Source organism: Brachypodium distachyon, chromosome 2 (assembly GCF_000005505.3).
Source record: "Brachypodium distachyon strain Bd21 chromosome 2, Brachypodium_distachyon_v3.0, whole genome shotgun sequence".
NCBI classification, from domain to species: domain Eukaryota; kingdom Viridiplantae; phylum Streptophyta; class Magnoliopsida; order Poales; family Poaceae; genus Brachypodium; species Brachypodium distachyon.
In genome coordinates, this window is record NC_016132.3 from 42,714,301 (window position 1) to 42,767,146 (window position 52,846).

Here is a 52,846-nt window from a genome sequence, read left to right on the forward strand (position 1 = left end):
GGATTTGGAAGGCTAAGATCCCTCTTAAAATTAAAATCTTCCTCTGGTTGCTTTTTCATGATGCTGTGTTGACTAGAGATACACTGAGAAGAAAGAACTGGCAGGAATCTCCCTTGTGCTCTTTCTGTGATAATTTGGAAAATGCCCAACATCTGTTCTTTGGCTGTAGGGTTGCTAGGGTTGTTTGGAGAGTTGTGGGTTCCTTATTTTCCACACAGTTTGTCCCTACTTCTATGTGGCAATACTTCGTTTGGATGCACTTCTTTCTGCCTCAGGGAGAAAGATTTTATGTGGTTGGGCTTGCTGCCATTCTATGGGCTATATGGAGCTATCGCAATAAAGTTACTTTTGACAAATATGTGCTGCGTTCTCCTTTCGAAATTGTCTTTGCCGCATGTTCCTCTTTGCTATCTTGGGCAGGTCTGCAGAAGGCGGGGATCTAGGGTAACTGCGTGCTGGCGCCAAGCAACTTATTCACAATGCACAAGACATGATGCGTCAGCTGGGGGAAGGCACAAGGGATGTTGCTGGACCAACTGATGTACTCTCGGCACTGCGAATCACTGAAGCTTAGTCTTACTTGCTGGTGGATGCTTTTGAGGCGCTCGGTGTTGGTTTTAACTGGACTTGTTGTGGTGCATATTTCTGGTCTGTAAGACTTGTTGTTGCTTTTGCTACGTTGAACTGTCGATTGCTGCTAGGGTTAGATGTTAGGGAGTAGTTTTTTGTCTCGTAGTCAGTTCTCGATTGCGAGGACTGGTCAGCAAGTTTCCTACTCCATGTAGTTACCACCTGTGTGTTCTTCTCCCCTCCTTCGACTTTCCTCTACACTTCTCTATAATGTGTGGTGTGGACGGCTTATTTCCGTTTGAATGAATGGAAATGGGAGAGATCCTAGGTTGAAAACGTATACCGACCCGCTATTGGTAGTGCTACCAGCAGTAGGCTAGGTAGAGGTAGAGAGAGGCACGGAAACACGGCAACCCTACCGACCGATGCACGCATGGGGCACGGAAACAAGGCGGGACAGACGGAAAAGGAGAAACGGAGGAGCACAGAAACGAAGGGGAAAAAAAAGCGTACCGAATCGCCAAACCTCTCAGTACCCATAACGCGATCTACACCTACGGTCCTAGCCACACACCTGTCCACTTTTATGTTTTAATTTCTCTGCCGACCAGAGTAATCTCTGCCTAATCCTCTGGCACATCTCTCTCCCATCTCTCTCCTCTCTCTCGCAGTCCTCTCTCTATCGGGCTCTCTCTCCCATCTCGTCCCCCGAGTACCGATCAACTCGCGGCAGCAGCGGCCCACTGCTTCCTTCTCTCGTCGGCGACCGTACTCCCTGCTTCCTCTCGCGCCTCCCTTGCGTTGCCACCCCGGGCTGCCATGGTATGGGCCGCCATGGCCGCCCGTCGGCGCCGGCGACCGTACCCCATGCTTCCTCGCGCGCCTTCCTAGCCCTGGCCTCGGCCGCCGTCGCTGCACGCTCCTAGCACCCGCTGCCTCCCACGGAACAGGGTCCTGTCACCGATTGGTTAGAGGTACTTTGATTTGTAGCATCCGTGGCTTGGTTTTTATTGATTTGTGGCTTGATTTCTATTGATTTGTGGCTTGATTTCAGGTACTTTGATTTTCTATTGATTTGTACCTTCTGTTTTCTATTGATTTGCAGGTGGAGTAGATCAAAGTTTCCTTTCCTGGACATATTGAGTTTTTTTTTCCTTCCTATCATGATCTTGTTTTGAGTCCGAAGGTGTATTTCTTCTTTTTCTGTGATGTACCACTGGGTTATGATGTACCATTGGGTTAGCGTCAGTGTGATGTACCACTGGGTTATGATGTACTTATCATGTGTTGTAATTGTTTCTTGATGCTTTAGGCAGGTATCTTATTTGACGTGCTAATATACGCAATAAGATTAATATGTATCATGGTACATGACGAGGTACTAGGTTTTGACAATGCTTGTACTATGATTTTTGTTTGATCCACATATTGTTGTTTGTTTTTTATGCTTTAGGCACTGTACTAATTGTTAATTTTTGACGATGCTTATGTTGTGATTTGTTTTGATGCATATTAATGTGCAGTTTTAGTGATGTACATCAATTTGAGAAGGTACTTGTCATGTATTCTTTTTGAATGGATTGATGTACAAGGATTTCATATCACAAATTGATAAGTTATTATCATATACTTGACATGTACCTCGATGTACATCAAATTAAGAAGGTACTTAAAATTGTTGAGGATATAAAATTGACGATATATTGTAACTATCCTAATGTACTTGACATGTACCTTGTTGGATTTGCTATGTATTAAAAAATAATGAGGTACTATGGTTGAGAAAGTACTTAGTACTTTTGATTGTTCTCGTAGTTATTAATGAGTATTGTATATTGGGTACTTAAATTGATGAGGTACATAAAATTGATGACGTACTTGAAATTGAGTAATTCCGTCACGTGTAAAATTAATAAGGACTTAAAAAATTTATGTACAAATGAAACAAAAATATTACAGAAAGAAGTGAGAAAAAAAAACTGTTTGGACTTTACGTGAAAATATAAGTGACTGACACAGAGAAGAGAGAAAAAAGATAAAAAGTGACTGACACAAAAGAAAGAAGAAGATTAAAAAGTGACTGACACAAGCAGAGAGAAGAAAGTAAAAAAAGCTGTCCCGACACAAACAACACCTTTTCTATTAATTAATCGTCTCTAATATAACACAAAGTGAACTAATTGGGTGGTCTGCGAGAAACAAGTGGCTGTCAGGATACGGGTAGATCGCGCTAGCGGCACCGCCTCCGCGTTAGTACCGAATCCCTTTCCGTGGGACTGTCGCAGGGGCGGCGGACGCGCGCGTGGTCGCTGCTGCGGTGCACCGCGGAAGGAACAAGAGACGAAATCCCAGACTGCGTCGGTTGGGTGTCCAGCCCGGCCGTTAGGTAGGGCCCCAACTAACGCACACGCAGGCCACCGAGCCGCACCGCATTGCACGAGCGAAAGGAAGGACGCGCTGGATGGATGGATGGATGGACTCCGCCACTAGCGGACGCGCAAACCGGCCGCCGGTCGCCATCGGATCCCGTCACGTCACGTCAACCCACAGCCATGATCTCTTCTCCCTCTTTTGAAAATGTCTCTTCCCCCCTCGATCTGTCTCGCACCGTCGCAAGAGAGCACAACTAAAAGTCAGCCTCCAACGACCGCTTTGCGTTTCTTTTTCGTGCGGCGAGTAGTCCTCATTTTATTACGCCACTCCTGATTCGAAATATTTATCACTACTAATATCTGTTTCTTCCATTGCACCGTGTCCCCCATTTTTCTTCTTCTTTTTATTGAATCATTGCACCATGTCCCTGTTCGTTGCACCGTGGAGCAGAATATATAGGTATATAATATTTATACCTGATTTGATGTTGAAATACTCACACGGCTTTCTCTCCGATTGATTGATTGATTGATGCCTTTCGTCATGGTTTGTTCTGTCTGCTAAATAATCTGTCATGATTCTTCGGTTCCTTTCGCAGAAAAAAGAACAGGGGCTGTGATGATGCTCCAGTCCAGTCCGAGAAAAAACAAAGGATTATGATGATTCTTCGGTTCGGTGGGAGGGATTGCAGTGCTAGCTCACAAGCCAAACAAATCTATACCCCCACTTTTAGGTTATTTTCTTTAGTAAAAGTATTCTTACTCCTCATGTTGCTTGATCTAGTAGTAGCAGTAGCACTGACATTTGCCTTTGGTGGAAGCCAAGCTAAAGCGCAACTGAAAGCAGATTTTCGGGGGGGGTGTATTCGTGGATTGGAGATCACGTCTCCCCCAAATGGGAAAAAGACCCTTCCGGTTTTAGGGATGGCAGTTTTGCCTTATTTGCCGGTTTACTCAAACCTAAATAATTTTTAGCACCTTCCTGATTCATAGGATTTCAAGAACATATGAATAGAAGGACGTATAAATCGATTTCTGTTGGTTTTAGACTAGGGATTGATCACATGAAACATAGCCTACATAGCAGCCGGACCGGATCAATATCTCTGTAGCAACGGTGTCACGGCAGAAAACAAAAAACAAAAAACAACAGGTTTATTTTGATGGGAGGTTTTTATTTATCGCAAAAACACGTTGTCCTTAGATTGTTTATTGATTTATATGGAAGTTTGGCATCATGCCCAACACGACTTCTAATTAGAGTCAAACATGGCATTGCTCGAAGTACAATTCTTCGTTTTATAGACAAGACTCTAATATGTAATCCTACAATATTACGAGTTTATGACTTGACATCGTGACACGGTCAGGAGATCATTTTATACTATCGATGATTCCATAACAAACTTGTTGGTAAGTTTGGATTGATTCCTACAATGTCATGTTGAATCCTATAGAAGTTTAAAAGACCGAAAATGTGTAATAAAATATGCTTGATTGCATCACATGAAAAGTACGAAAACTTACATGAAAAGTTTGCTAGCTATAGTTAAAGATTTTTTTTTTTCACGAGATTAGTGTCCATTGGAACCGTGTGCAAAGTAGCTAGGAGGAAAAATAATCATATGGTTTCAAATCCTGCAAATCAAGCAAGTTGTGTAGGAAAAGTTTTTTAAATATAATTCTCTAAAATTTCTATAAAACTTCTTTTAATCAACGAGGCCCTTAACAAAAACAAGCAAGGCTAATTTCTGTGTCTTCTTGAGTAAATGACACATGTCAATGGTGAGCACTTCTAAACTCAACTCTTCTTTCCTATTTACTGCCAAGCGCACTGGGATCGTTATACATGTAATATGATTTGGAGATTGTAATGCTTATTTCATCTAAATAATTTTTATGTTAGTTTGTCTCTTTAAAGTCAGAATATTTGGGGTTTTAAGAGGCAAATTGGAATATGTTGCGTATCATATTTATTTCATGCAAATCCATTTCTTTTGTTTAAAATGGTGTACAAATTCAGTTGAGAAGGCATTGAGGCCCCCTTGTTTTGCGAAAAGGAAACAAATCTATTGTAAGTGTTCACCATAAGTACAAATCATCTCAAACATAATAAAAATTACATCGAGATTTCTGAACCACTGGACAACCGGCGCCGCCAGAACGATCTAATGGCGTCCTGTCATCGGCTCTCCTCTACCGAAGCCTGCTTGACCTTCTCGACAATAGTGGGGAAGTCCTTGTGCACGTCCCCCTAAGACTAACGTTCCGAAATCGCAGTCATCGTTTGTCGAACCCTTGAATCGATCTGAAAAAACTGATACTCCCTCCGTCCAACAAAACATGTCTCAAGTTTGTCAAAATTTGGATGTATGTAGACATGACTTAGTGTATAGATGCATTCAAATTTAGTCAAACTTAAGACATCTTTTATTGGACGGAGGAATACTAGATTTCGCGAACGGGCACGCACGTCAAGTAACCTAACCTCGCCACCACGAGGAGATGACAAAATCTATGCTGGCGCTCCGCCGATTCCGTCTTGACTGACAAACTCGAGGGGAATTGGAAAGACCATCTCGGTAACGAAACGCCGCCTCTGCAAGGACCATACCATCTTTCCACGTGCTTCCTGTCGGTACGAAGCACCATGGGAACGAGGTTGAGGCGAAGAGACCTTATTCCATACCGCCGCAATCGTTTCACCTAGCCAATCCTGACAAAAGTAGACGAGAAAAACCCCAACTCTCACCGGTAGATTGTGGTTTTCTTACACACACCAGCGGAACCGGTGACGAGAAGGTTGACGACGGGCTGGCGGCGTAGGGGTAACGTCGATGTAGAACCCTAGAGGCTCTTTCTAGTTTAAGAAAAAAAACGTATGCACCTTGCATTCTCTTGCTCAGTTGTATTTCTATGGTCAGATTGGATGAAAATTTCAGCAAGTCATTTTAGCTTGCAATCAAGTCTCGTGACATGGAGGTTAATGCCGAGCTGCCCCAATAAAGAAGGAAGTGAATGCGAATACCCTCAGCTACGGAACAAGGGAGCAAAACAGCGCACAGCCCAGAAATTCACTGCTCTCCTTTTGACTAAAATCATCATAGATTTTTGTGGTACACGGGCTATGTACTCAACAACCGTAGAAGTAGGAGTACTTCCGTTAATACACACACCGTCATTGTGTGCTAGTACTCCTAGTCCTGGTAGCATAGGATAACTTTTACTGCAGTTACTTCCCATTCAACATCTTTTTCTTGCGAGCAAATCACAACTGGAGCTGTTTGGTACTTTGGTCGCTTCTAACATTTTGACCGAGAATGGAGTAATTTGTGTAGACACCGTACAACCTTGAACGTGTGCGGTTGATTATACTTGCCTTGACGCCAACAGTCTACTTGGCCACATGAATTTAGCAGGAATTCTGGAAGAGGTTATGATCGCCTATGCGAGTTTTCACTGAATGCATTTCTAAACGTTCTCACTGAATTTTTAAGTTCAGATTGTACTTACTCCATCAATAATTTTAACTAGCCAATATCTATGTGTAAAATTGGCAAATCTTTCCGATCATAGCAAAAGAAAAGATTCCGGACATATCCTACTCGTGTCAAACCGGCGGTGGTGGGCAAAATATTTCTGGCAAGTGGACTGTCAAGCATAATCTTTACTTTTTACAGAAAAAATCGGCCAGCAACAAGCCAGGTCAAAAAAGCTGATTTGACAGGGTACTTCCTCGGTAACTCCACCACCCCCTCTCCCCACCTAGCTGCCGTGTGAAACTGAAAGTTAATTCCCTCCAGCTAAAATCAAAAAAATTACAGGCCACACACCACAAGAGTCTACTAGTACAAAGTAAATTATTAAACAGTATCCTCTTTCTCTCGTCTCCTTGCTTTTTCTATCCATGGTCTCTGTCTCTCTCCTCGTTTGCTGACTAGCAACATGACAAGCAAGTCTCCACATCAAGGACACGGCATGACATCATAGTCTTAACACCCTTCCAAACTTTGCATTGCCTTTTACCCACCTAAGTTAATTATCAGCCAAAAAGACAAATCACACCGGGTTTGCCTGCCACTTGCCCCCACACGTTATTATTCTCTCTCTACCTGAATATATTATTTTTGCTTAAAGAATTGTGTTCTTCGGAGTTGAGTACAGAGGACAGAGAGGCTAAAAAGAGAAAGTAGAGAGGGAGAGAGAAAGCGAAAGCGGGTGGGACCAAAGGGGTGGAGTATCCAACTACTGAAACCAAAAGTTCTTGCATAAACCTCTTTCTTTCTCTCCCCCCTCTCCTTCCTTCCTCTTCCCCCCTCTCCCATCCGCCCTATTTCTTCTTTATCTTTCTGTCACTCTGCAGCCTCCCTCCCACCCCCCTCCTCCCTCCTCTTCTTCGCCCCGCCCACCCGCCGGTGCTGCGCGCTGCAGGCTGAGGAGACCGAGGTGGGTAGTCCGTTCCTTGATCCTTCGTGGGTTTTCTTTATGTATTGGGGGATTTATTGGACCCGCATTCCGTGCGGGGGGAGTAGATTGGAACGCGTTCGTCAGGATTTTTTAATCTGTGTCCGTCCTTGATTTTGGTTACCCTCTCGTGGGTTTTCCGATCGTTTCCTGTGACGGCGTTTGAATTTTTTTTCGTGCTATTTTTTTGGCTTTTAAAAAGATTTTTTGGGGGTTTAATCTCCGCCTCGGATTTGTGCTCTCGATATTTTCTGAAAATAAAAGGCACTTCTAGCAAGTCATTTTTCAGCGATTACTGATCCTGTGCTCTCATGTTGTTCGTGGCCTTTTCAGAAGATTTTCGCGTTCTGGATGAGAGAGCTGCTGCGAGGGACAATCTCGTGAGGCAAGTACAGTTTTGAAGCAAAGGTGAGAATCAGATGATGATTGATTAATCACGGATGTCTTTTATCTTTTTGTTTTGTCCGGGCTCTCCGTATGACTCTGCTTTTCTTATGCTTTAATCAATAGTATATATGTATGCTTCCAAGTGAAGGAATCTATAGAAGACACATAGTGTCCTATACTCCAATGGTAGCCCTTTTTGTTTGGCTCTTGATTGTATTGTGCAAGCTGCAATTTCTTGTGGGATCATTTTACGTAAAAGACACCCATCTGATTCTTCTGTTTTTTTTTGGCACCATGTAGTTTTTTTGAAACTGAAACTAGTAGAAATCAATTTCTTCTAAATTTGCTGTAGTGTTAGAGAAGAAATTATAATATCAAGTTATTGACACCCAAAAAGAAATTGCAGCGGGAAGAGAACTAGAGGCGATCAAATGGCAGCTGAGTCCTCGGTTCCACAAACTTCCTCTGAATCGGTTGCTCAGAAGATGGGATTCTTCAGAGTCCCTGACCTTCTAGTCAAACTGAGCACCAAATGTCTGATTGAATTGGATGCGGTTCGCAGTCCCACATCGCCCCTAGACCTTCTGTTCACAGGCCTTGGCACTAAATCACCCAGGTCATCTTTCCTTGATGCCAGCCAGAACCAAAAGATCTTGCTTGGGGACAGGGTTGGGCTTGGACTGGTGGATTCTCTCAGTGATGAGAACCCCACACCTTTGGGCAGCAGGAAGGTTCTTCTTGGATCTGAGATGAGGATAACTGACAACTTAACTCGCAAGAACAGCTCCAGTGCTCTTATTCAAGCTGGAGGGGTTGAACAAAAGGATGAGAACATGAGTGATGGACTGAACGGTAGTATCATGTCCCTTGATGACATTGTCAATTCAGAGGATTACACCTGTGTTGTTTCACATGGTCCTAACCCTAGAACTACACACATTTTCGGAGATCATGTTTTTGAGTTTCAAGGCGAGCAGCTGATGCCTGATGAGAGTGGGTGTGAGGAGAGTTTGGCCCCTCATCTGAATGGGGGTATGATGAGCTTCTGTTGTTTTTGCTGTGAGAAGCTCAAAGAAGATAAAGACATCTACATGTACCAGTAAGTAATCAAGTGGAGTAGATCTTTAGATGCACTACTTAGTGGTTGTTTTGTCAGTTCAATAGATTTGCATTTATTTGATTGTTGCTTAATTAATCATATCCTGTGTTTCAATTGTAGGGGTGACAAAACCTTCTGCAGCATGGAGTGCAGGGAGAATTTCATGCAAGATGAGATGGAAGAAGGCGAGCCTGTGATTGATGATCCTAGCGGCCCATCCATTGATGACGGTCGTATCTTCCAACTGATCCAGTGAACCAGCATCAGTAAACAACTTGATATGGTCGTATCTGAAGCGCTGTCTGAAGTTAATAAGTAGCAGCCATGGATGTGATCATGTGAATCAAGTTTTTGCCTGAAGATTTTGTCCGCTGAGGCGCTGATGAATTTACCCCCCGCTTATTGATTCCTTTATTTTCCTTACCTGGATCCTCAAATTTTTGGAGGAGCCTGAAAGATGACTGTATTTCCGGTCATACTATTATTTTGATCGGAAAGGGTGTGTGCGTGTGTTCGGAAATGTGTTTCTTTGGACCTCATTTTCAACTGGATGTCATGTGTTGACACCCTTGAGTGCTATATCATGTACCTGAACTTATGCTTCTACATGTATTTTCACAAAGCATGTGCTGCACAATAATATTCTAATATTCTAAGTATACTATCTTGTTCGCCTTTCTTTTTGCCGTGAGTCTTGATTTGATGACTTGAGCGATAATATGGCATGAACTGAGCACCCTTCGCGGCTGTTCGATTGTTAGCTTCATGACTGGTACGTTGTTACCAGTATTTTCTGGTTACTGCATACTAACCAGTTACTGTGAATATGGTTCGTTTCTTTGACTTGGTTCGTTGCTTTCGTTAGCTCAGGAAGACCTGTCATTGCAGGTCGGAGAAGTCAGGCTTGAGGTTGCTTTCAGATTTTAAAGCAGCTTCGTCTCTTTTGAGAGTAGATAGTTTGGCGGATTCGGATGTGAAAGTTACCTTGATGTGGCAGTGCGAGCTCTTCATCCACAATACCTAGTGTCAGGTGTGTTGAGTTCACAGTAGAGCCATCATTCAGTTACATTATCGCAGGTATTCCAGCATGATATAGAAGCATTAAATCTATGGGGTTAGGTGATCGCGTAGGTAAAGTTACTTGACTAGTGTAACGCCACATGAGGATGGTAGCAAGCAAAACCATCTGCCTCGCAGAACCATGTTTGAACATTTCTGTAGCAATTACATCAGTAGCATGGCATCTGGCTTCTCAAAACATACACCCCTCAGGTAAAAACAGTGATCCCTGGCTACAATTTAGCCTAGTATTCGTTCTAGGTAATCAGGAACCGAAATGTGCAAGCATGGATAGCAAGAAAAAACTTATTCTGTTGAACAGTTAATACAATGAAGTGAATTATTTTGATTTCTCTTTCTCTTTCTTCTGGTCAGGTGCTCTTGACCCTATAATGCTACAGATGGGTTGGTCTGGAGACTGAAGCAACTTCAGGGCTGGGTGGACTATCAGATCACGCATCAACAGTTTCTGCCCGACATCCAGCTCGCTTAGGTCCACTTCGATATATGGTGGTACTATGTCGGCAGGGCAGAGGAACTTGACTGTTCGTTTTATGGTGTTGAAGTAAGCTCCTGCATGGTTGTGAATATAGTCACATTAGCCTGGATTTATTATGAACAGAAGAAACACAATACAACAGGAACGCAGATGGATAAGGACTAACACAGGACTCCTAGCTAATGTTGTACATAATATAATGAAGGCAATGCTTGAACATTGGCCAGGGTTTTCATAATGAAAAGTTCAGTGCACACTTAATTAGTAATCTATTCACCTGTATGAAAATGATAAAGACGGCAGATGTAACAAGCCATTAGATGACACTGAATTGATTAGTACTCCCTCCGATCCTAAATTCTTGTCTCAAATTTGCCCAAATATGGATGTATCTACTCTTAAAAGGCGTCTAGATACATGTAATATTTCGACAACAATTTAGGATCGGAGGGAGTATTGTTCAAGAGAAATGACGTCTTCTTCTGCTAGCATAGTTCAGGAGATATCATTTAAAGTAACCTAAACATTATTTTTTATATAATACTGTTCCATGTAAGATGGACATGATGAAGATCGTTATAAAAAAGAATGATGAAGAAATTTTGTCTGCCTAAGATCTAAGGTCTGGTCCCAACTTTGATGTGCAAAAACCTTGAGAACATTTCATTTCAGCATCCAGTTTTAGTTTTATGTAAGATAGTTGCTTCATTGAATACATGCTACATACCTTTCCTGAGGCCAGGTGAGGCATCCTCTCCAATGAACATCAAAGGAACATCTATTTTGAGCAGCGCCGAAGGAGGGGCTCTCATGAATGTCACGTTCAGAGGTTCATCAGTGCCCGCATGCAAGTGCACCTTAAAGGTATGGACATTCAAAAAGATCACTCAATATCTCTTTCAACTTCTTTTGACCAGAATAAGTCAGTTAATTCTCAGTACGACATTACAAATTACACTGACTCCACAAATCCATAATTGCACCAGTAATTCTAACATGTGGCTACAAAAGGACATTTGGGGTTGCAACTGATATTGTAAGGCAGATGGAAGTAGTGTCTGGTTGATCTTTTGCAGTGAGCTAGAAAATCCATGGTGTATTATTCATTATTGAAAAATCAACTCCACAGTAAGCAGAACAGTATTTGCTGCTGCTAACATTGGCGACAGCAGCTCTCACAATGTTTCAAAAACTACACATCACCATCCATTACTAATAGGGAAAAAAATTATGTTTCCCAGACAAAAAAAGAGAGACCAAAACCCCACTTTATTTACTGGTAAATTATACTGAAGAAAGTAGAATAAGTGAAGTATGTCACACCATCTAGCCTGGGACAGAGGAGACAAACATGCCTAAAGAGCATGATTGATAGTGCATATATGCTTTCACCATTTCTGCATATTTGGTTTGGTCATACTCAATTGAGCCAAATCAAAGGATGCAAATGTGGAGACTAACCAAGTTTTGAGAAAATGCAGAAACCCGAGTTACAAGAGCATGGACATTTCTGCAAGCCATTTGATTCTCCTACCTCACTAGGGTAGCTTTATCTGTGATCCACGTTCTAAAAGATCGCACGCAGTTCAACATGTTAATTGTGTTAGTGTGGTATATGAGAGTAATGAGTATATTTCATCCCTGCTCAGGACACAGGAATTTAGCAAGAAACAGTTCAATTCCTGTAGGAATCAAGGTGATATCCTGAGTCTCAAATGGGCCTTCATGTTTTGCTGTGTCATCTACTCTCTAACAATGAGCACACAGGCAAAACAAATCTTAAGAATGCACAACATGATCACCCACTTAGCATCACACTAACAAAGATAACCCAGCCCTAGAAGTTTAAAATGCAATAAGTGCATTAAAACCCTTCATCTAGTATCATGCTAATGAAGAAAAGTTGGCAACCAAAGAAAATGGATGCTAAGGATCACGAACGAACAATTCAAGGATGAGTTGTACTTGCTTGCACCATGCAAATGGATCCTTCCCAGTACATAAGAAAATACAACTACTCCATCAAGAGTCTCCCAATAAACATGGGTGTTCCTATCCACCCTCAAAAGAGAAATTGACCAGTACTGCAAACTGATGAAGGCAGACATTTCATGTTGCAACATCTGAAAGTTCAGATAGTGCCCATTTTCTGATAAAAATATATTACAAGACCCAAGGAGTTGTAAGTGTAAAAAAATGGTGCATTTACTGCAGTGGTCGTGCATTAGAAATTTAGAATATCAAGCTCATTGCCCTTCAATCCTCCACCTAGTTCACATACTAGGTCAAAATCCTACTTGCTATTAAGAAAATTAGCCAAGAAAAAAAAACACTAACCAAGGAAAAACATTTTATTCTGCTGAATTAAGGTAAGAAATACTTAGCTTAAGTACCCCTGAACAGACTACATTTACAGATCAAGTTAGCTAATTAGACCACTAGGCAATTCCAGCTTTTCAATTGAACGCACCCTTGCATTTTATTTCCTCACCAATGATTAACTTCCCATACAAATTTCAAATTTCCACCTAGAACTGGCACAAGTGTAACTTTGGAGCGACACTACAATCCGAAATGCTAATCCCAGCTAAGTAAATCTCCAAGACTCGGGATCACACACAGTACAATCAGGAAATACTAGAGTATTGCAGACAATGTCTAGCCTTGATACAAAAAAATTGAGAGAACCCACCTTGCGCGGCAGAACGCGGACGCTCTCGATAAGGTCCCCCTCCCCGGCGTGCTCGGAAAAGACCTCGAGGCGGAAGAGGCGGGAGAGGAAGAAGGACCGTCCGAGGTGGTCGACGAGCTTGCGGATCTGCTTGGACGGCACCGAGATAAGGCGCTTGTTGCCGCCCTCCTGACCATTCTCCTGCTCGAAGACGATGGCCGGCACCCGCCCGGCCTTGCGTTCCTTTGCCGCTAAATGCCGCCCGGAGGAGGCCCTCGGCACCGCGAAGATCACCTCGTCGTGCTTCGGGTCCGGCCGAGGGTGACCCGGGAGGTACTCGAACGGCGGCGACAGGAGCTCGTCGATCCTGTGGTCCGGGGCGGAGACCACTGCGGCTGCGGCGGCGTTGGATAGGTGGCGGCGGAGGAGCGGGGAGGCGAGGGTCTGGAGGGGTCGCCGGAGAAGCATGGCGGCCGCCGGTTGGTCGTCGCGGGGTGTAGGGTTTTTGGCAGGTGGGAAGAAGAACGCGGTGGTGGCCGAGTTGGGTTGGGGCCTTGGGGGAGAGCGGAGTTGGGAAGAGAAGGAGGCGCGTGTGAAGGGCTTTGTGGGCTACAGATGTTTTTCTGATCTTTTTAGGGATGTGGGCTACAGATGTTGGGCCTGAACTCAGAGGCCCGTAGGGGCCTTCTAAACGTTTTTCTAACACCAGCTGCGCTAGGTTGATGAATCTGACCCGATCAAGATCTGAAGATCATCCACACTCTCTCTCCTCCCTCATGATATTGTTGGAACATCCGATGGTCAAGCACGTCAACTAATTGATGTCTAACTAAAAATCAAAAAATCAGTCAATTTCTCAGTAGCAAAACCGAAAGAAAAAATCTGGGTTCTCCGGTATGAATTTTGCGCTGGAATGACTATACATATGTGTATGTCGACTGTTTTGGTATCGTGAAGATGATTAGGATATTTGGGAGTTCGAAAAGAAAACGAGTTGTTTTGTGGAACAAACTACAAAATTCTATGTGAATTGTTTTGTGAAACGGAGGGAGTACACTCTTACTGAGCCCGAAAACTTTACAATAACTCTCAATTGTTTTTTTATTGACCCAACAACTCATATGCTCTCGTAAGCTTTGGTCTACCCCCTCTTTAGAAACAGCTAACAGATAAAGATAAATAAACATGTTTAACAAGGTAACCGAAAAAATGCCTGAAAAACAACACACGAGCTGACATTGTTCGATTTCGATGCAGCCTTCGCTTTAGTCTTCAAATTGGCATTGTTCTGAACCTTCTACTCCTTGGTATGGCGGACATCCCATGATAAAATGAACAAAGTGAAATGTTGCACGTCACACCACTAGTTCAAACAAAAGAAATACCATAAAAAATCAGAATTAAAAAGAAAACACTGAATGTATGGTCAATCTATTGGCGATTCATGCACAAAGTCCACCGCTCGACAACAGCACAATAGCAAAGACAGTGTTCAACAATCACACACAAAATCTGAGCTACACAACATGATCGCCGTCTTGCACATCTACTTCCATTCCGACGAGTCCTCCCACCACCAGTCCCTCTCGATGACCCTCTTGTTGCAAAACCATTTTTAGAGACCCCATTTGCCGCCAATCCATCTCCGCGGCCATCTGAACCAAAATAGTTTTCAGAGAAATAAGATGGAGCAACAAATTAATGTTTAGTCCTCCTTCATTTCTCACACAATTAATTTTTCATTCATTCAATTCTCCTCCTCTTCTTATTTTCACTTTGTCTCGCCAATAGGATGACAACATGAAAATTATTTGTCTAAAAAAATCATTAATTATACAATAATTAATCATTCTTTTGGAATCAAAATTTACAGATATTTTGAGAAAACTTGTCTATACTCCATGTGCAGATAAAGAGAAACATATGGCTACATTTCCCGACAAATATCAGTAGAAAGCTGTGCGCATGGAGGTGGGTCGATCCAGAGCGTGGTTAGTGTCACAAGGCAGGCATATCAATTATTCCTTGCGCGCGCTGGGTTACGTACTTGCATACATGGCATGGCATGAAGTGATCGATTGATGAAACCGAACACGCACGTCTTCTTCCATATTCTCTCTTCTCCATTTCCCTCCAAGTACCCTTGCCTAGCTTCATCAGAAAACAAAAGCACCCATGATCATCGACCAAGACGCAGACAAATGCCCATGCATTACGAAAGCCATCAATCCTACAACCATTTAGCCGAGGAGCTTACGCGCGCACAGACAGGCAGAGAGAAATGCAACGGCAGAGCGGCGCGGCAGGGACGAGCAGCAGCCGGGCGCGGCGGGTGGCGCACCGCACGAGGGACAGCTGCGCGGCCGTGTTCGCCAACACGCTCTGCTCCGTCATCCTCGGCGTCCTCCTCGTGGCCGGCGTTGCCCTCTTCGTGGTCTGGCTGAGCCTCCGCCCGCACCGGCCCCGCTTCAGCCTGGCGTCCTTCTCCATCACGGGGGGGCAGGTCGCGTTCAACGTCTCGGACCGCAACCCGAACCGGCACATCGGCGTCTACTACGACGCCACGCGGGCCGAGGTCCGCTTCTACGACACGCTCGTGGCGGCCGGGCCGGCATTCGCGGATGGCTGGTACCAGCCCAACATGAGCACGGTGTCCATCACGGGCCTCCTGGACGTGGTCGGGCCCGGGACGCGCGACCCTTCGTGGCCGTCCTTCAACGCGGCGCTGCACGCCGGCCGCCTCCCGCTGCGCCTGCAGCTCAGCACGGCCATCCGGTTCCGGGTCAACGTCTTCCACTCCGGCCGGCAGAGGATGCACGTCAACTGCGAGCTCGTCGTCGGCGCCGACGGGAATCTGCTGCCTGAGTCTGTCGGGGTACCATGCGACAGATACTTCTGATTTGATTCTAGTTGTAGCAATGCTACTGACATTTCTGGCATGATGTTAATACGTATTGATCTGTTGCTTGAGAGTCGATCGATTTGTTAACGCGTATGCAGGCAGCCACCCGCGTACCTTCTTACTCCACGCGCTCCACCGGCATCCAGCTTGAACATCTTGCATGTACGGTCCCTGCGCATGGGGCGGACAAGTACAGTAGTATGTCAGATTGCTCATTAGCAGCAATACACGGTAATCTACTCCAGGTGTACGTGCCAGCCCATGGATACGGAACTACCTGCACCGAAAGCAAAGCAGAGGCGCAAGCGCCGCTTATGTCCTGATTCTAAGCCATTGGGAATTGAATTGCTGGAGTTTTAAGCATGCGAGTGTATATTTTTAAGTCGATGAAAAAATAGTTATTTAGTTATTTCTTCGTCGATAATCATAAGCGAAGATTTTTTTTATCCATTGAACCTACATTAGCCTTACACGAATCTAATTAATTGAATCAAAAAATTATTATCATGATTAAGAAATAGTTATTTCTCGGTCGCCTAGGAAATAGCAAAAACCGTTTAAGTATTTGCTCAAAATTGACCTTATAATCTAGAGATTATCTTAGAATTAGGATATATGCGGGATCCTGTTGGCATCCCTAAAGCTAAGTTGTGGACAACTGTGTAGGTGTGAAATGAATCATATCTGCTAGACCTGTGTCGGCAGCAGATGCGCACCTCTATGACATCAGAGACGCCTAGCCTCTCCGCGTCCTCTTTGGCATGATGCGAGCACATGATAGCTAGCTGTGATCGTGCCAACTTGCATCTCAGACGCTCCAAATACCATCTTTTTCACAAGTGAAGTTGTATAAAGGGATAAATATGTGTGTCTCACAAAAATATGATGTGTGGACGTGATTTCTTGGACGTGGGAATACACTTACGATAATAGAGTATTGAACACTAAGATTTATACAGGTCTGAGCCTTGACGATTCGGTAATAGTCTTACTCATGTCTTGGTTGTATTATTCACATAGAGGGGGTACATGGAGCGTACGCACCTTGGGTGGTGGAGCCCTATGTGGGTCCTGCGTTTCTGGTTCATGTAGTATATTGTGGTATGACTATCTACTACCAACCCTTTCATCGGCCTTCAATGAAGACGTGTCGAAGGCGGGGTAATTAACTCGAGGTAAGGCAAAACGATATAATTTGACTTGGGTAACATGACAAGGGACTCATTGCTTTTGCTGACGCGGCTTGTTTGCCGGAAAACGATCTTAGCCTAGCTTTGGTTAGATAGTTTACACATTGTAGTGGTATTAATTTCTTGGTACACACGAAACACATCGTCCCGAGTCCTCACCTGGATGGCGGCGCGGACAGCGATGAGGGAGATCAGATGAACCACGGGAGCGCAGCCACGAGATTGCCGAGCTCCGAGTTCTGGTGCACCCAGAGGCTGCCAAGCGGGGCCGCGGAGCAGAGGAAGCAGCAGACGGAGAGGGAGGAGCGCCGAGGGGAGGAGGCGGTGGCATTGCGTCAGCCATGGCTTGTCGACGGCGCAAGGCGGCAGAGAGCGCCAAGAGATCGCGCAGGCGGAGCTGGGCGGAGATCTGGGCCAACATGTCGTCCGGGAGCAATAGGATCAGTTTGCCACCGCCGTGGCCAGCTATTGAGATCGGGGCATCTCGTTTGTGGGTTGGGTGGGCCGTTTGCTTCCTTTCTCCTTTTCTTTTCTTTTCTCAACCTCAAAAAAGTTTCAAAGTTAAACCCTACGGAGTATAAGAAGAAGAGCGAAGAGTGGAAAGCTTAGCTGTTCTTTTTCCCATATCTCGAGCAACCACGCGAAACCCCTTTGGATCTGTCCTCGTTTTAATGTATCGGCTTGATACAACAACAAGTATTTATAATAGAGCATGGTGTGTTGACGGATCAATGATGAATATTGTTCGTTTATTTCAATTGAATGTCAAATTATGTTGTTGTTTTTTATAAACTTGAATTTTTTTGTGCACACGTTAAGAGCCCGTGCCACGGGCATGGTACTGGTAGATAATAAAAGGTTTTACATATTGGGTGCAATCTTCCAACTTACAAGCACATTAATCTTACAGGGAGTAGTAAAATAGAATAGCTGGAAGTTAGAATTTATCGTGCGTGGACGTCTAATAAATGTACTAGTAACAAATTATTTGAACATCGTTCGTAATCGTACCGTATCATTCCCGTAGCAACGGCCTAGCAGCTCAACCCGAGCAAATCCTACACGTCGGACCCCCTGGACCCACACTTCAGAGAGAAAGCCAGTCCCTAGATTTCCAGCCAAGAGAACGCAAAGAAATGAGAGCATGTTCGGGCTGTTCCAAGCAGCAGAGAGAAGAGAAGCAACCTAACATCCAGCCCAGCCGCGAGAAAGAGATCCCGCCGAATCCCCAAACCCAACCACCGCGCCTCGCCCGCCTCTCCGGCGACCCCCAGATCCCGCCGGCGGCGGAGGCGGGGAGGCGAAGATGTTCTATGGGGCGATGGTGTGGGATCCGTGGCTGATCGTGTCGCAGATCGTCTGCCTGCAGTGCCTCTACTACCTCGCGCTCGGCCTCCTCATGGCGCTCCTCGTCGGCACCCGCGTCCCCCGCCTCACACTCCTCTACCTCTTCGACTTCGCCACCCTCACCCCGCGAACCACCACCGGCTGGTGCGCCATCGCCTCCTTCCTCCTCGCCGCCGTCGCAGGGTACGCTACCGCCAGTACTCGTCCCCATTCATCCCTTCCGCACACAAACGACCACTGCTCGCTTCCTCTTCTTGGTTCGTCCAAGCCACGGCCTATCAGTGGTACGGGGTTCGTCTAGTAGGAGTCGAACAAGAAATAGTCCGGTTGGGCGCCTGCTTTTGGTAGTAATTGCTTCTCGCCTGACAGGAGCAGAGGCTGTAGTCAGACAGTACTAATTGGTAATTGCTGCTAGTTATAAAAGCATTGACTGTAAATTTCCATTTCAGTTGCGTGTATGTTCCAGATCTATGCGCTTAGGATAGGTAGTGCTATTCTACTGTGCTAAACGTGTAGAATGTCATAGCCATTTCTTGGAACATTAGTTAAGCCCATGACAGTATTGTTTGTGCATTGGAGCTCGAACAGGTCCTGATTGTGTACTTCTCCCAGCTAGCCCTGTGAAGTATCTGAATTACAGAGCCAATATATCATGTAACATTAGCAGCAAGGTGTTATCGCCTTGTCGGCTTACTAGTTGTGTGCAATAGGAAAATTGTTTTTAGTAGTGCCATTGATGTTCCATATGGAAACCTTGTTCATATTGTTGTGGCTTGCATATTGTGCCCAATCATGACAGAATGAAATACCGTCATAGTCCTATCAGCCATTGACAGACCAGTAATTTTTTTTTTCTATTCCAATTTTAATCCAGAAAGATTTGGTAGGCCCTTCTCATCTTCATTCTACAAATCAACCAAGAAGGGATTCTTCTCTAGACTATTCTCATAGCAGATAGTGTAATTAATCAATTATCCATCCCACATGCTCATCATCCATTAAAGAAGGAAAATGAATATCATCCACGGGTTACACTGTGTTACATGTTTTCTGATTACTGTGAGAAGGCCCTTGACAAATTATCTGAACTTATGGGGAAAAATAGGAACAGTTTTGTTTTTCTTCGCTTCAAGCCTTTATGACCTAGAACTAACTCTTACAGTTCACTTTAACTCGCACTATGTTTTTCATGGATAATTTCAGAAATCAAAACCGTGCTAGTGATGCTACCAATGACAAACTGGCCTTAAGGAACAAAGAATTTTGATATTTGTTTTGCTATGACAGGAATAAGCATGATTCATGTTGTTTTAGTTTTTTTTCTCCAGTTGTATAACTTGCATCTATGTTTTGTACAAAACATGCTTGATGGTTAACTTTGCTGCCATGCTTTGCTTGAGCAGTGCTGCGTTCATGCTTTATGTGATTGAGAGAGCCAAGAAGTGCCTGGACTTTGCAGCTACCCTCTACATTATTCATCTGTTTATTTGCATTATTTATGGTGGATGGCCAGCTTCAATTACATGGTGGGTTGTTAATATCGTAAGTTTGGCAATCATGTCCCTCCTTGGTGAATACCTCTGCATCAGGCGGGAGCTAAGAGATATTCCAGTATCACGGATTCGTGCAAGTAAGCAATTCAATCTTGATAGATTTGTATTGTTTCATTTTCCTTTAGATAATTATTTTCTTTGTAAACATGGAGTCCTTTGCAGTTTATAGCTTACTTATTTAACCCTCTTACTGAGGTTTGCCTACCTAAGGTTGTGTTGACTAGAATATTGGAGTGACTAACTTAACTTGTTAATACACTCTGCTAATGAATTTTGGAAACAATGGACATGGCACATGGAATTGTTTGGATAACTTAATGTTTTTGTATTATTCTAATTCTTATGTTGCCACTTGGCACCTGTCTGTACCATGTGTGACGCTTATGAGTTTTAGTGGTCCCTATGTGCCTTGAAGCTAAGTACAGGTAGTACCAACTCACCTTTTGTGTCATGACAAAGCCCACATTTTGAAAGATTTCTGGTATGCTTATGTTGTCCACTAACGAGAACTGTGTTCGGTCAAAAAAAAAAACTAACGAGAACTGTAACAAGGGGAGAGTGCATAAGTTCAACTAGCAGCACACAAATAAGTGTGAGAACATGCAGAACATGCACATAATAAAATGAATTTTTATTTGGCTAACTTCTGCAAGGAGTCACAGTTCACAAATTACTTATGGACATGGCTGGCGTGTCACAACTCTTAATTTTGTGGCTTGAAATTGTAAACTGAAGCCAACTGTTGTAACTAAAAGAAGATTTAGGTGCTATTTGGTTTGAGCCCTGAATTGCCCTGCCAAAAATTTGGTTAAGCTTTTGCTTGCCCATGAGTTGGCCAACTTTGGCCAAAAAAATGAACTAGAGTTGGTAGTGAAACATTGGATTCCAAAAAATTGGCTTTCATCCAAACAAGGACCAAATCTTGGTCAATGATCGAAAATTTGGTAGGGTAAAGTTTGGTCACCATCCAAACATACCCTGAAAGCAAACAACTATACACTGAGCCAACTGTATGCCAAAAGATGAAAGAAATTAAAATAATTATAAAAATACAAACACGCTCCATTTTAGTTCCGATATGAAAATTTCATCTCTCCCGATACCATCTCAAGAGAGGTAAACTTAGTTCTAGAGCAGTGTATGCTTCAGGGTTTTAATTCTTCGCAAATTAGAAGAATTCCTGCTACTAGTTTGGACCAAGTTCTTGTTCAGTCACTAGTTAGTAGTTACATCATCTTGGTAATTCAATTGTGGCATTTTAATTGTGGAAACAGTTCTAGTTCTGCATTAACATGTTGGTAGCTGCTCTTTTTCCAACCGCTAGCTAAATGTCCGTGCTTTGCTACGAGATTAAGAATCTGTGGCTGTGGCTCATATTTTTTTAAAATTTCTGATAAATAAGATTATCTCCAAATATTATTTTTTAATTTTGAAAGTCATCAAAACCAATCTAGAATAGTCAAAAGATCATGATACGTATAAAATGAGTGGCAATTAGATGAGTCCGTAGTCATTAAGGGGTAGTATTGTTGGAGTGAACTCGCGACCACCAACTCAGATCTTTATAAGTGTAAAGATAAAGATAAAGGTGTTATCCAACTCCAATGTCTTGATTTCGAGCGGCCATGCATCGTGAACCGATATATATATCGTCTTAAAAATATTACCAAAATAATCTTTCTTATTAAGTTCAATGGTGAGTGAGTTTGACTTTCATTGACATCAAAATTCTCTTACCTACAGTGTTGAGATCCCCATGGGTAGCTTATCATAGGTTACAAAGTTCTGACTAAAATGCATTATAGTCCACCTGATGATATTATATACTCCCTCCGTTCCATAAAGATTGGCACGGCTTTGGACTAGAACTAGTGCAAAACCGTGCCAATCTTTATGGAACGGAGGGAGTAAATAATAAGTGCTTATAACGAACTAGTGCTCAATAATGGTTGACTAAGTTCATTCCAAATAACGCTCGATAATGTTTGACTAATAAGAATCTCAACAGACACTAAATCAGGCTGGTGTACCAAAAACATGTGCAGCTGTTCAGTGAAGGTGGATTAGACAAGTTTCAGGGCTCAGAATTAGTTTTTGTGCACAGCATTAGAGTGGTTTACTAGATAGTTCAGCTGGGGTTTAGGGTTGCAGAAATTTCCAGACCAAAAAACGCCAAGAACGACCAAAGTAACCATGTAACATTAACTTTAAATTTGGCTTGGCTTCCCTACGTGTTTTCCTTGCCTTTTTCAGCATAGCTGCTGAGTTAGTTCAGTGAAAAGATGTGGTGCCTTTCTTCAAAAACGTCTTCTTATTTATTGCTTTAACAAATATTTTCTGTACATAATTTGTCTGCACTGTTTAGACTTTAGATTCATGAACAAGAGAACAATGGAATGAATGTTAAGTACTACCTCCGACCAATATTACTTGTCTCAAATTTGCCCAAGTATGGATGCATCTATGTTTAAAAGCGTCTAGATGCATGTAATATTTTGACAAGTAATATGGATCGGAGGGAGTAACAAACTTTATAATGAAATGGTTTTACTTTATTTGCATGATGTCAAGTTTGCAACTATTCTGTTGTTACTTTCCCTCTTTTGGTACTCAGTAGCCTGCTAATTGTCTCGTCCTTCCTTCAGGTGTTTAAAATCTCAGACTAAAGGAGTATAGATGGCTTCCAACTGTTGTTTACCTCCCCTTCCCCCACAAGAGATGGTTGTTAATATGGTTCTTAGGAATACAAAAACTCGCGATGCATGCTTTATTCTGTGATCTACAGCCGATACTATTCGATCTTGCAAATATTTTGCTGTTATGCTTGATCTCTCATTAGAGTCACCAGAGATCCTAACGGCATTGCAGGCGAGGCTTCTGAATTCCCATTAGTGTAATGGGATGGCAGCTCAATTTTTGTGGCATCTATCAAGTCGTCCCTCCCTATGGATAGTGACAAAAAAAGGCTGCTGTTTGACAATTTGTATGACTAGATAACGATACCTTAAAATTGTGTTCGTTAGTGAGGCTGATAACATGCAAATCTTTGTCGTACCATTCAATTCTTGCGTAGATGTTAGTTGCAGGTAATATAGCTATTGTTTTCTCTTCAGTTCGTGTCAGCTGAATTCTTTGTGACCACGGCACATCACTTGTTGGAACTCAACATCTTGTTTTCAGAATGTTCCAAGTCCATATTTTATTAGTTTTGAGGGGATTGCGTGAACCCTGAAAAATATAAGTAGTGGTCACCTTTGAGGTCTGCTCGTTTTCTCTACTCCACTAGTCCACTCCAACATTGCATCTCAATGCAGATTCTGCGCTTGCTCTACACAAATAGTCTCGACTCATGGTCAAATATGTTAATTATCTCATTGCCCAGTTTCCTCGAAGATCCAATCTCCACTTTGCTCGAAGATTCGTGACATTTGTGTTGCATATTTATACGGAGTATGTTTCTTTCCTTGGTCATTTTTGAGATTTTATATACTAGTTATTCCCAGTTTTCTTGTTTTCTCCACAAGAGGCGGATCCAGTGGGTAGGCTGTCTGGGCCTTATCCTAACGGAAGCCCACTCAGACCAGCTCCCCCTTGCCTGAAACTCCTTTTTTTTTTGAGAGAGAGAGCAACGATCTGGTTTTATTGATTCAAGAGACAAAGTATCAAAGATCGATGCACGAACGAACACAAAAAATAAAGATACTCAACAAAATTAAAAGTTTCATTGTAGTCCTTTGAATTAAACTTCTCTTGATCAATTCTTCATATCTTAATACTTCTTCACGTATTTGTTGACGAAATTGCAGAATAGCATGTTTGCACAAGCTGAACTAAGCTCAGAGGTTTTGAAAAACCGCATGAGCCGCACATCTCAAACGGTGAGTACCTAAGATCATTGAACGCATCATGGCCGGGATAATACCATTTGCAAGACAAGCTGTAAAACTGCTTTTCCGTCGATGAATCCATAAGAAAAAAGACCAGCAACCTGAAAAGACGTGTCATGAGAACCATTGACTCCATAACATAGGTTGCAATACCTACATCAGGACGATGAAAGAGTCAGGACACCAATCTTCTAGACGATGACGTCTCCAGCCAAGACGTCACCGAGAAGCACACAAAAACCTATCAAAAAAATAGGAAAACTTAATGCCAGACGTTGGTCCGTGATTTCTCTCGTCTCTTAAGGCTAGATCAGCCGTGAGAGAGGCTAGATCAGCCATGAGAGAGGAGGGGAACCCCTCGAGATTCCTCGCCGGAAACTCCTCGGTGGAGCTGGCCTGAGTGGGCTTCCGTTAAGTAATGGGGCTAAGGCCCACACAGTCCATAATTCCTCTTCCCCGCTTCTCGATCGGGCCACGCGCAATCACCACAGCTGCTCGATCGGGCCACGCGTTGCTCTTCCACCAAGTCCATAATTCGCCAGAAAAACAAGTCTATAATTCCTCTTCCCCGCTCGTTCCAAAATCCCAAAGTATTTTGCAAATACAGTGAAGAAGAGAACAAGTCGAGATATAGTACGGAGTGTTGGACTATTGGTAAGGTTTTGAACAATTATCTTTGGCCATATTTGCCGAACGAGATGATATTTTTATAGGATCACGTTGGTCCTCACACACACTATTGGTAAGGCAAAACAGAGCACGTTGGAACTTACCAAGGGTTCTGTACGTCCGGCAAAACAGAGTACGTTCTCTGTGAGCATGAATTTCCCTAAAAGAGCTCACACGTTTGTCAGGAAGAGGAAAAAATGTCCGCCGAGCTGAAACACGGTCAGGCCGGCCAACCCAACCCCCACCTGATATCAAGACGCCAGCGATGAGATAGATAGGACGCCGGGAATGTTGCATTAGTTGTGATCGGCCATCCATGGGCCCCGGCGACCATCCCTACTATCTTAACCTTCTCCGTTTGTTTCTTTGCATGCATCGCGTTACATCGCGTTGCTACCGTTCACGTAGCAGAGAAAGGACAAAGCGAGACGTGTTGGGCCGGTGACAGCGTGTGGGCCCCGCTCACATGGAACCTCTACTCTTGTTGCATGACGTGTACTACTGTGGCGTAGGGCCCTCGGGAAACCTTAAACCAACTTGTGTGCAATCCTTGTTATTATCATTCCCCAATCATCATTCATCGCCAACAGCAACATGCATATGTTTCCTCTCTCCATTTGCAACGCAGCGTCTACAAATTAACTGGGGAAATCGAAAACTACTACTCCTATACACGTCTTGCAAAATTTGTACGACTAGTAGAGTTCACTCATGCCCTACATGTGCAAACTTATATGAGAGCATCGAGTTTTGGTATCCTTAGATGCCGGTGACGACTTAACTCGTTGACGTGCTTGCATTGCTTAATGGACAACTTGGACTAATGCAACAGCATCCACGATTCCATGCGCGGAATCGTCAAATCGATACAGCCAAATTAACATGTGAGCCGTTAAAGACTAGTACTAGTAGCAAGTAGTAATGACATTTACTTAGTGGTAGGAACACTAATTAATCGTACAACTGTTTATCCACATGACAGCTCGTACCTACAGGCGTCTCCGTGTTTCAAGGCTAAAATTGTACTCAAACGCGTGTAAGAACGACAATCCATTAGTTAATGTCCTAATGATCAGGCATTCAACCCAAACGAACATAATACTCTACTACTGTAGTCTCTACTGCTAATTAGTACCGGCCGGTCGGCGAGAACTGAAAATAAAAAGAAAAGATTAATTTGCTCGGAAATAATCATGGGATTACGGAGGAGAAAAGAAACGGGCTATAGCTTAGGTCGGTGTGGATTCCCACTAATAAGCGCGTCGTCGGAGCGGATGGATGCTCTGCACGTTGCGACGGGGCCCTCACTACTACCATGGACACAGGCACGCAACAGCACAGCAGAGAACAGCGCAGCTGCTTTGTTTAAGTTTAGGATAGCTTGAAGGCGCAAGATTGGTACCATCTGCAGGATTTGGTTTGAAACGGTCGAGCAAGATGCCCAGAATGACAACCCACTCTCTGTTTATCTTGCTCGATCTTCTCCTATCTTCTTTTTTTTTAGTTCTGCAGTTGAGTGCAATTGTTCAGGAACGAGCTTCATGAACCCAATTATTTACTGATCCAGTGATATCAGAATGGTTGAAGGGCAAATGCAACCGAAGTACCTACCATTTCAGTAACTAAAATGTGGATATGTTTGAGGCGTAGAAACTTAAATGGATTTTTGTAATATATATATGCGACATGTCAGTTCTTGTAAGATTTGAAAAAAAAATCAAGTATATTTGAAACGGGCCTTTCCCTTGAAGAATCTAACCAAAGTGGTGTTTTTAAGACCTGCTCTAGAAATAATCAAGTACAGTATGAACATACACCCAAATATGATTGGCAACGAGTAGATTTTCATTTTTGTCCAACCCAACCCAATCATGGGTACCTTCTCCATTGTTGAAATCCGCGCACCTTTGGCCAGAAATAATGGAGGAAATTATGAAACAGAAATCCCGGAGCGATGGAAGCTGGCAGCAGCTCCTGTTTTGCCCCGAATCCAGCTGCCAATTCATCCACTCGAACGTTTGTCGATCAACACGGACACGCAACCAAACCAAACCAAACCAACATCGCAGCCGCCGTCCTGCCCTCATTATTCAATTCCCGCGCCGCGATATGGGCCGTGCCTGCCACCTCCCGCGTCTTCCACCTCCATATCAACCCGTCCCCGGAGCCCCGAGAAAGGCAGAACCCGTATCCCCGCGGGCCATGCGTAGACGACAGCAATGACAAGAACTCCCATGACCAAGCCCCTCCTGTTCCTTTCGCTCCTCCTCCTCGCCGCCGCGGCCGCGGACGCCGCCGCCGGCCAACAACGCCGCACGCTGCTGGCGGGCGACGACAATGCGTACGCGTTCCCGAACCCGCGCCTCCGCGACGCGTACGTGGCGCTCCAGTCCTGGAAGCGCGCCATCCTGTCCGACCCGCGCAACGTGACGGGGTCCTGGTCGGGCCCCGACGTGTGCGCCTACTACGGCGTCTTCTGCGCGCCGTCCGAGTCCGACCACTACCTGACCGTGGTGGCCGGGGTCGACCTCAACCACGCCGACCTTGCCGGCCACCTCCCGGAGGAACTCGGCCTGCTGTCCGACCTCTCCGTGTTCCACGTCAACTCCAACCGCTTCTGCGGCGTGGTGCCGCGCTCCTTCCACAACCTCGGCCTCCTCCACGAGCTCGACCTCAGCAACAACCGCTTCGTCGGCGCCTTCCCGGACGTCGTGCTCCGGATGCCCAGCCTCAAGTACCTCGACCTCCGCTACAACGAGTTCGAGGGCGCGGTTCCTCCAGAGCTCTTCGACCGCCCGCTCGACGCCATCTTCATAAACTCCAACCGCTTCCGCTTCCAGATCCCCGACAACGTGGGCAACTCGCCGGCGTCGGTGCTCGTGCTCGCCAACAACGACTTCGGCGGATGCCTCCCGGCCTCCGTCGCCAACATGTCGTCCACGCTCAACGAGATCATCCTCATGAACACGGGGCTCAAGTCCTGCGTCCCGCCCGAGCTCGGGATGCTCGCCGAGCTCACCGTGCTCGACCTCAGCCATAACCAGCTCATGGGCTCCATCCCGGCCGAGCTCGCGAAGCTACGGAACATCGAGCAGCTCGATCTCGGGTATAACCGCCTCACGGGCGACGTGCCGGAGGGGATCTGCCGGCTCCCGCGTCTACAGAACTTCACGTACTCGTATAACTATATCACCGGAGAGCCGCAAACGTGCTTGCACGTCAAGGCGCTGGACGACCGCCGGAACTGCATCCCCTACCGCCCTGACCAGAGGTCGCCCGACCAGTGCCACTTCGCCAGCAACTACCAGCATGTCAACTGCGACGCCTTCCGGTGCAAGAAGTTCGTGCTGCCGTCGCCGCCGCCACCCCCGCCTTCTCCTCCTCCGCCCACGCCGTCTCCACCGCCACCTTCCCCACCACCGCCATCTCCTCCTCCACCAACGCCGTCTCCCCCGCCGCCTCCATCCCCGCCCCCACCAACACCATCTCCTCCACCTCCTTCGCCGTCTCCCCCGCCGCCGTCCCCGTACTACGAGGTCTCGCCTGAGGAGCGCTACCTTTCGCCGCCGCCTCCAGCATACGTGGAGCCGACAACGCCGCCCCACTACGACATTCCATCGCCGCCCTACTACGAGGTGTCGCCGGAGGACCGGTACAACTCGCCGCCGCCGCCAGCTACCGGCGTCCCCAAGTACGACTACGCGTCGCCTCCACCGCCGGCCTACTCGGAGGTGTCGCCTGAGGAGAGGCACCCCTCACCACCGACGCCGACGACGATGTGGAAGCTCCCGGCGTACGACTACGCATCGCCGCCGCCCCCGGCTGCCGGACAACCATAAGATGATTGATTCTTTTCGGGATTTTTTTTCATACATACTGATCATACACGTTTGCTGTGGTGAAGAAATGCCGTTGAAATCTTTGTGTGTATTTTTTTCTCTTTCTTTTTCTTCTTTTTTTTCTTCTCTCCTTCCCATTCGTTTGTTTTGGTTGCGCTACAAATGTTCCCTTGTGAATGAAAATATAGAAGGTCGATAAGGACACAAAGAGCAACAAGTTTCATACCCATCGGCATTGTCTAAATTGTATATGTGTTCATGGAATTGCCTGTGCGAAATTTGAAAAATCCAAACTGAGGGAGACATTATTAGGGATGCTACCAACAGGCCACAATGTACAACAACTGATCAATCATTGGCTGCTGCTGCATCACTAGAGTAAAACCAGCTAAGATTCTCGTGACTCCAAAATGAGTTTGAACACGGTGGATGTGGATCCCATGATCACCTGACGATCTCAAGAAGTTGCCAAGTACCGGCCGTCAGCAGCCAAGAGCATCTCCAACAGCATACCTATATTTTTGATACCCAAAAACAATATGGGTAGGTGAGAGAAAAAATTTGGGTATCCAAAATCTGTCCAAGTTTTACAGCATACCTAAAACTAGATACCCATACTTATATTTTTCCCTTTTTCTTTTTTTTCCACAAAATCCCCATCTTCCCCAAATCACCAACACGCGAACACCAAATCGATTCCGGAGTCGAGGAGGACGGGAGCGCTTCGACGGCGGCGGCCGGAGTCGAGGACGACGGGGAAGCGGGGGAGGCAGCCCAGGTGGTTGGATTCGACGGGGGAGGTCGCCGGCGGTCTCCATCTTGTCGGACGGGCCATGGGAGGCGGCGCGGTCGAGGGCGGCAGACAACGTGGAATCGCTCGGAAGGGAGCAGTCGGCTTCGCGCGTGCCTTTTGGGAGGGATGGGTAGCTACACATATTTTAGCTTTCAATACCCATATTTGGGTATTGGGGGCTAAAATATGAGTAGCTACTCAAAAAAATTTGGGTATACAACTTTTATGGGTATGTTGCTGGAGCTAGATTTTGGGCCAAAATACCCATGTTGATAGTTTTTGGGTATTCTTTCCAAATATGGGTATGCTGTTGGAGATGCTCTAAGGCCTGTTTGTTTGGGCTTCTGCTTTAGCTTTTGGTGTTTTTAACAATCTCAAAAGCACTTTTTTCTTTTATACATGAAGCTGAGAAACACCTCTGGACGTGCTTCTCAGCTAGGAGCACCAAAAACACGTCCGAAAGTGATTCTCAGCTTCATGTGTAAACATGAGAAATGTTTTTGAGATTGCTAAAAACACCGAAAGATGAAGCAGAAGACCAAGCAAACAGTTCGAGACAAAATCAGCTGAGTACAAAAGGAGAAGGGACCGCGTACGCGCGCGGCTAAAAAGTCATCACATCCAGCTTCGTCCGTGACGCGTCGCCTGGGAATGCGCACCGGCAGAGACCCGCCCGTGCAATGAGCTGGATCCATGGGATCTTTTCCACGGCCGCCAGCTCGAGATCAAAACAAAACAACGAGCTGCTCCGGCCTGACCGAGGGATGTAATGTCCCGGCCCGTATTCAAACTTTCTCGGACGCAAAAATAACAACTTAACCGTTCCTCTTGACTTTACCCGCGTCTTGCGCTCGCAGTCGCAGACTAAACAAAATTAATCGCCTCCTGCACGAACATCGACGTGCATACACAGAAGTACAGAACGTCCGTCGCAACCAACGTGCACACCACTCCTGTTACTACTCCCTCTGTGAACAATATAATACATGCATTGCACGTAGACCTCCCTGATCGACGGCAAATCATTGATCCGGTAAACCTTTTCGTGATTCTCACTTTGAATTTACATTGCATCTCTAGGCACTTTACTACTAATCCTTAACTATTTTTTTGCAAGGAAGATTAACTAATTCAATTCAACTTCATTTTAAATCTTTTATCCTCGGTAGCATCCCCATAGTTGTAGTTTTATAAATTGTACTGCACATACTGTACTGAACCATAATTTATATATACTCCGTATATTCTTTCAAAATTCATCTTATGATCAGATATAGTCATTTCTCCTTGATAAAACTCCACACACTATAATACCCATTATTCAAAAACTATACTTAATTGTACACTTTTGAATTCCGAATTTTAACTGAACTGAATTTAGTTTTACATCATGCCTCAGGTGCGTCGTCCAAGTATGTGACACATATGTCTAATAAAAAGACAAGTGGTTAAACCAGGTAGACATTGGTATTTGGGTTATAAATTCAGCATCATTGGTGAAAACCTCTTTAAACGCGGAATCACAGTATGTCACCCTTGTCGCCTTCAATGGTACTCCCTGATGCTGATAAAAGGCATAAATTTGAAAATTACTCAGTACGTATAATAGTGACTGGTAAAAGGTGAAAATTACTCAGAGCAGAGACAAAGGCTCACTGCATGCCCATGGTAAGTTCGAATCCTGTTCTTACAGCGTTGGCCAACCAGTCAAAATCAAGCAAAACCTCATCAAAATCAAATTAGGTGAATGGAAGAGAGAACAAAGTGGTTAGGGGTACGTACGTGATAATGAACCAGCGAGAGCCGGCGCCCATGTGCAAGGTTCGATTCGCCTGGTTATTCTACTACTGTGTTTGCTTGCTTTGACTTTATGCAATTGTTGGGCTCGATCGCCGTTCCATTTCTTCGTAATATATGGTTTGGTCAGCTTTTCGATCGTGCACAACTTAGATTACAAGGGTTGGTGTTTTACATGTGCATGGCCGCGTTAAAATTAGAGCTGCGGCTGTGGTGAATCGTTCGGAGTAATAAAAACAGTATACCTGCATATGTCCAATGTGGCCTCCGCGTACGGTCCACAGCTTAAGAGTCGTTTTCTACTCCCTCCGATTATAAATTGTTGTCGAAATATTACATGTATCTAGATGTTTTTTAAGAATAGATACATTCATATTTGGACAAACTTAAGTCAAGAATTTAGAATTAGACGAAGTACTTTTCTTCTCTTTCTTTTAGCGGTCTCTAGTTATAAGATTCTGATCATGATTGTTAATTACCTAGAGCTAATTAATAATTGTGGTTAAATACTTAAGTTGTGCCATTTGTATGTGTCTCACTAGGAAGAGTTTTTTTTACTCCAAGCACATAAAAAGACGAGACATGCATTCATTAATTTTTTTTGTGTGTTGAATTTCTACGTGAAATTTCTATTTCATCAAAAATCGATTAGTGGAGGTTACATGAGAGAAAGCAACTAAAGAGGGGATCGGACATGTGCACCTTCTGTTCATGTATAAGCATCTCCGGTCCGTCGAAAAATATCTCCCGTTGTAAATGACATCATCTTTTGCACCGCAAACTGGATTTTCTCATTTTCCAGTAAATTTCTACCGTCCTTAGATCGCCATAGTATGGCTATGTCTTTGAGCTCAAAGAAAATCTGAAGTCTGAAAATGGTTGTCTGAAAATTCAGAGACTTTCAGACATTTGTACATTAAAAATTAGCCACGTGTTCTGATATCAAATTCTCTAAAAGTACTGAAACAAATATTTCACAGATCTGCGATGGTAAGTATTTGTAGAAATATAGTCATCAAGTTTTCTCCACTAACGCAAGGGTGTGGACGGTGTGGTTATGTCTCATTTGTTTGACTTTTAAGCAAACAACTTAAATGGGTGCCATCACTACTCTATTCCCCCATGTGCCACCATTAGATTAAGATCCAGCATTCATCGAGTGGTCTCTGACTAAAAAAACAGACAACTCTTCGTAGCAAAATTGTTTTTTGTTGCCAGGATATAAATGCTTTTTTTATATCCATGTAAATTCATTTTAGAAAAAGTTTTGCCGCCACTTCATAGGCCGGCCCAATCATCAAGTCGCTCAAAATCATCACAAGTCTCAGCGAACAAAATAACATCGAACTTAAATAAAGTAAAATCACTCAGCCACTTCGTCATCCGCCGGCGCTGATGGCACTTCCTAGCTCGCCGGTGGTGTAGAAGTGGCCGAAGTTGCTGTTTCGACGGCGCCGATGGAGTAGAGGTGACCGGTGCTGCTGTGTCGGGCGCCGATGGCACTCTCGCTTCGGCCAAAATAAGCTGCTCCAGTACTAGCCGGAGGGAGGTAGCGGCTCCGCCCTGCCGGCCATGGTCACGACCATCTGCGCCGAGGCCGCGCCCTCCCCGCCTCCATCTGACGGGCCAGGGCGGCGTTCCTTTCCTTCGCCTTCTTCTCCCGACCTCAGCGGGCGGCGTTCTCGACGGAGCGACAGGTGCAATCCACTAGCCAGTTGGCGACACTCATCCCAGGCGGACGCTCGGCCCTCGATTTCTTTGGCAGAGCGTCGCCGGCTGCCATCGAACGAGGCGCTGCATACCTCTTTTGCGGCATAGCTTTGGGGCGGCGGAGTGATGGCGCTTTGGGGCGAGGGCGAGTCGTCGAGACAGGAAATGGCGGGACTGATCGTCCAGGCAGGAGGGGGGGGGGGGGGAGGTGGAGGGAAAAGGAGGGCCGGCGAAATTCTCAATGACAGGGGTGACCCGCCTTGCTTTTTGGCTTGAACCGGCGTCCCCGATCGCCACCCCCCCCCCCCCCCCGCGAGTTGGGTGCGGCTTGGGAGCGTCAGCTAAAATTTTGGACCGCGTTGGCTGCTTTTTAGAATTGGGGATTGGGCTGGGTGGGTTTTTGGGCGTCGGTGCCCCCATTCGGCGTTTGGGGGGGCGGCTGGAGATGCGCGTTTTTTCACATGCCAAAGAATCAAATATTATCGAGTGCATTGCTGTATAGGTTACCTAGTAGTCTAGTTACATTTGTCATTCCATTTCAACCAGGCCGCTGCCTAAGCTAGCCCAGTTCAAAGAAAAACCGCGAATCTGAGTTTCTTCTTCTTATAGTGAGGTGAAAATATCACAAAGTAGGAATTGCACATCACACCGACTAGATCATCAAACACTGCTCCGTGTGGGGAAGTATAACGGATAAGATGTCAAAATCATTTGAACTTTGTATCCGTGAACTTTTACTACTCTTTATGGTGGTCGTCTGCTCTCCGCAGTCCTCAAAATACTGTTAATTCGTGCAATTCGTCACTTTATTACTCCTATATAATACGGTTTTGCTACATAATAATTGCATGTCAGCATGAATAATATCCTTCATTACGGCGGACGTTACAGATTAGTGATCCACATCTTCTAAATCCTCCTTCATCGACGTACAGTGCCGATTAGGGCAGGTATTAGGCCGCCTTAATTTCTTGTCGTTACACCGGCGCCGGAGGAGCAGCATGGATCTCCGATAGCGGGGTACGGGCCCCGATGCCGGAACCGGAGGGAGGGAGTGTGTCGTCTGGGTCAGGCTCTGACGCGGGCTGGACGGCGTCCTGCTTCTCGTGGAAGTAGCGGTTGAGGCCGGATGCGGGACGGTGGCCATCGTCTGGGTCGGGCTCCGACGCGGGCTGGACGGCGTCCTGCTTCTCGTGGAAAGGGTGGCGGTGCTTCTTCTCCGGTGCGTCGTCGTCCGGGTCCGGCTCGGATGAAGGAAATATGGGACCGGCCCCGGCGCGGAGTGGCCTCGGCAGCGTCTTGGTCGTCCTGCAGCCGTCGTAGCACTGCCCGAAGCAGGCCTCCACGGCCTTGCAGTCTGCAAGAATAGTTTACCACTTACTAAACGTTGCCGGCTCGAATGTTCGGTTTTTACAAGTTGGCGGTGGACACGCATATATTGTGATCGATCTCGTCGAAGTGTACCTGGACCGAGACGGCTGCAGGAAGTCTTGGCGCAGGAGAGCTGGCATCCCATGTCGGCGCCCAAGGCCAAGGGTCGTGCGTCGCCTTCGCAGGTCTTGTCGCAGGCGTAGTTGCAGTAGTCGGTCATGGACTTGTCGTTGGCGATGCAGTTCTTGAAGCAGTAGGCGAAGCAGTCGGCGCGCGCCACGCCGGCCAGGACAAGCAGCGGCGCCACCGCCGCCACGAACGCCGCGGCCGCGCTCAAATTAGCACCCGCTCGCCCGGCGGCCACCATCTCGACTTGTGCAATCGATCAAACGCGCTCACGCCGGGGAGGGGTCTTGTAGAGCGAGCGAGGATCGATGGTCACGCCAGACGCATGAAGCGAATTAACGAGCGCGTGGATGCGTGCAAGGAAGCGACTTCTTCTTATTGTCTGCTTCGTCGATCGATGCGTGTGTGTAAACACTAAATACTAGTGTATGTTGCAACGGCTATAAGGGTGCGGTTGCTGCGTTGCCGTTCCCTGAATATCTTCGGAGCGCGCGCGCAAGAGAGAGGAATTAGCCGGCGCGGGCGGCGGTTGTGCATGCAGGGGCGGAACGCGTGAGCAGTGTCATTTTGAGCAACGGCAACGGGTAAAATTTTCTGATTTTGTTCCTCCTTGAACGGGAGGGACTAGACATTACTAGTAGTCGGATTAAGAGCATCTTCAGCTTTTGGAGCATACCTAAAATTGGATATCCAAAACAGAATATTCTAATTTGATATAGGAGTAGTACTTTCTTTTTAAGAAATTTGACAAAATGCCACGCTTTTCTTTGGACTTTGCTCCAAAATCACACCTTTCATTTACTTGGACAAAATAACACACTTTTTTTTTACAAGTTGACAAAATAACATTTTTTGTTTTTTAAATCACTTTTTTCATCTTGGGCCACATATCAGATATTTCTAGATGAATTTGCCCCTACCCCTTGGTGTGCAGATCAAATCGATGAGACCAATAGCTCAATCTTCTCAAAACAGAAAAAAAAAACGATTGAGGGAGGAGACCGGCCGGAGACGCTGGCGCCGCCCAAGCCCTCGACATTCCACAGCCGCCGGGGCCGCGACGACCCCGCCCTCCCATCCACAGCCGAAGCCGCCACCACCCGCGCCCTCCCCATCCACCGCCACACGCGTCTGCCCGAGCCGCCGGAGGACGAGGCCACCGCTGCCACCCCTCCCGAGTGCAGGTTTTCCCTTGATTTCATTGTTATGCTATGATTCCCTGTTGCCTCGGATCTCTCTCTGTCTCTCTCTAACGTGATCTACTAGTGGCTTGAGGACAACGGTGTGCAGCATGGATGCAGCGAGAGATGCTCTGTCTCCAGAAGCTCAAGTTCGCGTCAGTACATGCATTTGCATTGCAAACAGGAAGCCTATAGGCGCTACAGGCTGTGCTGCGGCAGCAAACAGGAAGCCGAAGAGCCGCTCTGCTCCGGCAGGATTTCGGCCAGGAGCGCGACAGCGGGTCCGTCCTCAACTGGGAGCACGATGCCCGTGGTGAGCAGGACGGGGAGCACGATTGCGGCATATCTCGTTCGACGGTGGGCCCTCCCTTTCCTCCTCCTTGCCGGCCCGACTCTTTTGTCTTGCCGTCCTCAGTGCCCAGCGCCGCTGGTGGAGAAGAAATGAGAAATAAATTGATTCGATCTAATATCTACTAAGGGTATTATCGTCCGGGAAAAACTGACTAGTGGGTCCAGTCGAAAGTGTGGGAAGAAAGATGTGCTATTTTGCTTAAGTAAATAAAAGGTGTGTTTTTTGGGCAAAGTCAAAAAAAAAAAGTGACATTTTGTCAAATTTCTCCTTCCTTTTTCTTTCATCTCCACTTTTATTCTCAAGACACAAACCGAAGACGGCAGCACGTGCGGAGAGGCGGGCGGGAGCCGGCGGTGCGCACAAGGCGACGACGCGTGCGGAGATGCGGGACGGCGGCGGCGCGAGCCGAGGCGTAGGATGGCGGTCACAGAGGACGCACGCGGTTGGGGTCTTGGGGAGGGGCGGCCGGAGGACCTTTGGCTCCATGGCCGGAATCGGCAGGGAAGGTGACAAATCGGGGCACGGCTCGGCCCGTTCATTAGTGGGCCTAACGTTTATTAGAGGTGGACCGGGCCCGGGCCCGGCACCGTTGGCCAACCCCTGCCACGGTGCCGCCGCGCTCCGCCCGTCAGTCGCCGCCGCCCCTCGTCTCTCCCCACGTCTCCCGTTAGCTCTCCTCTCCTCCTCCCAGCCTAGCCCCGCCGCCCGGAGGTAGCGCTCCTCCTCCCCCTCCTCCTCCTCCTCGGCCGCTTTGCCTTCTTGCTCCCCGGCCGCTCCCATCCCATCCTCATCCTCCTGTGGTTGCGCCAGCCGCCTTAAGCTCGCCGCATCCGTACAGAGCCGCCGAATCTCCCGTTGCCCCACCGAACCGGCTCGCGATGACAAGGTTTATAATATGAGTTGCTTTTTCTACTGAGGATTTCTTGAACAGTTCTATGATTTTTTTTACAGAATAGTTTAGTGAAATTACAAAAGAAGAAAAATACAATCCCTCATTAACATTCATATCTTTTGTTGTAGTGAACTATATTTGTAACTCTGCACATTCACATCGAAAATTGTAGCTCTGCCCAATGGACGCAGAGCATGTGGAACGGGAAAACAGGCACCTCAAGAAGAAGAGGAAGCATTGTGAGGGCAAGGCCAAGGATAAATCAAAGCGTCGGAGAGACCAAGAGGCAGCTGAGATTAAGTCGGCAGCAGATATCCGAGGAAATGGTGAGGAGGCTGCGATAAGCATTGTAGAAGAGGAAGGCCACAAGAGCAAGAAACAGAAGTGCCGCAGTAAGGGGGAGAAGAACAAGGTGAACGGTTCAGACCTTTTTGGTAGAACAAATCACGGTGTTGGTAAGGAGCAGGCAAAAAAGTCAGGCTTGATGGCAGTAAAACACTGTTTGGAGCATGCCGAAGGTGATACAAGCAAAGATAATGTGAAGAAAGACAAGAGAAAAATAAGGAGGATAAGAGGAGAAGAGCTGAGACGACTGGGCAGAAGCAGACGTTTGATACTACTGTTGTTAAGGAGGCATCTGAAAAGTTGGACTTGAGGGCGGTAAATGATACCAGCAAAGACAATGTGAAGAAAGACAAGAAGAAAAAGAAAGAAGCTGGGACGACAATGCAGAAGCAGATATTTGATACAGCTATTGCAGATTTAGGGTCAGATCATGCAAAGAGATACAAGGTTGAAGGGAAACTCTCTAGCAATAGCAAGTTAAAGAAGAGCAAACAGAAGCGTAAAGATGGTGAGCCTGCTTTAGACATTTCTGCTTGTGATCAAATTGTGACAAGAGAAGATAATAAAAGACAGAAGGAGCATTCGTTTGTTCTAGAGCAGAGCAGCCAAAATTACAATACTAACAAAGGTGAGAACAGAGAGATCAAGGAGAGGGAAAATGGAAGTGACAAAGCAAGTCCAGGCCTTAGCCCAAATGGATCTGCTGGGGGAGAGGAAGCTGATATAGATGGTAAGAATGATAAGCAGAAAAGGAAGAGCAAGGAGGTCGTTGGAGGAGGAAAAAAGGAGAAAGAAAAGGCAGCTCGGTCAAAGAACAAGGGTAAGCGGGTGAGCTTTGCTGATTCCATGGAGGTGTTTACCATTGAAGGTGGTGATGATGAAGACGGTGGTCGCAGTGGTGAATCTAAACTTGTGCGTGGAAAGCGGTTTACCCCAGAGGAAGATACCATCCTCATGGAAGCTATGAAGAATTACGCAGAGGTTTCATCCTTTCTTTGTTGCATTCATGAGATACTTAACCAAACTAAAATTGAATGGAAGGTGGAGACAAGGCTGACTGTACTTATCAGCTACTCCCTCCGTTCCTTAAAGATTGGCATATTAGCTTTCATTAAGACAAGCCTTTGACCACATATTACTATGTCAAGGTGTGGTTTATATGACATGAAATTAGAATCGCTAGATTCTTTATCAAAAGTATTTCATGATACTTGTGGTTTCATGGCATATAAACTACACCTTGACATAGTAATTTGTGGTCAAAGTCTTGTCTTAATGAAAGCTAATATGCCAATCTTTAAGGAATGGAGGGAGTATCATTTAGTTAGATGGATGGTTTTTCTTTAACTCTAAATGATTGACTGCAACCATATATTCTTCCAATTTTATTCAATCTATGCACGGTACTATTGTCAGGATTTTCTTTTCGAAATGACAGCACGTGATGAAAACAAGAAATTATTGCAGCTAATTAGCTAATATTACTTACAATTACATGTGTTATGGTTTTGTACAAGGCACTTCCTATCAACATTGAAGTTTTTTTTAATCAGATTGAAGTATGCCATCTCTTGTCCTGTAACTGAGGATGGCATCCTCAAGTTATATCTTGAATAATAATTGTGTGCTAAAGCATGCAGCATTAGCATCTGGGTTTCATATAAAAACTATGCTTTGAAATTCTTCTACTTTTTTACTTTCAACTAAGTATGCTCGTGATTCTAAATGCCATCCCAGCATATCTGAAATTGTTTCAAATGATTCTTGATTTTAGATGAAGCAACTTGGGGAGAAAGGCTTGGAAATGTTTCGTAATTCTTCAAAACACCCAGAGCTCAAGGGCTGTTGGAGTGATATAGGTAAGCCAAAAATATTTGGAGAAAAGCCCTTCACCGGTTTCTTCCCATGTTAGCATGCAACCTGTATAAAAGAAAGTACCCACATACTGAAAGCAATCACTTCACTTCGAATTTCCAAAGAATCTGCATTCCATCTCCTTTTCTGCCATGGATAGCAGACGACTTATCATGGTTAATCGCTCATGCTCATTCTTTGCAGCGGAATCGTTACCCCATAGACCCCTTGGTGCCACATACAGACGAGCGAATGTATTACTCTGTAGGAGTGCTGAACGTAAATGGACACAGGAAGAATATGAAAAGATTCGATGGTAACATAAATTCCTCTTGCCGAGATAAAATATTTTCTATTTTCTGCATTACCATATTTACTCACTTGTCTTTGCTGTATTAAGTAATCATATTGTTTTCCAATGTGATTTGGTTGAACTTCATGTTTGCTGCTACTTTGTAGTATGTGTTTTACAAATCCCTACTCCCATAAAAGATGTTAATAGGTGGCGGTGGCCTGTTCACCTTCTCCTTCCTCCTGATATCTATACCTTTTGCTTGGTAGTTATGTTTGCCGCCAAATTTGTTTAAAATACTCCCTCTGTCCCATAATTCTTGTCTCAAATTGGCCCAAAAATGGATGTATCTATATTCCTAAAAAGCGTCTAGATACATGTAATATTTCGACAAGAATTATGGGACGGAGGGAGTACCACGCAAGTGCCCACTAATATATCAACAGACTAGTGACCATTTTGTGAACACATATGTATTTAGCTAATCAAGAAAATAGTTAAATGCATGAATATTAAATCCTTGAATATATCTTCAATATTATTTGTGCTAAAGTACTTAGAGTTAGTAGTTACCATGATTCAAGCTGAACTCATTTTGATTTTTGCACATATTGTAGTGATACTAATATTCTATCTTGCTCTCTGCCTTTCCTTTAGCACATAATACTCTTGTGCCAGTGTAACTTGTTATTGTATGTTTAAAATTTGTAAATTGTATTTTGCTTTGGAAGTATTTCTTTTGGGGATCTCATAGCATAGTTATCTGATTCGTGATTTTTAGGTTCATGGTATGCCACCTTAGGGAAGTGTTTCCTTGCGTCGGAAAGGAGTTTACAAACCCGATAATTCCGGTAGATGGACTTTGATTTTCATGCGTTAATTATGCTTTCAGCTAATAGAAATCCAATTAGTCATGAGTTCAAAAATTGAAAAGGAAGATAGGTGTATGTTGGGCTGGCAACTGGCATGGCTCTGCCAGTTGAAGTAGAGTGGGAAACGGAGAGGGAGGAAATAGGAGATGGAGTAGATGATGCAATGTCCCCATCTTACCAGTTGCTGCCACCACTAGCTCAATCTATCTCCTTTGCCTCACCCTCCTACGCCCACTTCCTTCATTACCCTCTATATCTTGCTGGATGACAATCCTCCTTCAATGGCTGACAGGGGCCGCGGTGGTCTGATCTGTCTGACATTGTCCGGATCTGATAGAGATAAAACGTGAGTTGCATTGCTGAGGAAGGGGCTGCCATAAACCTCTCATGGCATCAGAAAACACACCTATCATCAAGTAAGCATATGGGTTCACCCCATGAATCATGCTGCACACCAGCCTGTGAATAAAATTGCGCAATGGAAATTGTTGTTTTACCTGCAGCAAATGTGGTACTCAGTACTCCCTCCTTTTCCGCTTGTTAGGCACATCTCAAAAATCCAAAATTTTCGGTTTTTAAGCCCATTTGCTTTGGGAATAGGCAAACATTGATTACACCTGCACTATTGTAATTTTTGTTTCCTATGTGGAACCAATCAATACAAGGAGGAGAAGGATGACCATGCATATTGTATTAATACTTGGTCAATAACTTAACTAGGTGCTCCTTGGTTATTGTTATTTTTGAAATGGGCCTAACAAACTGAATAGGAGGGAGTAACTATGATTTAGATCGTGTTGCAATTTCTGAAGAGTTTAGTACATCTCTGTTTTACGTAGCATATTTTCTTAATATTTGTCTTGAGAAATGTTAAGATGTTTCATATGGTTGCTTCATGCAATTAAGATTAGATCACTGCATTATGGTGCAGGTTTGTCGAAGAAAATGGCACGGATTGGAAGACACTGGCACAGGAACTTGGAAAGAGTCGTATCCATGTAAAAGACGCTTGGAGAAGAATAAAACCTAAGAATTTGAAAAAAGGTCTGTCTCTCCTAAAGTTAAATCATAATTTAGCTAATTTTCTGCTGGAACTGTAATATTTCAGCACATGCTTGACTTTGACATATAAATGCTTGTATTCCTTTATTGGATAACTCTTTGCATTTTTCCTTTTACATATACATTATTCCAGCATGATTCTTGTCACACCATTTCGTTGCACTCAAATTTATCATGTTAATCTAATCATGGAAGTAGTTGAGTCCAACTCTGTGTACTAGTTATTCTAGTTCCTCTTCATCATTAAGTTGCATGTGGAACTGTATGGGAAAAACAAATTGCACAGAAGGTACTTCTGGTTTGGAGTACAGGCCGTTAGAAGCATGGCACAAACCATACAACGATTTTTTTTGTGCTAACTCTGAAACTCGGCACGGACCATACTTATTGTTTGGAGTGGTGGAGTATGCTATATTAAAGTGCAGGAAGGCCACATGTGACAGCCGACAGCAACAAACCTCACATATTTGGTTCGTGCTAATATTGAAATTACCGGCAAGGGCATCCTTTTGTTGAGAAGTTGAAACAACACTGTTGTTGAGTTGGGGGCTATGTATACTAGCGCAACGTGTGTTGTGTGATTTTTCTTCCAGTTTTAAGTTGTCAAGTATCAGTAGTTCAGTCACTAGATAAGTTCGGAAGGATGTGCTAATCAAAGCTTCCCTATTGAAATGATACTTCCTACCCTTTTTGTAAACTGAAGCCACTATCATCATGTGGTAAAATTAGACCTTTTCTATTCTATCGTTCTATCATTCTATGTGCAGCTTCTTTGCCTGATCTGGATGCAGTATCATTGTATGATAAAATTTAGACCTAGCTGTTTCTCAAAAGAAAAAAAATTAGACCTAGCTTGCTAATTTTTTTTATTCCTTCTGTGCCATCTTTTAGGAAGATGGACTCAGGAGGAGATTCAAATCCTGTTTGATTTGGTGAACATTGACTTGCGTCTGAAAGCCCGTGAAGAGAAAAAGATTGATGATCATCGTGTGGTTCGTAATATACCACCATTGTTGCTACTGTGTACTTCATTCCAGCTTTCATGTTTCGCGCTGTGTGCAATATATGTTCTGTTCTCGCTTCCATGTTCGCAGCTCTTTCATATTGTTGAATCCCATGAGTGCATCTAATGATATGGTTTGCTTATTTTCTGTGACAGCTCAAAGATAACATTTCCTGGGAGGCTATCAGTGATAAGATGACCACCCGCAGTCACAAGTTTTGCTGCCTGAAGTGGTTAGCATTTTTTTCTGCTACCCTTATATGCATGACTTCATTTTAGTGTTGAATCAGTTAACAAAATATATTGTAATGCCCGTTCCTTTTTCTCATCTATCTCCTGTTTTATACATCTGAATTTGCTGCCTTGACATTTCAGATCTAAAATGGGTGATTGGTTTTGTAATTCATCAGATCTGTTTGTCTAATACGTTCTTTTAGTGCAACTCTTAATTGGTCTCTTGGTAGACATTCTCTGTTGATACAGGTGTTTTGGGAATTATAGTAGTTAGAGATGAATAGTCAATTGATCTAACTGCTTAACCGATAATGCTTGAATTTACAGACTTAGAAAATGCATGTTATTAGCTTTAAAATGTTTGGGGTGATACAATAATGCGGGTTATCAAATTTGACTAGTTTCATCCATCCTTTATACAGCGAGAATGAATCTATTTTGCCTAAATCTTGTGCTACTAAATGCAAATATGATATCTTTGGACTGAGTTACTCATTACATGCAAGTTATTGATGGACATGGCCATTAATTTGCGGTGCACTTTCAGGTATCAATCATTGGCATCTCCGCTTGTTCAACAAGGAATCTGGGCAGATGTTGATGATTATCTACTGGTGGAAGCGTAAGATTCTACAGATTTTTGTGCTGATTATTTTTTCACAATTAAATGATCCATATTGTTTGCAGATGAGTTGAAAAAATATTTTTTGCTAAAGGCTTTAGCCTGCTTGCGAAAGTACCAAACTTATCATTTCAGTAATGCCTAAATAAATGGTCCAGACTAAATTGTTATGCTTTGAGTGTACATAGTACCATCAAACTTCAGAAAAAGAATTTTGGGGATAATGCTTGCTTGGCCATGTTGTCTATGTGACCTTTGTTCAGGGTCACAACTCACAACGTAACGGGAAGAATGTAAACCAGGCATTGTTACCTTTTGTCCTCGACAGGCATTGTTGCCTTTTGCCCTCTCTTTTCTTAGCAGGCCGTACCAGGTTTAACTTGTATTATAGGCTTTGTTGGTTTTAAACTAACTGACCACCGTTATGAGCTTCTATCGAGTGGAAGAGGGAGTGTGTTTCTGATTGGGACCAGAGGGGATAGTGAGAGTTTACACGCTCAAAGACATGACACGTTCCTTGTTGTCGGGCAGAAGACTCGAGTTATCGACTAGTTGTAAAATTTTCTGCTTTCTTGTTGCTTGAACTGAGAAGAGATTGACATCTCTGGCACATCTGCAACAGTACAGTAGGATTAGTCAGTTTGTAAGTCCCTCCACAACTTTTTTTTTTGCAAGTAGACCCTCCGCAACTTTGATATTCTCATGCTTGATGATTGTAGTGATGACTCCTTGGTCGCCTCTGCACCCTGTCGTGGTCATCTAAACGTGTCATGACATATCGGTCGAGTCCCTTTTTTCGGAAATATGGGAATTTTTAACTGATCTGTTCTGGCTTGTTTTTTCTTTGAGAATTGGGGAATTGTCCTCAGTTGGAGAAGATGTATATCCCCATGGGATCTTGGCAGTTAGCCAGGATGCACACTGCAAATGCCAGATAGTATTACTGTCTCCATCTCCTTTTCACCAAATTTGCACATAATCTTTGTATCAACAGATAGAAACACAAGTCCATATTCTCTCTCTAGGAGCAAGGGGAATTGGTTGGAACGTGTATTCAAGCAAAAATTCTATTTTGTTAAGAAGTGGCAGAGCCCCTCTTGAACTCTTACTGATTGTCGAGGTTATTTGTTGCTATTGATTGGCATGATAGTTGGACTGAGGCTATAGTGTATTGACTATATGTTTGGTTTTCAGTCTGAGGCCTCATATGTGTTATTTCTATTCCATGTCTTGTTATCATGAAACATTATATATGTCCTGTCCTGAATTTTCTTAAAAAATGGCAGGCTTCAAAAGATTGATGCTGTTTGTATTGAAGATGTTGATTGGGACTGCCTTCTCGATCACAGGCGAGCGATGAGCCCCTGAGTACTGATCTAGCTCGCAACCTTGCAAAAATATGTCATGCTCTTAATCACATAGTAGGTTGGTACTTGGTTAACTAACCTCATTTTCTACTATACTGCTTACTGGGTCAATCAAGACTTAGGAATTCAGTGAGCTAAAATAAATAGTTATTTAACAGAGCTGTTTGGTTCATTCATTCATTCAGATATACCATTAGATCTGAATGTTATCTAAGATGAAAAATAGTGATTGGTGGATCAATGGAGCCCCAAAACTTTATCAGCTCAAAGAACCAAAAGCATCCAGGTCTGTAGGTGTGTCCCAGCAAAGCATGTTCTCAATTCAACTTCTTCATTGTTGTTTCATGACCCACAAATTTGGATCATGTACTGGGTTTAATTAAATCCTCTTAATAACCCTGACATACACTAGTACTGTTTAGTGTTGGATTAGAGATACTCAGTATTTCCACAGAACCCTTGGGCCTCATGTCAATTTGCAGATGGAATGCATTTGCATACACAAACGAATTCCCCTATCCTTTTCTGTTTAGATAACAGGGTATTTCACTCTTCTAAGGTCCGGCGAAGTCTGTCGCCAGCGATGGAACCAGATGGTCCGCTTGCTTGGTGGCCACAGGGAGAAGAAGCCTTTCATCGAACAAGTGGAAGTGCTGTCAAAACGCTACTGCGCAGATATGATCGAATATAGGAAGTGAGAGTGTGGGCATTATAATCCATCAAACTTGTTGTATGGCTCAAGTGAACAGCATGATCTGTATCATATCTTGCTCGTCGGCGTTTGCTGTAGCCTGTGAGATACCTGGCTTTTGGGTTTTATGGGATGTTGAGAAGTCAGCAGTTCATGGTTCTTACCAGCTATCCATGGGCAAGCTAGGTACTCCCTCCGTTTCCAATTAATTTGTGCCGGCCATTTTGAAAAAAAACCCTATTAATTTATGAAATCAACCCGCAGTACATATCTTCAATTGAACGTGGACTGCATGTTGATTTAAAGAAACTACAGGGGTGTCAATTTCGGGAAATAGCAAAGTGTTTTTTTTGCGAAATTTTCGGTGTCAATAACTTCCATTGTTCTCGCAAATTCTAACACCTACTTGGTTCTTCTCTAATAAACCCACAATACTGTTATGCCTACAAATCAATCATCTCATGGACATTACAATATGTATACCTGATGATGCTAATCTGGTCAAAAAAATACCAGATGATGCTCCTTTACTGATTAGTTATATAATTGCACACTTAAAACTTCTAAAGAATGGCAGGAGCCCAATCTTGTGTTTCGGCCGCCTCAGGAAACAGGTGAAAAGCAGGCAACAGTTTACCCCTCGGTGAATGCCGGGCTGTGGCCAATCTTTAGAGCATCTCTAATAGCTGATTCATAATAGGTCACTCAAAAACAGTTTTAGGGCTCCTGATTTTGACCTTTAAGGCACCATTGTTTTTTTTCCATACTAGATGATATATATAAATTATAATAGGGCACCGGAAAGGCTTCAGATCATGTAAAACAGGGCATCTCAACACATTCAAACTCTGATTCTGACAATTCGATACATTCAAACTTGACTTCGACACACACTACATACGACTTTGACACACACGCACGCACTCACGCACACACGCACACGCACAGACTAACACTAACACTATTACTACATAGAACTTGGCTTTTGCATCATCTCTGTTTGGCCCCCCAAGTGCCCTAAAAAGTACTCCCTCAGTCCCAAATTAACTGACGTGTCGGGACGGAGGGAGTAGTTTTTTGGGCACCAAAACATGCTCCCCAATTAAGTTTTTTCTTTTGAGAATCGTGGCCGCATTATGGTTTTAAGGAAAACAAGGTACATAGTAGAGGGAGAATTGCAAAACGACCCTACAAAAGAAAAAATTACAACGAAGTCCTTTTGGTCGTCCTCCTCCTCCAGACTCCATGCACTCCTTCCTTGATGCGCCGACTGCCACCCAGGTTCTTGTAGGAAGCACGCACAGGCTGGCGATTTCATCTTCTGGATCAACTCCATCGAGCAGTACTCCGTCGCCCCCCGGGATACACATCAAGATGTCGCCCCACAACTTGCAAATAGGGAGGGCCGGCCAGAAGATGAGAGCGCAGGTACGAAGAGAAGGGTCACTCTCCCACCACCGGTACCTACCATCTGCCCCAAAAGATGAGACATCGCTCCTGTACGGCCACCCAGAAGAACACTGGGTGGGACCTCCACAAGCTCATCGGCGACGACGGAGCCACCGTCACCAAATCAGGGAAAGAGTTGGAGGGCTTATTCTGAATCGAAGTCTCCGTCCCCACTTCGGCAACCTCGAATGGAACCCTAATCGTACACGTAGGTAGACCTACGACCCTTCTGCCGACAAGGAGTCGTGGTCCGCAGCAGCTAGCTCCGGAGGCCATGGACGCCACCTGAGCCGGGACGGACCGACGGCTATGCCGACGGAGGGTACTTTCCTCGAAATCACCTTGCAGTCGCCTCAGACACTATAGCGCAGGGGAGGGGTCTCAGGATCCCATTGGGGAGGGTTTGGGTTCACCCGTATTTTGCCTTCCCCATACCCAAATAGTGAAATCCCCATCCTTACCCTCCCCGTAATTTGTCCATTCCCCGTTTTACCTGTTTATCCTGCATACGGCTTCGAAGAGCAGCAGCAGTGCATCAGGTTGTAAAGAAATTTCTCTAAAAAAAATGCACTGAGCTCGAATTGCACACAAAGAAAGAGAACACCGAGCGGATCCTGCATTTGGGATCTAAATCAAAATATATATGACCAAAATATTTGATGCACTCATGTAGTTCGAAGAAAAAGAAGCAGAAAAATCCCCAAAATTGGAACTAGAGGCACCATCGAGAGAGGAGATGGCCGCCCAGCTCAACGAGAGAGAAGCTCTCGCCTCGCAGCCCTAGAAAACCAGTCTTCTTGTACGTCGGCGGTCCTTGCCTCGCAGGCTCGCTAGCGGTCGGTCGCCGCGGCGGCACCCAACTGGTGAGGAATCGAGGGAACCGAGTGCTTCGCAAGGTGAAAGGGCATTTCTCTCCTAAGTGGTTTTGGTGGTGATGACAACATGTTGTGTATCTAATCGTGTGTGAAGTATTTCAGATTTTATAAAGGAATTGGCACAAGACGATGGTGTGGACCCTCAAGATGCCAAGAAGCGTAGCGGTGTTAGCGACCTTTTTGATTTCATTTGAGTCGTAGGACATCCGTACTATTAAGAGGGAATTCACAAGGGAAGGCAATGGGTGAATCAATTTCACGTACACAACTACACACATTGCACCCACTAAAAAGCCTACCCAAAAAGAGTGAAAGAGAAGACCAGATTCAAACTTGTTTTTGGACTGCTGCAGTACAGGTGGCGGAAGTTCTGGCCGGAACTTCCGCCCCAACTTTCGAGTGCTCTCGGGTGATTCTGTGAAAAATGCGGAAGTTCCGGTTATTCAGCGGAACTTTCGGTAATATGCGGAACTTCCGGTGAATGGCCGGAAGTTCCGGCCTGTCTTTGCGCAGTGTATACCGGTTTGATTTTTGGGACCCCATATCAATACCCCTTCGTCCCCAACGGGTCTTTCCCCCGAGCCTTCACCAAGAACACCCACTCTCTCTCCTTAAAAACACAAGAACTTCATTTCCCTCGATCTCCCTCCATAGTTGTTCCCCCAAGCCAATACTTTAAGATTTGGAGGAGAAGATTGAGATCTAGGGTTTCACCAAGTCAAAAGTTGATTCCCCTTGTTTTCTTTGTGGATTTCGTTTCTCTTGGGTTGTTGGGAAACCTAGACGGAAGCGGTCACCTCAAGCTCTACCTTGGTGATTGAGGAGCTCGGGGCTTGGATTGGGAGCCTCCAATTGAGTTGTGGAGCTACCCCGGTCAAGTTTGTAAGGGTTTGGACTTCGCCCCCAAGGAAGCCACTAGTGAAACTCACCTGCCTTTGTGGTGTTGTGAGAGTTCATATCACCTTTGTGGTGTACTGTGTTGGAGAATAGAGTGAGCCTTTGTGGCGTCTCTACCTTTGTGGTAGAGCACTCCTCCAAACGGAGACGTACACCGATCCCAATAGGTGGAACTCTGGTGAAATCTTCGTCTCCGCGTGTGGTATCTTTTCCCCTTTACATTCTTGCTATCTATTGTTGCTTCGGCTACTGCATTTCATACTAGGGTTGCATTCACTTTAGAGAATGTAGTAAACCCTAGGATTAAGTGCTCTGTATCTTTCAAGAAAAGAAAAACAAAAAGTAAAATTTGTTAGTCGCCTATTCACCCCCCCCCCCCCCGTCTAGCCGAACATACCGATCTTTCACAAGGGGAGAAGGGAGAAACTCAAGAAGTGGGGCAGCGGGCGGCCGCGCATGTGAAGGCGCAGAGAAAGCTCGTGAGCTCGTCCCAGGCTGTGGCTGGAAAAGCGATTTGGAACTCAATGTTCAGGCTTTGCTTCTCGTACGAGTAATACCATACCCTCCCCAATTTGTATGGGCAAATTTTTTGTTGACCCATACCCGACCCAATTTAATGGGTATGGATGAGGTAATGGGTATTGAATACCCACCAACATCCGGAGAGGGGTCGGGAGAGTTCAGGACTTCTAATGGGAAGCGTCTGCCGAGTTAGGTTTTGTCTATAGCCGGAAAAAAAGATAGGTACATTTCATCCGTGGTCATTTTACTTCAATAAATCAAGGACACTGTTCTGGTGAATGATGTGTCCTGGCCGATTGATGCTCAGTGTATTTTGAAGATCCCTATAGCTAGATCCCAGGTCGAAGATTTTGTGGCATGACACTTCAATAAATCAAGGGTTGCTCTCGGTACGCTCTGCATATCACGTTGAATGGGATCACCAACACGAGGAGGAGCTGAGATGAACACGTGTGAAAGGGCATTTTCCTCCCTAAGTGTTTTGGTATTAATGAAAACATAACTTGTGAACTAACCGTGTGCTCGAGTGTTTCAGATTTGAGATCAAATGGGACAAGACGGTTCGTTGCCCTCAAAAAAGAAAGAAGCGTAGCGAGTGTTTACCGGCTTTTTCGATTTGATTGAGTCATAGGAACTTCGTAATATTAAAAGGGAGTCCATATGGGAAGGCTAGGGTGAATCCACTTCACGTACACAAAACTACAAGATTGCACCCATCATATAACCTATAAACCCATTGGTGAAGTTTAGTGGAAACCGATTTTGAAACTGGGGTTTCTAGCCTGTGTTCTGCCGGGCGGGGGGGGGGGGGGGTAGTACTGCCTTTCCAGGGCTGCACTACCGTGGGTCGCGGGTGGGGTAGTACCGCTCTACCCAGGGCTGCACTACCGTGGGCGGTAGTACCACCCCAGTACCGTGCCAGTGCAAGGGTGGCCGAAAACGCTACTGACCTAGTGCTGCACTGACACGGTACTGGTGCAGTACTACCGCCCCCGTGCTTTTCCTGCACATAACGGTTAGATTTTGGGGATCCTATAAAAAGGGGTCTTCATCCCTAACAACTCTAATCTCGAGCCGCCACTGTTCTTCACCTCCAAAGAGCTTCAAATCTCGAGATCTCTCTCCCTATTGCGTCCCCCAAGCTAAGACTTTAAGGAAGGGTAGAGAAGATCTCGATCTAGGGTTTCACCAAAAGAAAAGTTTATTCTCCTCATTTTCCTTTGTGGATTTTGTTACTCTTGGGATTCCTAGACGGAAGGTGTCTCCTCAAGGCCATTAGCATGGTGTGGTGGTGTTTGTGAATTCGGAAAGGAGCCTCCAGTTAGGTTGTGGAGACGTGCCCTTCTCCTCGAGTTGGGAGCTTTCAATTAAGTTGTGGAGTGAGCCCCGATCAAATTTGTAAGGGTTGGTGTTCGCCCTCAAGGATTAGTGGAGCTCATCTCGCCTTTGTGGTGTTGTGAGGGGAGAATAGAGTGAGCCTTTGTGGCGCCTCTACCTTTATGGTAGAGTACTTCTCCAAACGGAGACGTACACCTCCCCAAAAGGTGAAACTCCGGGTCAAATCTTCGTTTCCGCGTGTGGTATCATTTTCATTACTTTACATTCAAGCAAATTTCAATTGATTATCTATTGTTTGTGTTTGTGCTTCGGTTATTACATCATATTAGGGATGTTCATCATTTAAAACTTTTAGTGAATCCATGTATTGATGCTTATCTATTACTATCTATTAAATTGAAGTCGGTGGTGATGGGTGGACGCCGTACGTCCGTCGTCCAAACTCCCACGCGGCCCTTGCACGCCGGCCCTCTCCTCCCCACACGGACCCGATCCACCTCCTCCTCACAAATCCCGTTCCAAATCCTCCTCACAAATCCGAAACGATCTGCCTCCTACTCCTCCGAGACGATCAAGCAGCGGCAGGATCACACGTTCCTCCACGATCCTCGCACGATCCGTCTCCTCTGTATCCAATATGCCACCGCACACCCTCCACCGCTCCACATATGTGCTCTTCTCTTTTGCCCAGCCCAAGCCCAAGTGCCCAACTGCCCCTTCGTTTCCAGTACAGGAGACTCCCCCGATCCCGATCCGCCAGCACCCTACAGCGCCGTGCCCTCGCCGGAGAGTCTCCTCTCTCGCATGCCGGCGCCACTAACCCCACGCCCTGGCCCAAGCCACCTCACCTTCCATGGTCCGTGCTCAAGCAACGCATCCTGCTGCGAGGTGCGGGGAGCCAGCGGCGGCCGGTCAGCCGCAGGGGGACACAATCGTGGAAAGAGGCGGGGCGGCTCGCGGACGATTAGCTGCGCCTATACAGAGCAAACAGAGACTGCGGCTCCTGTCGGCCCCGCGTGGTGGTGCAGAGGCGATTTGGGGCTGCCCATCCCCAGGGCGGCTGGCAGTGGCGGCGTCGGGAGGCTGCAGCGCTGGTGAGCAGCGGGGGTGGCACAGAGGCGATTTGCGGCGGCCTAACGCAACCGGCAACAGCGGCGTGTGGGAAAAATCATAGGGGGAGCATCAGCTGCAACGGATTGGTCGCGGGGCATGAGCTCGGAGCAGAAGGTGCCGCCATGCGGCGCAGCAAGCCCTCTGGTGCCGTCGCCAAGCTCCCCTCGCCGCCGTTCGTCGCCTCAACCCGGCGCCCTATCCTGCTGCTCCCGTCCTCCACCTCACCGGCGGTGCCTCCCCTTGCTCCCGCGCCGTCGACCTCCCCTCTGCCTCGCTCACCCCACCTCTGTTCCCCGTGCGTGCCGCCCTCCAGCGCCGCCGCAGCTCCACCCTTCGGCCCACCAACCCCATCTCCACCCTTCGGCCCAGACCACAACCCAGCAAGCCCGAGCCAGCCCAGCTGTTAAATAAATATCACATCCTGAATTCTTCGTTGTTATACATGGAATTATTCTTATTTTGTGCACATGGTCAGATTTTCTATTTGTAATATATATGCACATGTGTAGCTGACTGCAATATATTTAGAGTGGGCCAAATGGCAAGTCCGAGAAGTCGAATCGAGAGCAACAGGTGGTATGGGATAAACAGAAGACGGAGAGGAGGGTGCCTCAGTGCCTTGTCTTCTCGATGAAATAGAGCAGTCAGGTAAAAGACATCGCTTTTGAAAAATTAAGCATGTTTTTCAATGTGTTTTGTTCTTCCGTAGCAACGCACGGGCCTTTTTTTAGTATCTTTTAAAAATGAAAAGAAAACGTAAATTTTCTAGTCGTCTATTCAACACACACACACCCAGCGGAGTGCGAACACATCGATATGGTAAGTTTCCCTTTGAAGGTTAAAATCTTCGTCTGGAAAGCAACTCTTGCTTATAGCTATGTAGGGCATCGCCAGTGCCCAGGCTCCCCTGTTAACTCCCTTTAAAACAAAGGAACCATGATGATAAAATTAACACATTTTATGGGCAAACCATGGCTTAGATGAAGGAATATATTTTGCCCAAGCTGCATTAATCGGCGGGCTCCGCCAATGTAGCTATACTCCTAGCTGTGAGTGCTCAATGTCCAGCGTGCCCTAATGATGTTTGCCACTTCCGTCATGTTCTATTTACTTGCTCGAGTGGCCCGGGAAAGCTTTATGGGAAGCGCTCGGCGCACGGGACCGTATTGCTCGGAGTACCCATGTTGAATGGATCGACAGTTCTTGAAGAAGAGCTACTAGGTGGAGTCAATCTCGGAAGGTTTATGTGAATCCAATATCTAATGGAGAACTGGCAGCAGTGGCTTGTTGGTATGTATATTTGGTGGGAAACGAGACAAGTGCGACAGGGAGAATCGATTCAGCTGCCGGGTCCGTCAGCCATGGCAATTCAAGCACTGGCCACGATTATTTTCGGGCTTACTCTAAATCTAACAGCATTAACCGCCATGGCTGGCAGCACCCTCCTCAATGCATGCGGAAACTGAACATCGATGCATCTTTTGATAGTGATTGAGAAGATGGCGCGTGCGACGGGAGCGGATCATTAGTCTATAATCCACATAAGACAAAATTTGAAATTGTTGGACAAATTAGTCTAT

General features: G+C 45.3%; 7 protein-coding genes across 12 annotated transcripts; 5 read left to right on the forward strand and 2 right to left on the reverse strand.

The window, feature by feature from the left end:
• The first annotated feature begins 7,233 nt into the window (after positions 1-7,233).
• On the forward strand, positions 7,234-9,556 carry LOC100833077 (protein MARD1). Of its 2 annotated transcripts, none has more exons than XM_010233674.3 (4): positions 7,234-7,388; positions 7,740-7,814; positions 8,191-8,892; positions 9,013-9,556. In XM_010233674.3, exons 3-4 carry the CDS (start codon positions 8,225-8,227, stop codon positions 9,146-9,148), a joined length of 804 nt encoding a protein of 267 aa, XP_010231976.1. In that variant the 5' UTR covers positions 7,234-7,388; positions 7,740-7,814; positions 8,191-8,224; the 3' UTR covers positions 9,149-9,556. The 2 variants fall into 2 exon arrangements, with proteins under 2 accessions (XP_010231976.1, XP_003569292.1); XM_003569244.4 differs by having other exon boundaries at positions 8,200-8,892.
• A 503-nt stretch (positions 9,557-10,059) lies between these two features.
• Positions 10,060-13,696, reverse strand: LOC100833390 (50S ribosomal protein L25). Its single transcript, XM_003569245.4, has 3 exons — positions 13,143-13,696; positions 11,178-11,307; positions 10,060-10,524 (listed from the first exon to the last, which is right to left on the reverse strand). Exons 1-3 carry the CDS (start codon positions 13,587-13,589, stop codon positions 10,292-10,294), a joined length of 810 nt encoding a protein of 269 aa, XP_003569293.1. The 5' UTR covers positions 13,590-13,696; the 3' UTR covers positions 10,060-10,291.
• Positions 13,697-15,221: 1,525 nt separating this feature from the next.
• On the forward strand, positions 15,222-16,093 carry LOC104583288 (NDR1/HIN1-like protein 12). The gene has a single exon (XM_010235137.3). The coding sequence runs from the start codon at positions 15,403-15,405 to the stop codon at positions 16,018-16,020; it is 618 nt and encodes a 205-aa protein (XP_010233439.1). The 5' UTR covers positions 15,222-15,402; the 3' UTR covers positions 16,021-16,093.
• A 2,240-nt stretch (positions 16,094-18,333) lies between these two features.
• LOC100833693 (protein SYS1 homolog) lies at positions 18,334-23,315 on the forward strand. 2 transcript variants are annotated; one of them, XM_010233676.3, is made up of 3 exons: positions 18,334-18,704; positions 19,964-20,190; positions 22,759-23,315. In XM_010233676.3, exons 1-3 carry the CDS (start codon positions 18,520-18,522, stop codon positions 22,764-22,766), a joined length of 420 nt encoding a protein of 139 aa, XP_010231978.1. In that variant the 5' UTR covers positions 18,334-18,519; the 3' UTR covers positions 22,767-23,315. The 2 variants fall into 2 exon arrangements, with proteins under 2 accessions (XP_010231978.1, XP_003569294.1); XM_003569246.4 differs by having other exon boundaries at positions 18,339-18,743.
• Positions 23,316-26,784: 3,469 nt separating this feature from the next.
• LOC100824284 (leucine-rich repeat extensin-like protein 3) lies at positions 26,785-28,737 on the forward strand. The gene has a single exon (XM_003566785.4). It carries the CDS (start codon positions 26,889-26,891, stop codon positions 28,506-28,508), a length of 1,620 nt encoding a protein of 539 aa, XP_003566833.3. The 5' UTR covers positions 26,785-26,888; the 3' UTR covers positions 28,509-28,737.
• Positions 28,738-33,587: 4,850 nt separating this feature from the next.
• On the reverse strand, positions 33,588-34,715 carry LOC100824590. The gene is made up of 2 exons (XM_003566786.4): positions 34,273-34,715; positions 33,588-34,165 (listed from the first exon to the last, which is right to left on the reverse strand). The coding sequence occupies exons 1-2, from the start codon at positions 34,544-34,546 to the stop codon at positions 33,786-33,788; spliced, it is 654 nt and encodes a 217-aa protein (XP_003566834.1). The 5' UTR covers positions 34,547-34,715; the 3' UTR covers positions 33,588-33,785.
• A 1,466-nt stretch (positions 34,716-36,181) lies between these two features.
• Positions 36,182-45,354, forward strand: LOC100824902 (cyclin-D-binding Myb-like transcription factor 1). 4 transcript variants are annotated; one of them, XM_014899438.2, is made up of 10 exons: positions 36,182-36,724; positions 36,859-38,056; positions 38,850-38,934; positions 39,134-39,245; positions 41,025-41,137; positions 42,047-42,147; positions 42,315-42,391; positions 42,940-43,014; positions 44,301-44,382; positions 44,941-45,080. In XM_014899438.2, the coding sequence occupies exons 2-9, from the start codon at positions 37,457-37,459 to the stop codon at positions 44,380-44,382; spliced, it is 1,245 nt and encodes a 414-aa protein (XP_014754924.1). In that variant the 5' UTR covers positions 36,182-36,724; positions 36,859-37,456; the 3' UTR covers positions 44,941-45,080. The 4 variants fall into 4 exon arrangements, 2 of the variants coding, with proteins under 2 accessions (XP_014754924.1, XP_014754923.1); XR_001406306.2 differs by lacking the exon at positions 44,941-45,080 and adding an exon at positions 44,567-44,917 and having other exon boundaries at positions 36,183-36,724; positions 44,301-44,439; XR_001406305.2 differs by having other exon boundaries at positions 36,184-36,724; positions 44,301-44,439; positions 44,941-45,078.
• The last annotated feature ends 7,492 nt before the right edge of the window (positions 45,355-52,846 follow it).

What these genes read in the sequence shown, in the direction of transcription:
- LOC100833693 (XM_003569246.4), top strand. Translation starts at nt 18,520, where the DNA reads ATGTTCTATGGGGCGATGGTGTGGGATCCGTGGCTGATCGTGTCGCAG. An exon ending in CTCCTCGCCGCCGTCGCAGG is followed by an intron (nt 18,744 to 19,963) that starts GTACGCTACCGC and finishes TTGCTTGAGCAG; the next exon opens with TGCTGCGTTCATGCTTTATG.
- LOC100824590 (XM_003566786.4), bottom strand. Translation starts at nt 34,546, where the DNA reads ATGGTGGCCGCCGGGCGAGCGGGTGCTAATTTGAGCGCGGCCGCGGCG. An exon ending in CTGCAGCCGTCTCGGTCCAG is followed by an intron (nt 34,166 to 34,272) that starts GTACACTTCGAC and finishes CTATTCTTGCAG; the next exon opens with ACTGCAAGGCCGTGGAGGCC.
- LOC100833077 (XM_010233674.3), top strand. Translation starts at nt 8,225, where the DNA reads ATGGCAGCTGAGTCCTCGGTTCCACAAACTTCCTCTGAATCGGTTGCT. An exon ending in AAAGACATCTACATGTACCA is followed by an intron (nt 8,893 to 9,012) that starts GTAAGTAATCAA and finishes TTTCAATTGTAG; the next exon opens with GGGTGACAAAACCTTCTGCA.
- LOC104583288 (XM_010235137.3), top strand. Translation starts at nt 15,403, where the DNA reads ATGCAACGGCAGAGCGGCGCGGCAGGGACGAGCAGCAGCCGGGCGCGG.
- LOC100824284 (XM_003566785.4), top strand. Translation starts at nt 26,889, where the DNA reads ATGACAAGAACTCCCATGACCAAGCCCCTCCTGTTCCTTTCGCTCCTC.
- LOC100824902 (XM_014899437.2), top strand. Translation starts at nt 37,457, where the DNA reads ATGCAGAAGCAGATATTTGATACAGCTATTGCAGATTTAGGGTCAGAT. An exon ending in ACCTAAGAATTTGAAAAAAG is followed by an intron (nt 41,138 to 42,046) that starts GTCTGTCTCTCC and finishes GCCATCTTTTAG; the next exon opens with GAAGATGGACTCAGGAGGAG. An exon ending in GATTATCTACTGGTGGAAGC is followed by an intron (nt 43,015 to 44,300) that starts GTAAGATTCTAC and finishes AAAAAATGGCAG; the next exon opens with GCTTCAAAAGATTGATGCTG.
- LOC100833390 (XM_003569245.4), bottom strand. Translation starts at nt 13,589, where the DNA reads ATGCTTCTCCGGCGACCCCTCCAGACCCTCGCCTCCCCGCTCCTCCGC. An exon ending in TCCGCGTTCTGCCGCGCAAG is followed by an intron (nt 11,308 to 13,142) that starts GTGGGTTCTCTC and finishes CATACCTTTAAG; the next exon opens with GTGCACTTGCATGCGGGCAC. An exon ending in CTCACCTGGCCTCAGGAAAG is followed by an intron (nt 10,525 to 11,177) that starts GTATGTAGCATG and finishes ACAACCATGCAG; the next exon opens with GAGCTTACTTCAACACCATA.